This window comes from Oncorhynchus mykiss, chromosome 20, assembly GCF_057628025.1.
Source record: "Oncorhynchus mykiss isolate SJ-2025 chromosome 20, ASM5762802v1, whole genome shotgun sequence".
Classification (NCBI taxonomy): Eukaryota; Metazoa; Chordata; class Actinopteri; order Salmoniformes; family Salmonidae; genus Oncorhynchus; species Oncorhynchus mykiss.
The window spans coordinates 10607861-10679949 of record NC_143041.1 but is presented as its reverse complement, the minus strand read 5'-3'; the positions used below and the strand labels follow the sequence as shown (position 1 = coordinate 10679949).

General features: G+C 42.4%; 4 protein-coding genes across 4 annotated transcripts in view; 3 read left to right on the top strand and 1 right to left on the bottom strand.

The window, feature by feature from the left end:
- LOC149974377 (protein chibby homolog 1-like) overlaps nt 1-3714 on the top strand; it is an 8961-nt gene extending 5247 nt beyond the window's left edge. The window contains exon 5 of the mRNA XM_090212169.1: nt 3254-3714. Within this exon, the coding sequence (XP_090068295.1) occupies nt 3254-3334 (81 nt within the window). The 3' untranslated portion in view covers nt 3335-3714. The remainder of the gene's footprint in view (nt 1-3253) is intronic.
- Nucleotides 3715-5399: 1685 nt separating this feature from the next.
- LOC149974376 (28 kDa heat- and acid-stable phosphoprotein-like) lies at nt 5400-9874 on the top strand. The gene is made up of 6 exons (XM_090212168.1): nt 5400-6276; nt 6774-6856; nt 7607-7684; nt 7879-8003; nt 8198-8349; nt 8524-9874. Exons 1-6 carry the CDS (start codon nt 6264-6266, stop codon nt 8556-8558), a joined length of 486 nt encoding a protein of 161 aa, XP_090068294.1. The 5' UTR covers nt 5400-6263; the 3' UTR covers nt 8559-9874.
- Nucleotides 9875-20148: 10274 nt separating this feature from the next.
- Nucleotides 20149-37657, top strand: sh3bp1 (SH3-domain binding protein 1). Its single transcript, XM_021575982.3, has 18 exons — nt 20149-20468; nt 23544-23586; nt 23725-23829; nt 23920-23996; nt 24089-24200; nt 25581-25657; nt 25836-25923; nt 26035-26103; nt 26220-26304; nt 26499-26635; nt 26782-26890; nt 27017-27098; nt 27216-27296; nt 31189-31302; nt 31654-31751; nt 32020-32182; nt 32267-32622; nt 34862-37657. The coding sequence occupies exons 1-18, from the start codon at nt 20422-20424 to the stop codon at nt 35116-35118; spliced, it is 2100 nt and encodes a 699-aa protein (XP_021431657.3). The 5' UTR covers nt 20149-20421; the 3' UTR covers nt 35119-37657.
- LOC110499087 (cdc42 effector protein 1) lies at nt 37647-68486 on the bottom strand. The gene is made up of 3 exons (XM_021575979.3): nt 68220-68486; nt 57999-60815; nt 37647-39817 (listed from the first exon to the last, which is right to left on the bottom strand). Exons 2-3 carry the CDS (start codon nt 58447-58449, stop codon nt 39057-39059), a joined length of 1212 nt encoding a protein of 403 aa, XP_021431654.3. The 5' UTR covers nt 58450-60815; nt 68220-68486; the 3' UTR covers nt 37647-39056.
- Nucleotides 68487-72089: the final 3603 nt, after the last annotated feature.

Genomic DNA, 72089 nt, shown 5'->3' with positions numbered 1-72089 from the left:
TTTTTTAAAAACATTTAAAGTATTCAGACCCTTTGCTATGAGACTCAATTGAGCTCCGGTGCATCCTGTTTCCATAGATCATCCTTGATGTATCTACAACTTGATTGGAGTCCACCTGTGGTAAATTCAATTGATTGGACATTATTTGGAAAGGCACGCACCTGTGTATATACAGTGGGGCAAAAAAGTATTTAGTCAGCCACCAATTGTGCATGTTCTCCCACTTAAAAAGATGAGAGACCTGTAATTTTCATCATAGGTACACTTCAACTATGACAAGCAAAATGAAAAAAAAAAAGTCCAGAAAATCACATTGTAGGATTTTTAATGAATTTATTTGCAAATTATGGTGGAAAATAAGTATTTGGTCACCTACAAACAAGCAAGATTTCTGGCTCTCACAGACCTGTAACTTTTTATTTAAGAGGCTCCTCTGTCCTCCACTCGTTGCCTGTATTAATGGCACCTGTTTGAACTTGTTATCAGTATAAAAGACACCTGTCCACAACCTCAAACAGTCACACTCCAAACTCCACTATGGCCAATACCAAAGAGCTGTCAAAGGACACCAGAAACAAAATTGTAGACCTGCACCAAGCTGGGAAGACTGAATCTGCAATAGGTAAGCAGCTTGGTTTGAAGAAATCAACTGTGGGAGCAATTATTAGGAAATGGAAGACGTACAAGACCACTGATAATCTCCCTCGATCTGGGGCTCCACGCAAGATCTCACCCCATGGGGTCAAAATGATCACAAGAACGGTGAGCAAAAATCCCAGAACCACACGGGGGGACCTAGTGAATGAACTGCAGAGAGCTGGGACCAAAGTAACAAAGCCTACCATCAGTAACACACTACACCGCCAGGGACTCAAATCCTGCAGTGCTAGACGTGTCCCCCTGCTTAAGCCAGTACATGTCCAGGCCCGTCTGAAGTTTGCTAGAGAGCATTTGGATGATCCAGAAGAAGATTGGGAGAATGTCATATGGTCAGATGAAACCAAAATATAACTTTTTGGTAAAAACTCAACCCAAACTCTTGTTTGGAGGACAAAGAATGCTGAGTTGCATCCAAAGAACACCATACCTACTGTGACGCTTGGGGGTGGAAACATCATGCTTTGGGGCTGTTTTTCTGCAAAGGGACCAGGACGACTGATCCATGTAAAGGAAAGAATGAGAACTTTCAACAAAGTACTGAATAAAGGGTCTGAATACTTATGTAAATGGGATTCTTCCGTTTTTATTTGTAATACACGTGCAAACATTTCTATTAACCTGTTTTTGCGTTCTCATTATGGGGTATTGTGTATAGAGTGAGGGGAAAATATTTTTCATATTTTTTTTGAATGTTGTAATGTAATAAAATGTGGAAAAGTCAAGGGGTCTGAATACTTTTTGAATGCACTGTACATGGTAAGCTGTAAGTGGCACTTCACTTTTTAGTATGGAAAACTTTTCGACAATATTCACAACATATTGACTAAATTACAATCTTTATGGAATAAAAATCTAATTTCATAAATTACATGTGGAAATATGTATTTGAGCAAGCCAGCAGCAGATGAAACAGAAAATGAATTCTCTCCTCGCTCTCCCCGGTTTTAGCTTCACATCTAGCTGGCTAGGTTTAGGATATTTACTAGCCCATACCAGTGTCAAACTTAGCTGTGTTATCGACATATTGCAGTACACTAACAATCTAGCTCACTTATTTTGCTAGTGGAAAACAAATGGCCACAAATTCATTCAGAAATGGAGGAAGAGGATAGCTAGCTATAGCAAACTAATGTTAGCAGCTGCCTCTCCAGCAAGAAGTAACCGTGACAACATTAATCCTAAAATAAACAAATTAAAAACTTTCACAATGAGCACAATCCACCCCTCCAGTAAAGGCATGGCTCTGGGGAATCTCCAAAATGTCATTTCGGATGAACCCACAATCGGCAGGCTTTATAGACAACTCTCCTAGAGCCACAAAATGGCCAAATTATCGCAACGTGCAGCCTCCACAATCACCAACACTACTCTTTCCCATAGTACAAGGCAATCTATAGTATGACAGCATCAGCAGTTAGCGACCAACAGCTGGCAGACGTCTACATTTGTTTAGTTTTTATCTTGGCTAAGATGGCACTGACAGAGGGCGCCTCGCCTCGAGCTCCGATAAAACATTGCAGGAGCTCGAAGCCTAAGATTTTCACTGCACCCTGCAATCACATTTACGTCATTTAGCAGACACACTTGTCCAGAGCGACTTACAGGAGCAATGATTGTTATGTGCATTGCGCAAAGGCACGTCGACAGATTGTTCACCTAGTCGGCTTTGGGATTCAAACCAATGACCTTTCAGTTACTGGCTCAACGTTCTTAACCGCTAGGCTACCTGCAACCCTGTACATGTGACTATTAAACAATCTGAATCATTGTTATTTAGATGAAAGCTGTGAGCTAAGTGCAATATAGCAAGCAAACATTAGCATAGAGGTAGCAAGCTAACTCTTTCACTTACCAGGTTGATTTACATGCTCACTGAAGCCCATGATAATGCTTGGGTGCTGCTGGTGGTGCTGGCTGTTTGAGATGCTTTAGAAGCCACATTGATGGTAGGGACAGCATCCACTTTGAGAAGCAACCTCTTGCTGAAGCACTCCTTCCATTGTTTATAGCGGTGGAAGTTTTCAGGGATGAAATGTGCCCTGCAGAGGGACGAGTAGACGCCCAATTTGCCCGCCACATTATAATAATTGATTAAAGAGTTTAATTTGGTAATGTTTTCTTGGCGTTCTCTAAGTTAAAATTATATGCGTTTTTGGCAGTGAGAAATAAGTGCTACACTCCCTTTTAAAATCCTTAAGACTCTATTGATGTACCCGTGCGTCAATCTAATGAACATAATACAAAAATCCCCATCAAAATCGGTCAGTTTGCATTGGCTGAGTCTCAATCCACCGCATCCGCCAATGTCGCCCTTCCACAGCTGCGGTGAAAAGTGGCAGAGCTACGGCGGTGTTTGTCTTTTTTGCCATTTATGAATGTGTTATTCAGTGTGTTTCTTTGGGCCAAATTCAATATTTTATCAAATTATAAAAATAAAACAAATTACCTTAAAGGGTCTTAAAATTCTAAATCCAATAGCTAAAGGATCCATGGTATGACCATTTTAAAACAACTCCATGTGTTAACTTAGTTAAAAATATAAACAACGGCTTAGAAAATTAGAGGTTAAGTAACCGATTTCCTTTCCCTTAAGTTGTCAGAAACCACTGCAGAGTCTCACCTGATGGAGAAGGAACTGGAGGAGGTGAAAAATCACAGCCGAAGGAAGAAGTGATGAATAGAAAACTGAAGACGGGTTTCCCAGTGACACTTGAAAAGGAATTAATTAAGGGGATAGATGAGGGATGGTGATGGATGGCAGTGTTAGTGACCAACTGTGCTGTAAAATTAGACTTTTATACGTTATATACGTTATATGGATTTTAAATCGTTGAAGGTATGAGAGTTTAAATGTGCCCTATCCTTTTATAAAAATGAATTTCTTTGATTCATTAATTTTGTAAGCATTATCGTATCAGTGCTGAACTATTTTAGAATACAATGATTTATATTCAACGTCCTGTGTGTGTGTGTGTGTGTATGGGTTTGGCAGCTGTGTGTATTAGAATATTTGTTTTCATATCCTTTCTACTTTATTAAAAGGTTTTAACTACATTTCATAAAGTTATGTTTTGTTTGCATACATGTCTGTATTAGTATGCAAGTGCCCATACTAATGCAAGCTTAGACCAACGTCTGATGTAAACTGGCAAGAATGTGTGGGGTGGGGGGGGCAGAAGGATGCTCTGGATTGTGGAGTTTACAAATTCAACAGGTCTCCATCTTCAGAACTGTATCACTGGATATTTCTACCATCTCTTGGATCCCTGTGGTTTTCTGTCACAGGTCAGGTGAGATTGTTATTACAATGTAACTACTAGAATGTTGTTACACCAGATGTTGAATGTGAGGAATGTCATTAGAGGTAGGCTATTTAATTCTGTAGCTGAAAAACAAGCTGGTTTCAGTGATCTCAGCAGATTTCTCCAGCAGTTTACTTCATTATACATACTGCATCCTATTATTCAGCTAAAATTCTTTACTGTAACATTCCTGTAATGTTTTTGCCATGTGTTTAACAATGTCAAATCCAATGTTATTTGTCACGTGCTGAATACAACAGGGTTAGACCTTAGAGTGAAATGCTTACTTACAAGCCCTTAACCAAAAATGCCGTTTTAAGAAAAATACCCCCAAAAATAAAACAAATAATTTAAGCGCAGCAGTAAAATAACAATAGCGAGGCTATATTACAGGGAGTACCAATACAAAGTCAATGTGTGGGGGCACCGGTTAGTCGAGGTAATTGAGGTCATTTGTACATGTAGGTAGAGTTATTAAAGTGACTATGCATAGATAATAAACAGAGAGCAGTAGCGTAAAAGAGGGTACGGGCGGCAATGCAAATAGTCTGGGTAGCCATTTGATTAGATGTTCAGGAGGCTTATGGCTTGGGGGTAGAAGCTGTTTAGGTTCAAGAGGCTTCTAGACTTGGTGCTCCGGTACCGCTTGCTGTGCGGTAGCAGAGAGAACAGTCTATGACTAGGGTGGGTGGAGTCTTTGACAATTTCGAGGGCCTTCCTCTGACACCGCCTGGTATAGAGGTCCTGGATGGCAGGAAGCTTGGCCCCAGTGATGTACTGGGCCGTACACACTACCCTCTAGTCGGAGGCCGAGCAGTTGCCATACCAGGCAGGGATGCAACCAGTCAGGATGCTCTCGATGGTGCAGCTATAGAACCTTTTGAGGATCTGAGGACCCATGCAAGAGAAGGTTTTTATACATTTTCTTAAAGAGGGATAACTGTAGACTCCATTAACTCAAAATGTACTTTTATTGGTGGGGATGCTTGAGATTGTGGTGAAATGGGTCAGTGAATGTGTCAAGATCAGACACCAGCAACTAAGCAGATATTTAATTCAAGGCCTAAACAAACAAGCCCATCCATCAAGTAAATAGAGTTACATCATACTTCTGTGTGGCAAGAGACAATTCTATAGTAACAAGCTGTTATTAACAGCAATCTCAGACACCATATCAGACACATTCAATCTGATTAGCTTTCTCAAACAGGCCAAGTCACTGTAAACAAATGCAGTAAATACAATCATAATCCAAAGGCTTAGTCAGTCGTTCATTGAGTAAGCATTGCACCAGTGTGTGGGGGAAAACAAAAAGAAAGTGACATTTTCACTGTTTGGTTATGAATTGACCAATTATTACTCAGTGTGAGCCACAGTACCTCCTTCCACAATATACATTCCACATTTGAGACATGGATTGTGTAACACCCCACTCCTGCCTCCTAGCGAGGAACACCCTCTTGATGGACAATGGGAGTCAGTACAACCAAGAGGATGGAGGCTTCATCCCCTGATGATGGCGGGGGGCAGCATAATGCTGCTCAGCTGTTTCGTTGTTACTGGGTTCTCCTACACCTTCCCCAAAGCCATCAGTGTCTACTTCAAAGAGCTGATGAAGGATTTTTTCGTGGGTCACGGCGACACAGCCTGGATATCCTCCATCATACTGGCCATGCTCTATGGCTCAGGTCTGAAGACGATCAAAGAGATGCTTTAGGGGCCTCTGAGGTTGAATCCTATACGAAAAACAAAGCTGTCCGATGTCAACAAAAAGGACTGCAATTTTGAATGGGAGGATCAAAATAGAAAATGTGACCATCTTGGACATGTATTTTGTCTGGAGATGCAAGTTCTCTCGTAGTTCTGAATCATTTCAATAACAAATACACATGCCTTGTCTGTGAACTGTACTGAACAAAAATATAAACGCAACATTTGCTAGTGAAAAAATGACCGCCACAAAAGTTATTATGGCGGTGCTTAGTTAAAGCAACGCACCTATAGATCTGTGTTTATCATTGGCTATTTTTACCTTTCGTACATTGTGCATGTGTTTTCCTGGTGTGAATGGTCTGTTGACAAGTCTGTCAAAATCCCTGTGTAGCGATTGGCTGAATATTGCGTCATTGTACTTTTAACGCCTTCCACTCTTGTTGCTCTCAGGAAGCGGGTAAAAGATAGTCTAGCTGGAAGAGGACTGTGTCGCGAAGGCCTTTTCTTTAGAAAATAAACTCTATGTTTAACTGGAAACAGTGAACTTATTTATTTGCGGTCTTAGTCGTTCAAGTTCCTATACCAAATATGCCAAGAGGCGGTGAGTATCCAGCGCCGTTATTTTCGCTAACGTTCCAAGTGTAACTGTTAGCTAAGTTAGCCAGCCAACGTAATATCAACTCAAGAAATATAGCTTGCTAGCTAACTAATTGGTGGATCTGGTCAAATGTATCTTCTACTTGAGTATCAACGTTTCGTGAGAACTGGCGTAACGTTAGTTAACTAGCAAGCTAACTAGTTACAGCTATTAGCTAGCTAGTTAGCTTGCAAGCTAGGCTACTGTCACTACAGTAGTTGATCGCTAAACTTGGTCTGGCGAACACCATTTGTACCCAGTTGATTTCAGCCAGTTAATTTCATCCCCAGTAGTAATGATATGTAACTAAGTTACATTATGCCACAATATAGTAAGGCATCGAAGAAGCTCAATCACTTTCTGACATCTGTAACCATCCTGCAGAGTGGACGTCATGTCTGACTCGTCTCTGATCTCCTACAACATGCCTTGCTCTCATTTGTCGTTTGTTTGTTTTTTAGGTAAAAAAGGTCACAAGGGCCGGGGAAAGCAGTTCAGCAACCCTGAAGAGATTGATAGACAGATGAAAGCACAGAGAGAGCTGGTGAGTAAAGGACCCATGGCTCTGAGGGGATATCTAGTTTTTGCCCCTTGTGGTTAACAGTTCTAAACAGATCCCTCCCTGTATTATAGACCACACACAAGGTTCCAGCTTTGCAAGTGCAATGCGTGGGAAATATATTTTCAACCTGCATTTACTTGCTGATATTTCATAAATTCTTGATTTGGAACCCACCAGTGACTTAAACTCCCGTTTCAAATTGCAGGTGTAACTCCAATGAATAAATATACCGAAATATTTTAAATCCAGATTGAGAAATACCTTTAGAATATACTGTGTGATAAATGCCTTTCGAATATGTGTAGGTCTTTTTTTGGGTGAAGCTGTGTAAAGTGCTCATGTTCTTCCACGTGTGGCTGCGTCACTTAGAAAGCTAAGGAACGCTACATGAAGCTTCACCTAGAGGGGAAGACAGACATCTTTTAGTTCCAGCAATGATGTTGGGAAGATAGCGATGTCCTTCAACTAAATTACGAGGGAGCTCCTTACTCTGCAAAAAGTGGATTTAATATTTTTCTCTATTCTGCTTTTTGGTGTTCCACCTGCCCTCGATTGGAGTTATTGTCAAGGATGGTTAAAAATGTGTTTACCTTGCAGTCTATAGCCTGGCTGCTCGACCTCCTGCACCAGTTAATTTAGCTAGTAACATATATCTATATATTCAGAGGTGTGAAATACATTTCAAACAGACATGACGTCTTGAACATGATCTAACCTGTGAATGTGTGATAGGAGGCGAACGGTGGAGTAGAGAAGGAGGAGGAGAAGTCATCAGGATCTGATGACAGCAGCAGTGAAGAGGAGGACGTTGTGAGTGCGGGATCTCCTTTTAATGTCTAGTCTGTCCGCTAAGGAATTAGAAGTGTTGTGGTTTTACTGAAAGGCTTGTCAAGATGCACCTACTCACTTTCAAAGTGTCACCTACCATTTACTTGCCAGCACTACCTCAGTCAGAGCTGCAGTGTTGGCTCTCTGTTCAATGTCTTGATGTTCTGTTACTGCAGAATAAGAAGAAGAGTGGAGTGGAAGGATTGATTGAGATTGAGAATCCCAACCGTATATCCCAGAAAAGTAAGAAGGTGACCGAGCTTGATGTCAACGCACCCAAAGAGCTGTCACGCCGAGAGAGGTGAGGATCTCTCTTTTCCTTCAAGTCTCAGGCCTAATGCCAATGTCTAAAATGAAAGGATTGAAGTCAGTGGATTTAGGAAGAGCCCGTTTTGACTTGTTGGTGAAAGTCTTGGAAGTAGGTGTAGGCAAGGATATGTTATTCTAAAGTCTTGAAAGCAGGACCCTGTTTGACCATCTTGCTTTTTGTCTCAGGGAGGAGATAGAGAAGCAGAAAGCTAAGGAACGCTACATGAAGCTTCACCTAGAGGGGAAGACAGACCAGGCACGGGCCGACCTCGCCAGGCTGGCCATCATCAAGAAGCAGAGAGAGGACGCACAAAAGAAGAGGGACGGCCTCAAAAAAGGTGAGGGATAAGGAATCTCTCATACTGTGCTTGTCCTTTGTGCTATACTGTCTGACAGGAACACAGGGCTTAAATGGTTAGTCAGAAAGTCATACGGGCACTGTTTATTCAGACAGACTGTGGTTGCTCCTTTTGAATTCAGTGGCTGACTGTCTTTATCTGATGATTTCCTAGAAAAAGAAGCTGAAGACTCCAAGTCCAAGCGTTAGGCCTGTCTCCCGAGGACTTGGCCTGGAAAACGATCTGGGGAGGATGGAGAGACAAGAAGACTGTAGGAGGGGATCGATATGAGGGTTGTCAGCTCAGGGGTAACATGTGCTTGGGCTCCTGCCCTTCATCTCCGATGAGGGAAGGGTGTGTGCCGGGCGTTATGGAGGAGACGGAAAAGGAGCACTTCAGGTTTGCCTGTTTAGTTCCTCCGTATTCTGTGAGGTCACAGCGGCAGGCGTTCTAGTGTCTTCACTCCTCCCCTGTGTTCTAATTCTAAAGCTGCTGGAGATCATTCTTTGATTATATTTTTTGCATTTTAACACTGTTTACTTATGAATGGGAAGTGTTGTGGGAGGATGAGTAGGGGTTTGTATACTTTCATCTGACCTGTTATTAAGGTGAATCAGGTGGTGGTGGTTGGGACAGAGGAACATGTTATACAGGAAATCTTTATGTATTCTTTATTATGTTCTGTTTCATCTCTACCAGTTGTCTTCATTCACAACCTGACAGTTCAAAGTCATTTGCCTCCAAAGGAAAGAAGAGGTCCCATAGGCAGAAGTGTCTCAGACAGAACATGTATAAAGGAATGTCAGCCTTTATGCAACTTCTATTTAGGTGTTGGAGTTTTTACCCTTTATTCTGTTTGTGTTTCTGCCCAGACATGTTTAGCTCGTTTCAGCTGCCAGCTGGCTCTAATTTCTGATTGAACCACCTTGCAGCGTAAAGTCTTGTAGTCAAAAAGGAGCTCTGTTGGCATAAAAATTAATTGTTAATATTTCATAATTACCTTGAGTTGCTGGGGCCTCATACTGTAAGTCTCTTTTTCAGTGCTATGGTTTTCTCTTCTATAATTTTTTTGCCTTTTGACAGTTCACACAGGGCAATGTCAATGGTCGCGTTCCCCTGCTCAGAAGTTGGATGCATCAACAATGGTTGCGTGCATCCTCATCGACTGTGGTCAGGCACCAGATTGCTATAACATAATGTGGTTAGCTGATGGGTAAAATACCTTTCTGGGCATTGTAAGATTTGGCATGCATAAGCAACGGCTGGGCAGAGGAACGCGCCCACTCTATTAGTCATAAGGATGCTATGCTATAGTGTGATGGTTGGAACCTGAGATGCCTTTTAACAGGAAAGCAATATTCTATGAATGGAGGTGGCTGAAACTCATTTCTCTCTTGAAAACATACAGTATATACAAAGTGTTTTAATGTTTATAATAATGACTCTCCAGGATTGGTCAACTGTTTGATTTTTGTCTTTGAGTTCATTTGTTGTATAGAAATAAATACATTAATAGATAAATTAATAACTATTGTTTTGGGTATCATTTATCTTTTATTGAATGGACTCGTAATACATTCTTAGCCTACGCTGCACCATACACATCACACAGTGCATTTTGAAAGTATTCAGACCCCTTCCCCTTTTACACATTTTGTTTTGCTCCAGCCTTGTTCTAAATGTATTAAATTAAAAACATTTTCCTCATCAATCTACACACAATACCCAATAATAAAGCAAAAACAGGTTTTTAGAAATGTTTGCAAATGTATTTTTAAACAAGTTATTTACGTAACTATTCAGACCTTTGCTATGACACTCGGCAATGAGCTCAGGTGCATCGTGTTTCCTTTGAACATTGTTTCTACAACTTGATTGGAGTGCAATTGTCATAAATTCAATTGATTGGTCATGATTTGAAAAGGCACACAGCTGTCTATATAAGGTCCCACAGTTGACAGTGCATGTTAGCGCAAAAAGCAAGCCATGTGGTCGACGGAATTGTCTGTAGAGCTCAGACAGGATTGTGTCGGCACAGATCTGAAGGGTACCAAAACATTTCTGCAGTATTGAAGGTCCCTAAGAACACTGTGGCCTTCCATCATTATTAAATGGAAGAAGTTTGGAACCACCAAGACTCATCCTAGAGTCTGCCATACTGAGCAATCGGGGGAGAAGAGCCTTGGTCAGGGAGGTGACCAAGAACCCGATGGCCACTCTGACAGAGCTCCAGAGTTCCTCTATGGAGATCGTAGAACCTTCCAGAAGGACAAACATCTCTGCAGCACTCCACCAATCAGGCCTTTAGGGCAGAGGGGCAGACAGAAGCCACTCCTCAGTAAAAGGCACATGACAGCCCGCTTGAAGTTTGACAATAGGCAACTTAAGGAATCTCAGACCATGACAAGCAAGATTCTCTGGTCTGATGAAACCAAGATTTAACTCTTTGGCCTAAATGCCAAGTGTCACGTCTGGAAGAAACCTGGCACCATCCTTACAGTGAAGCATGGTGGTGGTAGCATCATGCTGTGGGGATGTTTTTCAGCATTAAGGGACTGAATGGAGCTCAGAGAGATCCTTAATAAAAACCCGCTCCAGAGCACTCAGGACCTCAGACTGGGGTGAAGGTTCACCTTCCAACAGGACAACAACCCTAAGCATACAGCCAAGACAATGCAGGAGTGGCTTCGGGACAAGTCTCTGAATGTCCTTGAGTGGCCCAGCAAGAGCCCAGACTTCAACTTGATCGAACATCTCTGGAGAAAGCTGAAAATTTGCTGTGCAGCGATGCTCCGCAGCTATTCTGACAGCATGAGAGAAACTCCCCAAATACAGGTGTGCTAAGCTTGTAGCGTCATACCCAAGAAGGCTCGAGGCTGTAATCGCTGCTAAAGGTGCTTGAACAAAGTACAGAGTAAAAGGTTTGAATACTTACATAAATGTGAGATGTCTTTTTTAAAATTTATTTTATCTCAATTTTGTGATATCCAATTGGTAGTTAGTCTTGTCCCATGCAGTAAATCCTGTACGGACTAGGGAAAGGAAACACTGTACAACTGGTGACCGTGTCAGCGTGCATGCGCCCGGCATAGGAGTGGCTAGACCGCGATGGGACAAGGACATCCCAGCCGGCCAAACCCTCCCCTAACCCGGACAACACTGGGCCAATTGTGTGCCGCCTCATGGGTCTCAAGGTCACAGCCGGCTGCGAGTCAGCCTGGGATGGAACCCGGATCTATAGTGATGCCTCAAGCGCTGTGATGCAGTACCTTAGACCTCTGCGCCACTCAGGAGGTCAGGTTTTTTTTACATACTTTTGCAAACATTAAAAACCTGTTTTTGTGTTGCCATTAAGGGTTATTGTGTGTAGATTGATAAGGGGGGAAACAATTTAATCAATTTTAGAATAAGGCTCTGACGTAACAATGTGGAAAAAGTGAAGGGGTCTGAATACTTTCTGAATGCTCTGTATGACATTGCAGAAGCTGTAGGCCTAATTATACGGACTCTTTAATGCCTCATATAGAACATTTTGTTCTTGCACACCCCAAGCTTTTCAGAGCTGGACAAAAGATCTGCTTTGGCTTCAGTAGCTGATGTGAATGCTCTGACAGACGGTGTGTAATACGTTGAGTCACTGCTTGGCTTCCAGGGTGTCGTTGAACAGAGTGATAACACACAAGATTATGATACTGTAGTGGATTTGGGGGACCGCACTGATGGTCGCTACAATGCATATAGGTGAAACCATTTTTTCCCCCCGAGATGGTAGCTGAAGACTATAAGCTTTGGCTATTGCTTATTGCTCATTTTCCACACCGTTCACCAATCTACCCATCACCCCATACCTAGTGACTATCTCTTTGCAATTTCACTGTGACCACCAGGCTGCAGTATTTGATAAGGCCACAGCAGCCAATCTGCCCATGGGCCTACATGCAACTGTATTGATGTTGTAGATAAACTGGACATTTTCAGAAATGTCAACTATAGTATAAGCCTATCAGAAAGCATAGCTAGGATAGATTGCTATTGTGTCACCACTCACATACCATAGTTATTAGACTCAATATGAGAAGTGACGCCCAGACTTCAATAGATTGTGTTTCCCCTTTTCTCTCTCTCTCACATCCTGCTCCTATGAGTGCTGTGGACAGACCGCTTCCATTTACAGAAGCAGAGACTGAACAGAAGCCATGAATGTCAGATCGTCCAGTATTATTCGCCCATAATAGCACCATAGACGTTGTATTTAGATTCTCATGTAAAGTAAAAGTATTGTGCATATCCTCAAGTCATCGGGGGACTGATGTAGACACAGACAGGCCTGTATTCAGTGATGTGTTTTGAAAATAAATGGATAGGTGTGTGTGTGTGTCTTGGTAAATCCTTGTTAGTAGCTACTACAAGATTTACCAAGGTCCCTTGCACAATCTACTATGCATGGTCCATCCTCAACCAGCATACCCGAAATTAAAGTTGCAGAATACTACATCTAGGCAGACATACAGTATACAGCAGGGATCATCAACTAGATTCAGCCATGGGCAGATATTTTCTGGACCAAGGCCCTTCTCCTCCGATTGCTCAGTTTGGGGGGCGGGAACATAATTACAAATAATTTATAGATTTCAAATTAACCACAAGAAGCCAAAACAGATATAATATTTGACTAAAACATAATAATTTCAAACCTTGCTTACATTTGTATACAATCACGTCTCTCTATTATGTTTTGGAATACTTGGGAATATAACTTGGGGCTGATTTCCTGGAGTTTTTACAGTCTATTATGTCCAACAATTAAAATATTTTATTTATGCTCCTAAAACACATAAAACCACCCGTGGGTCACCAGTTAGGGAAACCTGGTATACAGTATACTTTGAGTGTACAAAACAGTAGAAACAACCTTCTAATATTGAGTTGCACACACTTTTGCTCTCAGAACAGCCTCAATTCATCAGGGCGTGGACTCTACAAGGTGTTAAAAGCGTTCCACAGGGATGCTGGCCCATGTTGACTCCAATGCTTCCCACAGTTGTGTCAAGTTGGCCGGATGTCCTTTGGGTGGTGGACCATTCTTGATACACACGGAAAACTGTCGAGCAGGAAAAACACAGCAGGGTTGCAGTTCTTGACACAAACCGGTCTGCCTGGCACCTACTACCATACCCCGTTCAAAGGCACTTAAACATTTTGTCTTGCCCACTCACCCTCTGAATGGGACACATACATAATCCATGTCTCAGTTGACCCAAGGCTTAAAAATCGTTCTCTAACCTGTCTCTTCCCCTTCATCTCTACACTGCTTGAAGTGGATTTATTAGGTTACATCAATAAGAGATCATAGCTTTCACCTGGATTCACCTGGTCAGTCTATGTCATGGAAAGAGCAGGTGTTGCTAATGTTTTGTATAATCAGTGTATATGACTCAGACCATTCATTAGTTTATATCATCAATCATACATATGGAAGTTTACATCCTATAACTGTATAGTACAGTAATATATTCTATCAAACTGATCATCCTCAATTAAAGGTGAAGATTACGACATCTAGGCAGGTATACAAAGAATTTGAAAAGTATTCAGACCCCTTAACTTTTTCTACATTTTATGATGTTACAGCCTTATTCTAAAATGGATTAAATAAATGTTTTTCCTCATCAATCTACACACAATGAGACATAATGACAAAGAGACAATAGGTTTTTAGACATTTTTGCAAATGCATTAAAAAAATACCCAGAAATACTTTATTGACATAAGTATTCAGACCCTTTGATATGCGACTCAGAACACTTTCCGAATGCACTGTAAGGTTATCTATGACTCAGATACTGTATGTACAGTGCATTCAGAAAGTATTCAGACCCCTTGACTTTTTCCACGTTTTGTTACGTTACAGCCTTATTCTAAAGTGGATGAAATAGTTTCCCCCCCTATTAATCTACACACAATACCCCATAATGACAAAACAAAAACAGTTTTTTATTTTTTATTTTGCAAATTAAAAACTGAAATTTCACATTTATATAAGTACTCAGACCCTTTATTCAGTACTTTGTTGAAGCACCTTTGGCAGCAATTATAACCTCAAGTCTTCGTGGGTATGACGCTACAAGCTTGGTACACCTGTATTTGGGGATTTTCTCCCATTCTTCTCTGCAGATCCTCTCAAACTCTGTGAGGTTGTATGGGGAGCGTTGCTGCACAGCTATTTGCCGGACTCTCCAGAGATGTTTTATCGGGTTCAAGTCTGGGCTCTGGCTGGGCATTCAAAGAATGACATTCAAAGAATTGTCCCGAAGCCACTCCTGCGTTGTCTTGGCTGTGTGCTTAGGGTCGTTGTCCTTTTGGAAGGTGAACCTTCGCCCCAGTCTAAGGTCCTGAGCGCTCTGGAGCAGGTTTTCATCAAGGATCTCTCTGTACTTTGCTCCGTTCATCTTTCCCTCAAACCTGACTAGTCTCCCAGTCCCTGGTCTGAAAAACATCCCCACAGCATGATGCTTCCATCACCGTGCTTCACCGTAGGGATGGTGCCAGGTTTCCTCCAGACGTGACGCTTGGCATTCAGGCCAAAGAGTTCAATCTTGGTTTCATTAGATCAGAGAATCTTGTTCTTTAGGTGCCTTTTGGCAAACTCCAAGCAGGCTATCGTGCCTTTTACTGAGGAGTGGCTTCCGTTTGGCAACTCTACCCTAAAGGCCTGATTGGTGAAGTGCTGCAGAGATTATTGGGTTTCTGGAAGGTTCTTCCATCTCCACAGAGGAACTCTGGAGCTCTGTCAGAGTGACCATCAGGTTCTTGGTCACATCCCTGACCAAGGCCCTTCTCCTCCGATTGTTCAGTTTGGCCAGGTGGCCAGCTCTTGGAAGAGTCTTGGTAGTTCTAAACTTCTTCCATTTAAGAATGTCCGAGGCTACTGTGTTCTTGGGGACCTTCAATGCTATATACAGGTGTGTCTCTTTTCAAATCATGTCCAATAACTTGAATTTACCACAGGTGAACTCCAATCATGTTTTAGAAACATCTCAAGGATGATCAATGTAAACAAGGATGCACCTGAGCTTAAATTCGAGTCCCATAGCAAAGGGTCTGAATACTTACAGTACCAGTCAAAAGTCTGGACACACCGTCTCATTCAAGGGTTTTTCTACATTGTAGAATAATAGCTAATACATCAAAACTATGAAATAACACATGGAATCAGGTAGTAAGCAGTGTTAGACAAATCAAAATACATTTTATTTTTGAGATTCTTTAAAGTAGTCACCCTTTGCCTTGATGACAGCTTTGCACACTCTTGGCATTCTCTCAACCAGCTTCATGAGGAATGCTTTTCCAACAGTCTTGAAGGAGTTCCCACATATGCTGAGCACTTGTTTGCTGCTTTTCCTCCACTCTGCGGTCCAACTTGTCCCAAACCATCTTAATTGGGCTGAGGTCGGGTGATTGTGGAGGCCAGGTCATCTGATGCAGCACTCCATCACTCTCCTTCTTGGTCAAATAGCCCTTACACAGCCTGGAGATGTGTTTTGGGTCATTGTCCTGTTGAAAAACAAACGATAGTCCCACTTTCATTTGGTACTGTCCATACATAGCTCGTTTTGGTCACAGGTCAAGGAATGGCTGAAGAATTTAATAATTTACCTGGAGCTAACACTGTAGATAGCAATACTGGGTGATTTGAAAAGTCATAGTCATACGAACAATAATATAAAACTACTTTTAGCAAAAATGTTTATCTTTAATTTACAATCTGTAGAAGCTATGAGAATACGAAGGTTCAGAACGTTTGTGAAGCATCACAGCACAGTTGAAAAATATATGGCAAATGGAAATTCACTTTGGATGGTGTTAAGAGATAGTGGGAGGGGTTGAATGGAGCTAAAGGGTGGGACTAAGAACAACAAGAAAATAAATGTAAAATATACTGTGTCTGTAAAATGTATATATAGGTTCAGAACTTTTGTGAAATAGCACAGTTAAAAATATATAGCAAATAGAAATCCAAATGAATGGACATCAGAAATAGAGGAAGGCCAGGACTAAAAACAAACTAAATATAACTATTGTAAAATAGATTGTGTCTGTGTCTGTAAAATATATATAGTATGTATAAGCTGGAAGTAGAAGCCTAAGTGTTGTTATCTAGTAGGTTTACTCCAATTAGGGGAGTAAGGTTTCAGGGAAATAATAGTAAAATGCATTTTAAAAAGATATGTATGTGTATTTGTATGTATATTTATATATATGTGGGTATGTGTATGTATGTATATAAATATATATACAGTATTTACCCTCAAATGTATGGGGGATGGGAAATTATGCAGACAATTACATTGATGTGGGTTGAGTCACTGACGTGATATTCCTGTCCAGGTTGGCGCCCCCTTGGAGTGATGCCGTGGCAGAGATCTTTGTGGGCTATACTCGGCCTTGTCTCAGGATGGTAAGTCGGTGGTTGAAGATATCCCTGTAATGGTGTGGGGGCTGTGCTTTGGCAAAGTGGGTGGGGTTATTCTTGCCTGTTTGGCCCTGTCCGGGGTTATCGTCGGACGGGGCCACAGTGTCTCCCGACCCCTCCTGTTTCAGCCTCCAGTATTTATGCAGTTTATGTGTCGGGGGGCTAGGGTCAGTCTGTTATATCTAGAGTATTTCTTCTGTCTTATCTGGTGTCCTATGTGAATTTAAGTATGCTCTCTCTAATTCTCTTTCTTTCTTTTTCTCTCTCTTTCTCTCTTTCTTTCTTTCTTTCTTTCTTTCTTTCTTTCTTTCTTTCTTTCTTTCTTTCTTTCTTTCTTTCTCTCTCTGAGGACCTGAGCCCTAGGACCATGCCTCAGGAATACCTGGCCTGATGACTCCTTGCTGTCCCCAGTCCACCTGGCAGTGCTGCTGCTGCTCCAGTTTCAGCTGTTCTGCCTGCGGCTATGGAACCCTGATCTTTTCACCGGATGTGCTACCTGTCCCAGACCTGCTGTTTTCAACTCTCTAGAGACAGCAGGAGCGGTAGAGATACTCTGAATGATCGGCTATAAAAAGTCAACTAACATTTACTCCTGAGGTGCTGACCTGTTGCACCCTCGACAACCACTGTGATTATTATTATTTGACCCTGCTGGTCATCTATGAACATTTGAAAATCTTGGCCATGTTCTGTTATAATCTCCACCTGGCACAGCCAGAAGAGGACTGGCCACCCCTCATAGCCTGGTTCCTCTCTAGGTTTCTTCCTAGGTTCTGGCCTTTCTAGGGAGTTTTTCCTAGCCACTGTGCTTCTACAACTGCATTGCTTGCTGTTTGGGGTTTTAGGCTGGGTTTCTGTACAGCTCTTTGTGACATCAGCTGATGTAAGAAGGGCTTTATCAATAAATTTGACAAATTTATTGATTGATTGATGAAAGCTACAAGCAGACCACCATAGTCCCTGTGCCCAGGAACAATAAGGTAACCTGCCTAATTGACTACAGACCCGTAGCACTCACGTCCGTAGCCATGAAGTGCTTTGAAAGGCTGGTAGTGGCTCACATTAACAGCATGATCCCAGAAACCCAAGACCCACTCCAATTTGCATACCGCTCAAACAGATCCACAGATGATTCAATCTCTATTGTACTCCACACTGCCCTTTCACACCTGGACAAAAGGAACACCTACGTGAGAATGATATTCATGGACTACAGCTCAGCGTTCAACACAATAGGGAGGAGGTCAGAGACCTGGCCGGGTGGTGCCAGAATAATAACCTATCCCTCAACGTAATCAAGATAGAGGAGAGGATTGTGACTACAGGAAAAGGAGGACCGAGCACGCCCCCATTCTCATCGACAGGGCTGTAGTCGAGCAGGTTGAGAGCTTCAAGTTCCTTGGTCTCCACATCACCAACAAACTAGAAGGGTCCAAAAATACCAAGACAGTCGTGAAGAGGGAACGACATAACCTATTCCCCCTCAGGAGACTGAAAAGATTTGGCATGGGTCCTCAGATCCTCAAAAGGTTCTACAGCTGCAAAATCGAGAGTCTGGTTGCATCACTGCCTGGTGCGGCAACTGCTCGGCCTCCGACCGCAAGGAACTGCAGAGTGTAGTGTGTATGGCCCAGTACATCACTGGGGCCAAGCTGCCTGTCATCCAGGACCTCTACACCAGGCGATGTCAGAGAAAGGCTAAGACAAAAAGGCTTCTCAACAGCTTTTACACTCAAGCCATAAGACATCTATTTTACGCTGCTGCTACTCTCTGTTTATCATCTATGCTAAGTCCCTTTAACTCTACCTACATGTACATATTACCTCAATTAGCCCAACTAAGCGGGTGCCCCATTGAGTCTGTACTGGTACCACATGTATATAGCCTCGCTACTGTTATTTTCACTGTCATTTTACAGTTTTTTTTATTTCTTTACTTATCTATTGTTTACCTAATACCTACTTTTTACTTAAAAAGTGCACTGTGGGTTAGGGCTTGTAAGTAAGTATTTCACTGTAAGGTGAAAACTTGTACTTGTACTCAGCGCAAGAGACAAATAAACTTTAATTTGGTTTGATATGCCCTCTTACAAAAAAAAGCAAAGCAGATGGGATGGCGTATCACCGTAGAATGCTGTGGTAGCCATGCTGGTTAAGTGTGCCTTGAATTCTAAATAAATCACTGACAGTGTCACCAGCAAAGCACCGTCCCACCTGCTCCTCCGTACTTCACAGTGGGAACCACACATGCGAAGATTATCAGTTCACCCACTCTGTGTCTCACAAAGGCGCGGTTGGAACAAAAAATCTCAAATTTTGACTCCTCAGACCAAAGGACAGATTTTCACCGGTCTAATGTCCATTGATTGTGTTTTATGGCCCAAGCAAGTCTCTTCTTCTTATTGGTGTCCTTTAGTCATATTTTATTTGCAGCAATTCGACCATGAAGGCCTGATTCACGCAGTCTCCTCTGAACAGTTGATGTTGAGATATGTCTGTTACTTGAACTCTGTGAAGCGTTTCTTTGGGCTGCAAACTCTAATGAACTTATCCTCTACAGCAGAGGTAACTCTGGGTTTTCCTTTCCTGTGGCGGTCCTCATGAGAGCCAGTTTCATCATAGCGCTTGATGATTTTTGCGACTGCACTTGAAGAAACTTTCAAAGTTCTTGAAATTTTCCGTATTGACTGACCTTCATGTAATGATGGACTGTCATTTCTCTTTACTTACTTATGCTGTTCTTGCCATAATATTGACTTGGTCTTTTTACCAAATAGGCTGTCTTCTGTATACCGCCCTGACCCTGTCACAACAGAACTGATTGGCTCAAACCCATTAAGAAGGAAAGTAATTCAACAAATTAACTTTTAGGAAGGCACACCTGTTAATGTAAATGCATTCCAGGTGACTACCTCATGAAGCTGGTTAAGAGAATACCAAGAGTGGGCAAAGCTGTCATCAAGGCAAAGCGTGGGTACTTTGAAGAATTTCAAATATAAAATATAATTTGATTTGTTTAACACTTTTTTGGTTACTACATGAATCCATATGTGTTATTTCATAGTTTTGATGTCTTCACTATTATTCTACAATGTAGGAAATAGTAAAAATAAAGAAAACATTCACAAAAATGTCTACAAACCTGCTTTCGCTTTGTTATTATGAGTATTGTGTGTAGATTTATGAGGAAATGTTTTTTATTTAATCCATTTTAGAATAAGGCTGTAACATAACAAAATGTGGAAAAAGTAAAGGGTCTGAATGCTTTCTGAATTCACTGTATATATTATTTCACATTGATATTGAAAAACCCCTCTTCCTCTGCTGCTGCTTCATTTGAGGCAACTTCCTCTTCTCTTCGAGCTCTGTGTGACTGAGTGGCGGTTGAACACAGTCACAGAGCACATTTTCAAAACAAGAACGAATACTGCTGGATGACAGAACATCACACCAACAACACACACTGAAGAAAACCACTTGCAGTGGTGTCTGCTCAACGAAATAATACAGACACTGACTTGGCAACACATGACTGAGGACCTGGCTGGAGTCAAGACAGAGGGATAATTTGTAAGAGGCGGGCTGACTCCTATGCAACCATGCTGAAATCTTTCAACCTCTTGAAGCAGCTTGGCTCTGTGGGGAAGTAAGTACTTTCATGTGCCATTTTGGACTTTTTGTTTTTTTGGAGGGGGATATATTTGTGAAAATACAATAGCTTATTTATTTTCAGTTCTAATACAATAGTTATTTTCAAAGAACTTGGAACTAACTGCATAGAATGGAGAATAAATAGTGAGATACTGTACTTCTAACCAATGCTATCAAGTTTTGTGACAATCTAAACTCTAAAGTCTGATTCTACGTTCTAATCTTAGTTATTTTCATCATGAGCATCTGTGGGTGAAAGAAGAACCTTTAGACAAGGTTTTGGTGAGTGGGGAGCCTGTTTGGTAGAGTCCACAGGAGGTTGGTGGCACCTTAATTGGGGAGGATGAGCTCATGGTAATGGCTGGAGCAGAATCAGGGGAATGCTGTCAAATACATCAAACACATGGATGCCATTCCATTTGCTCCGTTCCGGCCATTATTATGAGCCGTCCTCCCCTCAGCAGCTTCCTGTGGTAAAGTCATCTGACTTCTGCAAAGGACAGAGTATCTTTGGTGTCTGAGGACAACCGCAGAGTTCATGATCATCATGCCACCGTTGGTATGAAAGTAGGAGGAAGAGTGAAGCAGACAGGGTTCCATGGTGTAGTGCGAATAGTGGATGACTGTAATGTTTCATCATCTTCAGTGAGAGAACAGTCATAACAATGAATAATTATTTTGAATGGCGTCACGGCAAGATTACGCGCATCATGTCTTACTTTGAGTGTGGCCTGTGACACAATGACACAGCAGAGCCATATATTTAAGAGAGTTAGGCCAACTTTTAGAATTTAGAATATTCGTCTAATTCTAGACATTTAGTTACATAGCATTGTTTAAATATTTGCCATGTCATGTTAATGGTGAGCTAACATGGCTACCATAGAATGTTGAAATGTCATGTACAATCAATACATTAGCCAGAAAACGACTGGCCACACCTCAGAGCCGGGTCCTCTAGGTTTCTTCCTAGGTTCCTGCCTTTCTAAGGAGTTGTTCCTAGCCAACGTGCCTCTACATCTGCACTGCTTGCTCTCTGGAGTTTTAGGCTCGGTTTCTGTATATGCACTTTGTGACAACTGCTGTTGTAAAAAGGGCTCTATAAATACATTTGATTGATAATGCAGTAACTACATTGGCAAAACTCTCTAAATATATGACTCTGGGGGGGTTCAATTGTTAACTTGAGGGCACATCCCCGCCCACAAGATTCATATCTACCTCAATTACATCGTACCCCTGCACATGGACTCGGTACTGGTACCCTGTGTATATAGCCAAGTTATCGTTAATCATTGTGTATTTATTCCTCATGTTATTATTTTTCTCTCTTGTTGGGAAGGGCCTGTAAGTAAGCATTTCACTGTTACTCTACACCTGTTGTTTATGAAACTTGTGACAAATACAATTTTATTTGAGATTCCCCTGTACCTTAAAGAGTAAACTGTGCCCCTGAATGTCCTTTGCTCCAGTAATGTCCCATGTACAAAAGCCAATCTGTACATGTGTATGTACGTGTATTATGCTTCAGATCAGAGAAAATATGTAATTGGATGCCCACGTCGGGTTGTTGATACCCACGTCGGGTTGTTGATGCCCACGCTACCCTGGCTGATAGCTGAGCGTTTCTGCAGCAGGTTGCAACAGACCATGGAAGTGGTGTGTTTGCAGGCCTCCATGCCACTGACGTGTTTCAGGCTATTAATAATCCCAGGTAATTAACAGTGCGGCTGCACCAGAACAGAGCTCTAACCACAGTAAAGGAGCCCCTACCTACACTATTCTCACTTTGTTCAGAATAACTGAATGTGACCTTAACTATAAAAAAAAACACACACAGATAGAAAGACGCCTATGGGCTTTTGTTTAGTTGAAGAAGAAAAAAACTGTTAGAAAATGCTTGGGCTTCACGGCTACACTGCAGCTGTTTCACTGATGTAACACTGCTCTCTATCAGATGCTGCTGAAACTTCATTGCCATTCTTTCATTCTCTCTGTCTCTCTTTCGCTTTCTCGCTGTCTCTTTCTCTCTCTCCCTCTGTTTCTCTCACTCTTTCTCTCTCTCTCTCTGCCTGTCACTCACTCACTCTCTCTCTCTCTCTCTCTCATCCCACTTGTAAGTCCCCTAAAACAGCCCCTCCCCCATCTCTGGCCTGGTTTCAGCCCACAGCAGTAGCCTCCACTCTCTAACTTTAAAGGATAACTCTCAACCCCAATGTCAGCATTTGCCCAACCGCTATCCAATTTTTATAAAACGCATTCAAGTGAGAAGTTGTGGGTTGGGCGGGTAAACATAGTTGCAATTGATCCCAACATTTTCTCACTAAAGCATACTTACCAGTCCACTGGCACGCTTTTATCATAAAATGATGTGCATTGTGAGCAAATACAGCTCTGGACAGAAAATATAATCTTTCTAATGTAGTATTGTGTTGGTAGGAACAGTGTAATCATCACCTTGAAAATGAATCCAACCTGCTTTGCAGTATTTACGCAGTAGCTCTTTTTCCAATGGTCAAATTAACTCACAGATTGCTCTTGGATACTGTATAAAAACATAGTTACTACCAGGGCAACCTCTCTCACAGGTATGCTTTCACTTATCAGAATTAGAAGTATGTGGGCAAGATATGAATATTGTGAATAAAGGATTTGAAAACAAAAAATACCTGCCCCGTGTGGGATTAGAACTCACAACCTTAGCAGACTGCACCACCATAGGAGTTGGGGGAAAAATACACGGAGTCGACATTGACCACTATTGTCATCTACTTGTTTTTACGATGGATGTGGCTATGAATATAAATGTCCTCGTAGCCTAAATGTTTTCTTTCTTCGTAAAAGCACATAGATGTATGAATGAAACGTTAAGCAAAAATGTCGCATTTGATCATATGCGGAAATGTGCCTTACTGTTTATTTTATTTTGTGTAATGTCAGTATTCTAGTCAAAGAAGCATAGTGCAAAATATACTGTATTGGCACACTCCACTTACCAAGAACATTCCTAAGTAAGACTGCAACTGTAACACAAATATTGCCTGAAAGCCTTTTTTAACATTATTAATAGGTCACAGGATGCCACAGATCTTCTCACAGAAGATCTGGTTATGGTGAGTTAAGGCTGATGATAAAGGGTGACAGTGGTGGCTCATTTCACTACGTGAAAATATTTCTCAGTGAATACATTTGTACCTAGCTCAGTGTGAACATAAGATACGCTCTATATCTGTCATTTTCATTGGTCTAAGGTGGAGCAGCGGGTGGAGCCAGCCAAGAAGGCAGCACAGGTTATTCACAAGAAGCTGCTGGGTTGTCTGCAGAGTCAACTAGGGCTGGACACAGAGAGAAGAATGGTAAAGTCTACTCTTTCACCTTTCACCCCTGACCCTTGACTTGAAATGATTCTATTATGATTATCAATATAAAATTATCTCTCTCTCCAGAAAAAACTCCCTCTCATGCTGCTCTCTGTTAGCATGGCTGAGAGCTTTAAAGACTTTGATCCAGACTCTTCTATCAGGTACTTTAAGTAACCAAACCATGTATTCAATCATCCAAATGATCAGTTGAAAATTCATCAATTAATCAATTAGTCTATTTCCTCTCTGATAGGAAAGTATTGGAGATGTGTTGCTTCATGGAGAGTCATCTGGCCGCAACACTGTCTGACTTTGAGCTGAAGCTGGAGAAGGAGGTTTTGGAGCCTCTCAATAAACTCAGTGAGGTAAGGGCTGCATTAGCAAGAGTTATTCAGACACTTTTGGATAACAATTTAAGTTTGTGATTATGTAGTATTACATATGAAAACTTTAAAAAAATATATATATATATTATTATTTAAAAAATGTTATTGCCCCCCCCCTCTTCTGAGGACAACAGTAACTTTGTTTTATATTTGAGTTTTTTACACTTTTTTGTTACATATACATTTTACACACATTTGACATACATGGTACTTTTACACACAGTAATTACACAACAAAGATATTGTTTTTTGATTATACACATTACATTTTGGGCTACTCTCAGCCCGTCCCACCTATCTCTGTAGACATCCTCTTTTGATATCCACGTGCCATGTATTTCTCAACTGTGATGTGATGTTTTACATTCATTTTGAACCTTTCTAATCGCACAGTATCCACAGATTGTGAGTTAAAGAGGAACATTTTTCCTAAGATTATTATTATATTGTTGACTGATTGACTATGGCTTTCCAAATTGCCCAACACTGCTATTTGTAGGGATCATTTTAAAAGAATGTTGTGATTTTTCAGCCAGAAACAAGCTAGATGGGGACAATACCAGAATAAATGATCTAAGGATTCTGTTTCTTCACAGCAAAATATGCAGAGCTGAGATTGTTGTATGTCCCATATATATAACATTCTGTTGGTGGCAAGAATTTTGTTTAATATTTTAATTGAAAACTCAATGTTGAATGAAGCGCTGTTTTGTATATCAATTCATACACCATGTGCATGGAATCGGTACATCGAAAATAAATCTCTTCCCAGATATTTTTGCAACGTGTATGGCGCAGCTGTCAATGTTTTTGTCCTCAAATGAAACTGGCATATTTTTCGATATATATGCCAACCTTTTTCAGCCACTTTTGGTCTTTAATATACAGTATGGCAGACAGACAATTCCTTACCTTCTCCACCTTCCACTTAACTCATCCATTTTTGAGGTAATGCTGCAATCAGTAAAACTTTGGATTGAGAAAACATTTCCATATATTTTCGATATCTGCATATGTGACATTACTACACCATTCCTATTCATAATATTTGTAATAAATATAATACAATTTTACAAAATCCATAATGTTTTTTTTTATCAATCAGTATATTTGAGTTAAACCATAATATTGGCTATAATATTTTTTCTGTATTTTCTGGTAGATAATATTGGAATTGTAACCAGCTTTGCAGGACTTTTTTAAGGAAGAGTGATATTTTGAACAAGGTTTCATTTTCAATTGAGAAGTTGTAATCTGTATAAAGGCCAAAAGGCCATTTTTAAACAAAGGATGATCCTTTCTTAGTAATCTACTGGAGCTTTAGTGAGAGATGTAATGACATATGTACACTATCTGTAGGAAGACCTTCCAGAGATTCTCAAAAACAAGAAGCAGTTTGCCAAACTCACAATGGACTGGCACAATGCACGCAACAAGTGGGTCACACATTCTGTGTGTTTGTATTTGACAGATCCTATATGCTCCAGACAGTACACAGTTCATTTATACACATATATATATATATATATAATAACTACCTTTAGTCAGTATCTCCATTGAGTTCTTTCTTTTACTTTTTATGGCTTTTGATCATGAATGACTTTGCCCCTTCAGGTCCCAGGCTAGTACGGGACCTCAGGCAAAGCAGGATGGGCTGAAAGAGGAGGTGGAGGAGGCCTGGAGGAAACTGGAGAGCATCAAGGTGTTGTATGGTGTTGGATGTTACTGTTTCAGACACTTTGTTGTTTAATGCAGTAGTTTCAGCCTCTAACATACAGTATTAACTTTTTGTGTGGCTGTACATTCCCCGCAGGACCAATACTCTGCAGATCTGTATCACTTTGCCACTAAAGAAGATGACTATGCCAACTACTTCATTCGTGTGAGTGTGGCCTACTAATTGTCCTCCCTTTCAAGCTGTACTTCCGTTAATTATCATGTGCTATTAGCTATTAGGAATTATAATTGATAAGTGTCTGGGTTGTGCTCTCTCCTTAGCTGCTGGAACTACAAGCAGAACATCATAAGAATTCCCATGACTTCCTCGAACGAAACATCAGTGAGCTGAAAGACAGTCAAACAGGTGAATAGGGTGTGTGTATGTATGTACTGTGTGTATGTATGTACTGTATGTGTGTGTGTGTATTTGCAATTACAATACCCAGGCCATACTTAGTGTACATGGGTAACCCCCCCCCCCCCCCCCCCCTATCCAATGTGTAGCACCCACTTGCTTAGGATTTGTCCAGTGTGTCACCAGTATGTGTGTTAACACAGACTCCCAGGAGAATAACTATAAGGGGAAGGTTTACGGGGAGCCCCTGCTGACTCATCTGTACAACAGCGGTAGGGAGATCGCTGTTCCCATCCAGGAGTGTGTTCACATGCTGCTGCACACCGGCATGAGAGAGGAGGTGAGGACTGGGATTATTAATCTACTACATGGTATACATGTGAATGGGATATTATTAATTAACTGAGCAGGTGAAAGGACTGTAGCCAGTCTACGATAATGTTTGCCCTCTTGGATAAAATCTATCTCCCTTCATCTCTCTCCCAGGGTCTGTTTCGTCTGGCAGCAGCAGCCTCGGTAGTGAAGAGACTGAAGAGCAGTCTGGATGGAGGGGTCGTGAACCACAGTGAATTCACTGACCCTCATGCAGTTGCAGGTCAGAGAGACCGTCCCTGTTGACAGTACCCCTTTTCAAGTTTCAGGTTTTCAAGTTTCAAATATCTTTACTTGACAGTTAACAACACATAGGCACTAAGCAGCATTTTCTCTTTTATCCATGTAGGGGCTTTGAAAAGCTACCTGAGAGAGCTGCCTGAACCACTCATGACCTTTGAACTCTACAATGATTGGTTTCAAGCAGCAGGGTAAGGTCCTTGATTGGTCTACATCTTAAAAGCATACAGTACATAGTGTCTTTACATGATTTCGCTCCCCTCTAATTTCTGCTCTTCAAATGTCTGTCTGTTCCCCTCTTTATTTAGGGAGAAAGAATTGACAGACAAACTTGAGCAGTTTAAAATTGTGCTGAAGAAGTTACCATCAGAAAACTACAACAACCTCCGGTATGTCCATATCTCTGTAACCCATAGCTCTCTCGGATCTTGACTGATTCCTGTGTGAAGTTGTAAAAACTCAAGAATGATGCAGGGTGTATGATTGTGAATATCTCCCTAGCCATATTACAACTATGTGTTGTGATAATTGCGTTGCTATGACCTGCTAGTTCATATGCCTTGGCACCGTGATATATAGGCCTAAGGTCAAGACAATAAGAAGACAGAACTAATTCAACCACACATTTGTTTCATTACAAAACCCGGAGAGCAACATCTGCTCGTTGAAGTCCACAAAACATCAGTTACATGACCTAGAGCATGGTCAAGCAAGGTAATGTTTCTGACATTTTCGAACTACTAAACAACTATTGATTTAGAACCACTGAGAGTTGTCGCAAAGAAAACAGGAGCTGTTTTCACAATTCCAGCGTCATTTCAACTTCAACATTTCAGCATCATCTAATAATCTATGCCAAAAATGCCAAAAACTATTTAGTCCAATCAATGTAAGCTAAATATGATGTGGCTGTCCTTAGTACTGATTTATGTGCTTGCTTGTGTGTGTGCAAGTAGAAAATATGTTGACTCACCCTACTTGTAGAGAAACGCCAATGCAGTCCTCCTCATGTTGTCTAAACGGTCTATGACTCTGTCAATGTCAAGAGAATTTTCAATCCCAATGATAATAACTATCAATCAATAAGCTTTGACCAATCCCCAAGGTTTGTAAGACCCTGGATTTAATAATAATTAGGCAAAGACTCAGCTTATGCAAAAGGTTCGTACAGTTTATTCACGACAGCGCTCTGAAGTCCATAATACAAAGACATCCATTTTATAACTCACTCCCTATTTACCATATACATACACACGAACAGTAGGTAAGATGTATCCACTGTTTATCACTACCAAGCCGACAATTTCATTCCCCCGAGATTAGAGGAACCTTGAAAGGATTCCCTGTCCTATCATACGTTTCTCAGAGTTCTAGCCAGGTCGGGTCAAACACAGTTGAATTGTTCTTGGTATTTTCTTGGACACACACACACACACACACATTTCTCTCCCTCACATGTCTCTACCAAACCTTATTGGACTTACATTTAGTACTTTAATCATTCATTATACATGCTACATAAACGAATAATCACTAATAGTTACGTTTCAGGGTGGAATTCTTTAATCATTACGTTTAAGCATACTTCCCTTATCAGTCAATTAGTACACACTTTTAGTTTTTGTTGTCCTAGGCTACCTGGCAAAAAAATGTGCTCGCTAGCCTAACTTCCTTTCATGGGCAATGATGCGCCAGGCCAGCTAGTTAACATTAGCCTACTACATCTAGCTACATGTTGAACTTCCATCCTCTCAGGCCTGGGGCACAATGTATGAATTTATGGTTGGATCCGAATCGCCGTTATAATCATTGACCAGTACGGAGAATTAAGTAAAACCACAAGTCCAAAACCCTATCTCCATCCATGTCTAATTTAGGAAAGGGACCATTTTAGCTTGCTAGCCACCAGAGGACAATGACACAGAGAGTTGCAACAATTAACGTTTTTCTTTGTCAATGACGTTTGCCTTCTGATGCAATGTGGTTGGTCTGAAGCCAAATCCAAACGGGCTTCCCGTGACACTTTTTTTGGTGTGCCAGGACCATTCACAACTGAGTTCACTCAGTTTAGCTCAACGCTGGTTGGCCATTATCTTATATTTTTTTATCAAGGTATGCCAAATGCTCTTTGGCTTCCCTTGCATTCAATGCTCTGGGCAGCAACAATGTCATACTCTTTTTGACCAGACAGAATCAGAATTGAAGGAAATGTATTTAACACAGAGAGACAAACGATACATTTTCTTTTTTTCTTTTTTTCTTAGTACATCTTTTTGGGAAGCCTGGCTTGGCATCCATGATAATAATGGCGCCGGAGCGGCTGGCTGCCGTTTTACGGGCTGCTAACCAACTGTGCTATTTTGTTTGTTTTTTCATATTGTTTGTAAATTATTTTCTACATAATGTTGCTACTACCATCTCTTATGACTTAAAAGAGCTTCTGGACATCAGAACAGCGATTTCTTTCTGTAATGAGTAGGTAAACCACCACTACCCTCCATATTATTGGCCAACGTGCAATCATTGGAAAACATACGATCTACGATTAAGACTATCCGGCCAACGGGATATTAAAAACTGTAATATCTTATGTTTCACCAAGACGTGGCTGAACAATGACAAGGATAACATAGAGCTGGCTGGCTTTTCCGTGCATCGGCAGGACAGAGCAACTACATCTGGTAAGACGAGGGGTGGGGGTGTGTGTCCTTTTGTCAATAACTGCTGGTGCGCGATGTCTAATATTTAAAAAGTTTTGAGATATTGCTCGCCTGAGGTAGAATACCTCATGATAAGCTGTAGACCACACTATCTACCAAGAGAGTTCTCATTTATATTATTCATAGCCATCTATTTACCACCACAAACCTTTGCTGACACTAAGACCGCACTCAACCAGCTGTATAAGGCCATATGCAAACAAGAAAATGCTCATCCAGAAGCGGCGCTCCTAGTGGCCGGGGATTTTAATGCAGGCAAAATCCATTTTACCTAATTTCTACATGCATGAGAGCACCAGCTGTTCCGGATGCTTGTGTGATCACGCTCTCTTAGCCAATGTGAGCAAGACCTTCAGACAGGTCAACATTCACAAAGCCGCAGGGTCAGACGGATTACCAGGACGTGTTCTCATAGCATGCGCTAACCAATTGGCAAGTGTCTTTACTGACATTTTCAACTCTCTGACTGAGTCTGTAATACCTACATGTTTCAAACAGACCACCATAGTCCCTGTGCCCAAGAAAGCGAAGGTAACCTGTCTAAATGATTACCGCCCCGTAGCATTCACGTCAGTAGCCGTAAAGTGCTTTGAAAAGATTTTGAAAGGCTGGTCATGGCTCAAATCAACACCATCATGCCAGAAGTGGAGCGGGTCGAGAGTTTCAAGTTCCTTGGTGTCCACATCACCAACGAACTATCATGGTCCAAACACGCCAAGGCAGTTGTGAAGAGGGCACGACAACACATTTTCCCCCTCAGGAGACTGAAAAGACTTGGCATGGGTCCCCAGAGCCTCAAAAAGTAATACAGCTGCACCATCGAGAGCATCCTGACCGGTTGCATCAACGTCTGGTATGGCAACTGCTCGGCATCTGACCGTAAGTCGCAACAGAGGGTAGTGCATACGGCCCAGTACATCAATGGGGCCAAGCTTCCTGACATCCAGGACCTATATACTATGCAGTGTCAGAGGAAGGCCCAAAAAATGGTCAAAGACTCCAGTCACCCAAGTCATAGACTGTTCTCTCTGCTACCACGCGGCAAGCGGTACTGGAGCACCAAGTCTAGGACCTAAAGGCTCCTTAACAGCTTCTACCCCCAAGCCATAACACTGCTGAACAATTAATCAACTGGCCACCCCGGACTATTTACATTGACACCCCCCCTCTGTTTTTACACTGCTGCTACTCACTGTTTATTATCTATGCATAGTCACTTTACAAATGACCTCAATTTACCTGTACCCCCACACACCGACTCGGTACCGGTGCCTCCTGTATATAACCATATTATTGTTATGTCATTTTGTGTTACTTTTTCATTTTGATAAAATGTTTTTACTTTAGTTTATTTAGTCAATAGTTTCTTAACTCTATTTCTTGAACTGCATTGTTGGTTAAGGGATTGTAAGTAAGCACTTCACGGTACACATGATGTAAAATTTTATTTTATTTGATGAATACACGCCACTGTATGTGCTTCTCCCTCCCTTCCTCCCTCCCTTCCTCCCTCGCTCTCTGTCTCTCCCCCCCCCCCCCCCCCCCCCCCCCCCCCTATTAGGTACCTGGTACAGTTCCTGTCGTGCCTGTCAGAGCAGCAGTCGGTTAACAGGATGAGTCCCAGTAACATTGCCATAGTACTGGGTCCCAACCTGCTGTGGCCTCGCATTGAGGGGTGGGTACTACTGACATACTGACAGAGAGATGAAACTGAACCACTCTATTAGTCTGTCATAATCGCCCTGTCTCAATGTTGTTCCTGGTGTCACTTTCTATTGTTACATGATTGTTATTAATCTGATTATGTCTGTTTAGCTATGTCTCTGTGCTTTTTAATAATTGACTTGAACCTATGTGTGTTTCTTTCTTTCTCTCTCTCCCTCTCTTTCTGTCTCACTTTCTCATCTCTCACCCCTCATCCCGCTTCTCTTTCTTCCTTTCAATCTCCCTCTCCCCCGTCCAATTCTGTACCATCATACATTTTTCTCTTCACATCTCTCCATCAACCTCTCTCCCTCTCTTTCAGGGAGGCAGCACTGTTGGACATGGCATCTGCCTCCTCCGTCCAGGTGGTGGCGGTGGTTGAGCCTCTCATACAACACTCCAGCAGCCTGTTTCATGAAGGTACAGTACCACATTCAATGTGATGTTTGTGTGTTCGAGGGAGGAGCAGTGGGAGTTTTTTTAGGGATGAGTTGATTTGCATGAAATGTGTGGAAGTTAGCTACTAGATAACTGAGAGGGCTGCTTGAACCCCTTATGACCTTTGGATAGTATTTTTATTCATTCACTTATTTTTGTCTCACTATGTTGAACTGTATGTTAGGTAGGTCTATGTATTTTGTATGGAACACGGTTTCTCAAAGTAGGCCTGTGTTGTGTTCCTTTCCAGAGGTGGACTTTGAGATTCCTGAGCTTCCTGGGGTCCCAGATTTGAAAATGTTAGAACCTCAAACTTCAGAGTCGGGGAAAGAGAACCTTGCCAGAATGACCTCCTCCTCTTCATCATGCGCTTCCTCTTCCTCTTCTCATGCTTCTCTCTGTAAAACAATCAGGTACCACAGGCACAGACTGAACAGGATGTATGTTCACTTTCTATTATAACAGTGTGTTATCTAACACGACCGTCTCCTCCACAGCTCAGCATCTCAGGACAGTGGAGGTTTTTTCATCATTAAGTCAGGCTCCATTGGTCGTAGAACCACCACCTGGGGGAACCCTGCCTCAGACCCACCATGCTCAACCCCACTTAACCGTACCCCAGTCCATACCCAGAGCCCGTCCCCTGTCCCAAGCCCGACACTGGTCCACAACCCATCCCCACTACCCAGCCCCAAACTGGCACCTGGCCCAACCCTGGTTCCCTCCCCACCACCAGTGTCTGTCTGCAGTCCGACCCAGAAGCAGAGCCCTGAATCGGGCTCACTAGAACCCATCCTAGAGGCCCCACCGGACTCCCCCAGAGCTACACTGAAGATCACCTCACCATACAAACGTAGGTGGCCGTCCACGACGGAGTTGTGTTTTCTATTCCCACGGAGGACTAGTATGAAAAAGTATTCAAATGTATGCACTCACTACTGTAAGTCCCTCTGAATAAGAGCATCTGCTAAATTACTCAAATGTAAAGCACATAACTCGGGCTAGCTAGCTAACGACATCTAATGCTTAGACAGTAGTGAAGACAATACTTACTCAGACAGTACTAAAGTCCTTCAGAGCACTCACGTTGTGTTATAGACCACCCAGCAGAAGTGACAAACCACTGCCCCATTTTAGTACAAGGAAGCCACGATCCCCGGCAGCAGTGGCTAAAATAACCAACATCTTCTAATGACAAAACTGTCCTGATAAAAAACTGTTGCACTACCACAACTCACACTTCTAGTTTCAAGTAGATATACAGTGCCTTTGGAAAGTAATCAGACCCCTTGACCTTTTCCACATTTTGTTTGGGTACAGTCCCATTATAAAATTTACAATAACCCATAATGACAAAGCAAAAACAGGTTTTTAGACATTTTGCAAATGTATAAAAAAAATAATGACCTGAAATATCACATTTACATAAGTATTCAGACGCATTAATCAGTACTTTGTTGAAGCACCTTTGGCAGCGATTACAGCCTCAAGTCTTGTTGGGTATGATGCTACAAGCTTGGCACACCTGTATTTGGGGAGTTAATCCCATTCTTCTCTGCAGATCCTCTCAAGCTCTGTCTTTTGGATGGGGAGAGTTACTGCACAGCTATTTTCTGGTCTCTCCAGAGATGTTAGATCGGGTTCAAGCCCAGACTCTGGCTGGGCCACTCAAGGACATTGAGAGACTTGTCCCGAAGCCAATCCTGCATTTCTTGGCTGTGTGCTTAGAGTCGTTGTCCTGTTGGAAGGTGAACCTATGCCCCAGTCTGAAATCCTGAGCACTCTGGAACAGGTTCTTATCAAGGATCTCTCTGTACTTCGCTCTGTTCATCTTTGCCTCGATCCTGACTAGTCTCCCAGTCCTGCTGCTAATAAACATCCCCACAGCATGATGCCACCACCATGCTTCACCATAGGGATGGTGCCAGCTTTCCTATAGACGTAACGCTTGGCATTCAGGCCAAAGAGTTCAATCTTGGTTTCCAGAGAATCTTGTTTCTCATGGTCTGAGAACCCTTTAGGTGCCAGCAGGTTGTCATGTGCCTGGAGGGGCTCCCGAGTGGCACAGCGGTCTAAGGTACTTCATCTCAGTGTAAGCGGTGTCACTGCAGTCCCTGGTTCAAATCCAGCCTGCATCACATCTGGCCGTGACTGGGAGTCCAATAGGGCGGTGCACAATTGGCCCAGCGTTGGCTGGGGTAGGCCGTCATTGTAAATAAGAATTTGTTCTTAACTGACTTGCCTAGTAAAATAAAGGTTAACAAAATTTTTTTTTGCATTTTACTGAGGAGTGGCTTCTGTCTGCCCACTCTACCATAAAGCCCTGATTGGGGGAGTGCTGCAGAGATGGTTGTCCTTTTGGAAGGTTCTCCCATCTCCACAGAGGAACTCTGGAGCTCTGTCAGAGTGACCATCAGGTTCTTGGTCACCTCCCTGACCAAGTCCCTTCTCCTCCGATTCCTCAGTTTGGACAAGCGGCCAGCTCTAAAAAGAGTCTTGGTGTATCCAAACTTCTTCTTCCATTTAAGAATGATGGAATGTTTTGGTACCATTCACCAGATCTGTGCCTCGACACAATCTTGTCTCTGAGCTCTATGGACAATTCCTTTGACCTCATGGCTTGGTTTTTGCTCTGACATGCACTGTCAAGTGTGAGACCTTATATAGACAGGTGTGTGCCTTTCCAAATCATGTCCAATCAATTGAATTTACCACAGGTGGACTCCAATCAAGTTGAACAAAAATCACCCGAGCTCAATTTCGAGTCTCATAACAAAGAGTCTGAATACTTATGCAAATAAGGTATTTGAGTTTTTTGTTTGTAATACATTTGCAAAAATGTCTACAAACCTGTTTTGTTATTATGTGGTATTGTGTGTAGATTTATGAGGAAATGTTTTTATTTAATCCATTTTAGAATAAGGCTGTAACATAACAAAATGTGCAAAATGTCAAGGGGTCTAAATACTTTCCAAAGGCACTGTAAATACATACCCCAAATACTCTAATATAATAATACACATCTATAGTCCCAAAAATACGTATTCTAAATGTATCCTCAACACCACTTTCTCCTTTTTCTCTTTTCACAGCGAGAAAATCCTTCCTTCAACACATGCCGCCCATCCAGAGTAAAGAGCAGGTGGCCGTTACATACTCCAAACCCAGGGCCCCAGCACCTCTAGCACCAGCAGAGACACCCAAAACCCAGCTACAACCTGCACCCAAGCCCCTTGCTCCAGTCCTGAAGAAGACCCTAAGCAAAAAGGGTGCAATTAGGCCACCCCAAATCCCACCTCCCAAGCCCCCAGTACTGGAAAGCAAACAGGTGACCTCTATAGCGCAGTGAGGGGGTAGAGATACACTATATACTGTATACAAAAGTATGTGAACCCCTTCAAATTAGTGGATTTGGATATTTCAGCCACACCCATTTGTTTATGTGTAACTCTGTGTTGTTTTTGTTGCACTGCTTTGCTTTATCTTGGCCAGGTCGCAGTTGTAAATGAGAACTTGTTCTCAACTGGCCTACCTGGTTAAATAAAGGTGAAATCAAATAAAAATACTGACAGGGTGTATACAATCAGGCACACAGCCATGCAATCTCCATTGTCAAACATTGTCAGTAAAATGGCCTTACTGAAGAGCTCAGTGACTTTCAACATGGCCTCGGATTCCACCTTTTCAACAAGCCAGTTCATCAAATTTCTGCCCTGCTAGAGCTGCCCGGTCAACTGTAAGTGATGTTATTGCGAAGTGGAAACGTCTAGGAGCAACAACGGCTCAGCCACGAATTGGTAGGCCACACAAGCTCACAGAATGTGACCGCTGAGTGCGGAAGCACGTAAGGCGTCAAAATCGTCTGTCCTTGGTTGCAACACTCACTACAGAGTTACAAACTGCCTCTGGAAGCAACGTCAGCACAATAACTGATTGTCGGGAGCTTCATGAAATGGGTTTCAATGGCCGAGCAGCCACACACAAGTCTAAGACTACCATGTGCAATGCCAAGTGTCGACTAGAGTGATGTAAGGCTCGCCGCCATTGGACTCTGGAGCAGTGGAAACGCTTTCTCTGGAGTGATGAATCACTCTTCACCATTTGTTAGTCCAACAGACAAATCTGGGTTTGGCGGATGCCAGGAGAATGCTACCTGCCCCAATGCATAGTGCCAACTGTAAAGTTTGGTGGAGGAGGAATAATAGTCTTGGGCTGTTTTTCATGGTTCGGGCTATGCCCCTTAGTTCCAGTGAAGGGAATTCTTAATGCTGCTGCATACAATGACATTCTAGACGATTCTGTGCTTCCAACTTTGTGGCAACAGTTTGGGGAATGTTCTTTCCTGTTTCAGCATGACAATTTCCCCGTGCACAAAGAGAGGACCATACAGAAATGGTATGTCGAGATCGGTGTGGAAGACCTTGACTGGCCGACACAGAGTCCTGACCTCATCCCCATCGAACACCTTTGGGATGAATTGGAACGCCGACTGCAAGCCAGGCCTAATCACCCAACATCGGTGCCTGACCTCACTAACGCTCTTGTGGCTGAGTGGAAGCAAGTCCCTGCAGCAATGTTCCAACATCTAGTGGAAAGCCTTCCCAGAAGAGTGGAGGTTGTTATCAAATCAAATCAAATCAAATTTATTTTATATAGCCCTTCGTACATCAGCTGATATCTCAAAGTGCTGTACAGAAACCCAGCCTAAAACCCCAAACAGCAAGCAATGCAGGTGAAGAAGCACGGTGGCTAGGAAAAACTCCCTAGAAAGGCCAAAACCTAGGAAGAAACCTAGAGAGGAACCAGGCTATGTGGGGTGGCCAGTCCTCTTCTGGCTGTGCCGGGTGGAGATTATAACAAAACATGGTCAAGATGTTCAAATGTTCATAAATGACCAGCATGGTCGAATAATAATAAGGCAGAATAGTTGAAACTGGAGCAGCAGCACAGTCAGGTGGACTGGGGACAGCAAGGAGTCATCATGTCAGGTATTCCTGGGGCATGGTCCTAGGGCTCAGGTCCTCCGAGAGAGAGAAAGAAAGAGAGAATTAGAGAGAGCATATGTGGGATGGCCAGTCCTCTTCTGGCTGTGCCGGGTGGAGATTATAACAGAACATGGCCAAGATGTTCAAATGTTCATAAATGATCAGCATGGTCGAATAATAATAAGGCAGAACAGTTGAAACTGGAGCAGCAGCACAGCCAGGTGGACTGGGGACAGCAAGGAGTCATCATGTCAGGTAGTCCTGGGGCATGGTCCTAGGGCTCAGGTCCTCCGAGAGAGAGAAAGAGAGAAGGAGAGAATTAGAGAACGCACACTTAGATTCACACAGGACACCGAATAGGACAGGAGAAGTACTCCAGATATAACAAACTGACCCTAGCCCCCCGACACATAAACTACTGCAGCATAAATACTGGAGGCTGAGACAGGAGGGGTCAGGAGACACTGTGGCCCACTCCGAGGACACCCCCGGACAGGGCCAAACAGGAAGGATATAACCCCACCCACTTTATAGCAGCAAAGGGGGACCAACTCCATATTAATGCCCTTGATTTTGGAATGAGATGTTTGACGAGCAGGTGTCCACATACTTTTGGTCATGTAGTGTATAGTGTATTATCTAAAGAAGTGTTCTTACGTTTTATGTACAAATGTTGACTGTAACCTGACATTTGGAGTAACCTGCTTTGGGTTGCATATCAAGGCCAGAGATGTATTGTGCTTTTGCAGCCAGTTCAACTCTTAGAGAAAAAGTGCTTTGTAGTTTGAGAGCTACCATACATGCATTATATGTTGTGATTTCTTTAGTGCATGTTTTGTATCACAGTTGTATGAATGTTTTCAGACATGTAAATAAAATATTAATGCCCATGCTTATTAAAAACATTTTATTTCATTTATCATTATAGAAATATCATTGGTATCAATAGCAGCACATTGATGCGGATGAGGGACACTGTTTTTCTTAATATAGTCTAAAAATAGGATTCAACCATTGGTTGACAGAATAGCAGACAAGCAGGTGACTATCCTATCGAAAAGCAAGATGAGAGTTAGCTAGACCCATAATGAATTTGGGAAACATGTCTAAATGGTGTATGATGTAAATATGTGAATTAACAAACATACTGTAACAACATTATACTTGTGATTATTACATTGTACAAAATTATCTTCAATTTCATTTCTGAGTGAATTTCTCATGGTTTGTGCTTCATACTGTATCGGTAGAATAAGCAAAAATGAAGTGTTTGTCTTGGGTGCAATCTTCAGGCAAAAGAGTATTGTTTTCCTGAAGTTAACATCACGTGCTAAGAGTTAAGATCTCTCTCTTGGCGTAGTTAATTTCCATGGGACTGGTTGGTGGTGAGGGAAAGATGAAGTTGGGTTGAAACCGCTACTACTTTGTCTTCGTGTCCTGCCTTTTGCCTTGAATAGTTATATGAAGTCACACTGAGCATTTTTCTCAGGAAGTCCACATATATTTAACCAGCTGTTAACAGACTTACACACTGTTGAGCAATGTCTTTAGTGTTTACATCACAGGAGGCTGCTGAGGGGAGAACAGCTAATAATAATGGCCGGGAACGGCACAAATGGATGGCATGGATGGCAAATAAATGTGTTTAATGTATTTGATACTATTCCACTTCAGTCATTACCACGAGCCCGTTCTCCCCAATTCATGTGCCACCAACCTCCTATGGTTTCCATGGTAACTCCTCTGTGTCCAACCACTTTCTCTGGTACATTCTCACACTTTCTACCCCATCTCTTTATTTCTTTGTTCTCCACTGGTTCCAGTGACCTCTTTTAAAAGGACATGTAGTTTGCTATTATTAGCCTGTTCTAGCGCCTTCCATACAGCATGTTTGCTTGGGGAACTTTCAGCATCCATAATCTTTCAATGAGTCTTTCAACAAACATACTTTCCATTACATTTGGGTGAATTTGGGAACAATTTGGGAACAATCTAAGTCTTTAAGTGAGTCTCCTGACGACATAACATTACATTTCTGAAAGGAATATTTGAAAATTATGAAGAAGGGTTCAAAGCTGAGTCAGGTCAATAGAGCCAGTTTCTTAAAACAAGACTTTACAAGGAATTAACCAAGAATCACAACCCACTGGGCACAGACGTCAATTCAACGTCTATTTCATGTTGGTTCAACGTAATTTAATTGAAATGACATGGAAACAACGTTGATTCAACCAGTGTGTGCCCAGTGGGACATCTGTTGTAGGTAATTCTAGTTAAACACAATTGAGGCTGTCATTGTAGTTCAGACTTTGATTTCCTCCTCCTCCTCCTCATCAGGTGTAATGCAGATGTAAGGGGTTTTCTTCATGGTCTGGCACATGGTCACCTTTCCCTCCAGATCCATCCTCTGCTGCCCCTTCAGGAGCCCTCCAACCCCATAGAGCACCCCCAGCACATCAGTGGAACCCTGGAACCTCTCACTCTCCATAGCAGGCCTCTGTCTAGAGGGGGAGCCCATAACTAAATCAGGCACTGCCCCTTTAAGATGCTGCTCACCTCCATTCACCTCCATTCTCCTAGCCTCCTCTTCCTCCTCTTCCCACTCCATCCCATATGGACTCTTCCTGCTGCTACTACAGTCCTCTCGAAGCAGAGAATCCACCAATGAGGCAGTGGTGGCATCCATCTCCGAGTCCATCTCCGAGCCTTCATTGGTCGCAAACCCAATGGCAGAGCCGCTTGGCTCTTCTGCCTCTTCTGCCTCCCAGGCGTGGCTGGGCTCTGGGTGGCCATTAGGGCTGTCAATCAAACCGAACACCTCGCTCATGAGGGAGGGACCCAGGTCGAATGTGAAGGATGCCATGGAGGACAAGGAGTCGAACCGGGTCATGTGACTGGGGCCAGAGGTCAGGGTCGGGTCAGCGGAGGAGGGCAGGAGGGCAGAGACGTCGGTGAGCGAGCCACAGTGGGTGTTGGGGGTACAGGAGTTAGAGCCTCCCTGCTGCGACTGACGCTCCGCTGAGCGGGAGAGGCGGGGCAGAGTGACGAAACCTGACTCCAGACCTGAGGTGGAGTAGAGAGAGGGAGATTAGGCATAACATTCTGTATTGTGATTTACATTTCGACAGAAACTTAAAAATGTAAAATAATAAATGGAATTTCAGTTGGCACCATAGTTTTAACATTAAATAAACATGTGTCATATAATAATTTCCATGGACTCACTGTGTTCAATAATAGTTAACATGATTTTTTAATCTTTGTACCCCACTCATCTGTAAGGTCCCTCAGTCGAGCAGTGAATTTCAAACAAAGATTCAACCATAAAGTTTTCAAATGCTTTGCAAAGAAGGCCACCTATTGGTAGATTTAATTACACATTGGATTGTGTATCAATACAACCAGTCACTACAAAGTTACAGGTGTCCTTCTTAACTCAGTTCCCGGAGAGGAAGGAAACCGCTCAGGTATTTCACCATAAGGCCAATGGTGACTTTAAAACTGTTACAGAGTTGAATGGCTACGATAGGAGAAAAATGAGGATGGATCAACAACCTTGTAGTTACTCCACAGTACTAACCTAATTGATAGAGTGAAAAGTAGGAAGCCTGTACAGAACACAAATATTCCAAAACCTGTTTGCAACAAGGCACTAAATACAGCAGAAAATGTATCAAAGCAATTAACTATTTGTCCTGAATACAAAGTGTTATGTTTGGGGCAACTCCAATAAAACACATTACTGAGTACCACACTCCATATGTTCAAGCACATCATTTTATGGGTGTGCTTGTAATTGTTAAGGACTGGGGAGTTTTTCAGGATAAAAAAGAAATGGAATGTAGCTAAGCACAGGATCCTATAGAAAGAAAAGTTATAGAAAGAGAGTTGGCGAGTTACATTTTTGACTTAAATCTGCTTGAAAATCTATGGCAAGACCTGAAAATGGTTGTCTGACAATGATCAACAACCAATTTGACAGAGTGTGAAAAAATACATTGAGAATAATGGGAAAATGTTGCACAATCCAGGTTTGGAAAGCTCTTAGAGGCTTACCCAGAAAGACTCACAGCTGTAATCACTGCCAAAGGTGATTGTAACATGTATTGACTCAGGAGGTTGAATACTTATTATAATCAAGATATTAGTGTTTGTTTAAAAAAAAAAGTTTTTTTTAAATGTTAGCACTTTTTTCCACTTTGACATTGCAGAGTATTTTGTGTAGACCGTTGACCAAAAATTACAATTACATCAATTTTAATCCCACTTTGTTACACAACAAAATGTGGGGAAAGTCAAAGGGTGTGAATACTTTCTGAATGCACTGTAGATGCTCTCCCATCACCAACAGAGGGCAGTGAAAACTATGTCATAAAATAGTGAGTCCTGCCAGTTTCAAAATGCTGAAAAATTCCAACTCTTTCTCTATCTCTGAGTTAGACATCACCTCTCAGGCACGTTGTTCCCAGGACAGATGACTCACAATACATGTCACACACCAGTGCCCTCATGACTTACTGCTTCCATAGCTGAAACAAGACCTGGGATAACTATAGTTTTAACTATGCTTTGTGGAAAGTAAAATATTATTCCGGGGGAACAAATAGTTACTTTGGAGGTGACAACAACTATTTGAATCCCCTAAAAAAACTAGTAGAATACAGATTTCAGAAAGTGACTACTTTTAAAAACTACACTGAAAAAATATAAATGTAACATGCAACAATTTCAAGTTCAAATAAGGAAATCAGTCAATTGAAATAAATAAATTAGGTCCTAATCTATGGATTTCACATGACTGAGAATATAGATATGCATCTGTTGGTCACAGATACCTTAAAAAAGGGATAGGGACATGGATCAGAAAACCAGTCAGTATCTGGTGTGACCACAATTTTCCTCATGCAGTGCTGAGGAATAGAATGCTCCTTTGCATAGAGTTGATCAGGCTGTTGATTGTGGACTGTGGAATGTTGTCTCACTCCTCTTTAATGGCTGTGCGAAGTTGCTGGATATTGACAGGAACTGGAACAGGTGGTCGTACACGTCGATCCAGAGCATCCCTAACATGCTCAATGGTTGACCTGTCTGGTGGGTATGCAGGCCATGGGAGAACTGGGACATTTTCAGCTTCCAGGAATTGTGTACAGATCCTTGTGACATGGGGCAATGCATTATCGTGCTGAAACATGAGGGGAGGGCGCCGGGATGAATGGCAAGACAATGGGCCTCAGGATCTCGGATGTGGAGGTCCTGGGCTGATGTAGTTACCCGTGGTCTGCGGTTGTGAGGCCGGTTGGACGTACTGCCAAATTCTCTGAAAAAACATTGGAGACGGCTTAGGGTAAAGAAATTTACATTAAATTCTCTGGCAACAGCTCTGGTGGACATTCTTGCAGTTAGCATGCCAATTGCACACTCCCTCAAAACTAGAGACATCTGTGGCATTGACAAAACTGCACATTTTAGAGTGGCCTTTTATTGTCTCCAGCACAAGGTGCACGTGTGCAATGGTCATGCTGTTTAATCAGCTTCTTGATATGCCACACCTGTCAGGTGGATGGATTTTCTTGGCAAAGAGAAATGCTCACTAACAGGGATGTAAACTAAATTCTGCACAACATTTGAAAGAAATAAGCTTTTTGTGTGTATGGGAAATTTCTGGGATCTTTTATTTCAGATCATGAAACATGGGACCAACACATTATATGTTGCATTTATATTTTTTTCAGTATATTTGAATAAAGTTCACAGAAAGTAACTACTTTTGTAAAATACTTGAATACAGATCTCAGGAAGTGACTACTTTTCTGAAACTATCAGATTGGCTGCGTTCAACTAATAGCAGGGCTGCATCTGGAACTGCATGTTGAAGATCGAATGAATAGAGCAATCACAATCTCCTATACTATTGCAATCAATCTGACAGTCATATTTTAACCGTTTTGTTCCAAAACACTATATACATTATCCATTTAAAATGATATGTTTATAAAAACATGTATCCATAGGCTGCCACAAGTACATACAGAGTTTAAGTGATGAATTCAATACAAGCAGAAAAAAAATAAAAAAATAAGTGTGCCTCCAGCCCCAACCTCCCCCACTCCTGGAAACCATGTTTCCCACCCCTTCCCACTCCACCTAGCAACTAGGGTTGCTAATCAGTCTCCCGTCTCCTGTGCATTTCACGCACGACAGTTTCTAGGGTTTATCAAGAATGGTGTGACAAGCACAAAACATCTTGTCAGCGGCAGTCCTGTGGGCGAAAACAGCTCGTGGATGAGAGGTCGAGGGAGAATGGCAATAATCGTGCAAGATAACCATCATGCCACTAACAGCCAAATAACGACGCAGTACAACGGCATCTGTGAATGAACCACTCGTCGGTGCTTGTCATGGATGTGCTATTGCAGCAGATGACCACTCCAATCAACCAAACGCAAGAAGAAGCAGCTTCTGTGGGTACGCGATCACCAACACTGGACAATTAAGGAGTGGATAATAATAGGAGTGCACAATTGTGAGCAATAATAGTACCAAAGCCTAGTTACATTGTTTAATGGATAAATCAGTTCACCAGGGTGCACTATAGCTTACCTTGCCATATGCAGTAGGCCTACCAGTCAAAAGTTTGGACAAACCTGCTCATTCAAGGGTTTATCTTTATTTGTAATATTTTCTACATTGTAGAATAATAGTGAAGACATCAAAACTATGAAATAACACATATGGAATCATGTAGTAACCAAGGGTGTTATACAAAATAGATTTTATATTTGAGATTCTTCAAAGTAGCCACCCTTTGCCTTGATGACAGCTTTGCACGATCTTGGCATTCTCTCAACCAGCTTCATGAGGTAGTCAACTGGAATGCATTTCAATTAACAGGTGTCCCTTGTTAAAAGTTAGTTTGTGGAATTCCTTTCCTTCTTAATGCGTTTGAGCCAATCAGTTGTGTTGTGACAAAGTAGGGATGGTATACAGAATATAGCCCTATTTTGTGAAAGACCAAGTCCGTATTATGGCAATAGCAGCAAAAATAAGCCAAGAGAAACGGCAGTCCATCATTACTTTAAAACATGAAGGTCAGTCAATCTGTAAAATTTCAAGAACTTTGAAAGTTTCTTCAAGTGCAGTTGCAAAAACCGTCAAGAGCTATGATTAAACTGGCTCTCAGGAGGACCGCCACAGGAAAGGAAGACCCAGAGTTACTTCTGCTGCAGAGGATAAGTTCATTAGAGTTACCAGCCTCAGAAATTGCAGCCCAAATAAATGCAGTAGGTGAACCGATGATCTGTGATGTATTTCAAATTCAAGGCACACTTAACCAGCATGGCTACCACAGCATTCTGCAGCGATACACCATCTCATTTGCTTTGCACTTAGTGGAACTATAATTTGTTTTTCAACAGGACACTAACCCAACACACCTCCAGACTGTGTAAGGGCTATATGACCAAGAAGGATGGAGTGCTGCATCAGATGACCTGGCCTCCACAATCACCCGACCTCAACCAAATTGAGATGGTTTGGGATGAGTTGGACCGCAGCGTGAAGAAAAAGCAGCCAAGAGTGAAGCTGGTTGAGGTGAAGCTGGTTGAGAGAATGCCAAGAGTGTGCAAAGCTGTCATCAAATCAAATCAAATCAAATTTATTTATATAGCCCTTCGTACATCAGCTGATATCTCAAAGTGCTGTACAGAAACCCTGCCTAAAACCCCAAACAGCAAGCAATGCAGGTGTAGAAGCACGGTGGCTAGGAAAAACTCCCTAGAAAGGCCAAAACCTAGGAAGAAACCTAGAGAGGAACCAGGCTATGTGAGGTGGCCAGTCCTCTTCTGGCTGTGCCGGGTGGAGATTATAACAAAACATGGTCAAGATGTTCAAATATTCATAAATGACCAGCATGGTCGAATAATAATAAGGCAGAATAGTTGAAACTGGAGCAGCAGCACAGTCAGGTGGACTGGGGACAGCAAGGAGTCATCAAGGCAAAGGGTGGCTACTTTGAAGAATCTCAAATATAAAATATATTTTGATTTGATTAACACTTTTTTGGTTACAACATGATTCCATGTGTTATTTCATAGTTTTGATGTCTTCACTATTATTCTACAATGTAGAAAATAGTGAAAATAAAGAAAAACCCTTGAATGAGTAGGTGTGTACAAACTTTTGACTGGTACTGTATGTTTTGAAACCACACTATGGATTTTATCCCAAAAGCCAGAAGAGGAAGACAAGAGAAGCATTGAACTACACACATTAATTAAGCTGTGGAAATATATTCATTTTGACAATAGATATTCTGCAGGTTAAAGCAACTGGGAAATTAGTCCATCTACTGAGGTTGGATTGAATTGATTTGAGCGTTCTGTTAAAGTTTTTGGCAATGGTTTTATCTAAGGATGGAAATATATCTATTCCCAAATATTCAAACATGTAGTGACGGTTCGGGATCTTGATAGGCAGTAGAGCAGATTTTGTTCAATTTATTTTATAACTTTATTTTATGGACCTGAATTTGTCTATGAAGCTTTTGGGAGGGATTGTCTCAATAAACGTAATATATCGTTGTCGTATAATGAGATCACATGATCTGTAGGATTGAGAGATATTTGTGTAATTGTTGAATTGCCTGAGCCAAGGGCTCCATAGACAATAAAAATAGCAGAGGTGAGATGGGATCACCTTGCCTGCCACTTCTAGTTATTCTGAACAGAACAGAGCAGTTATTGTCTGTTATTAATATGGCTGAAGGATTGGCATATAGTATCTTAAACATATTAATGAAATTGGAGCCAAGTCCCATATGTTCCAAAACCGACCAAAGATATAACCATTCTAGTCAATCAAAAGCGTTTTCTGCATCGAGGGATAGAACTGCGCAAGGAGCTTTGGTTCTGATGAAGCATGTAAGATATGTAATAGGCAACGGAGGATAATAGTTTTTTAACAAACCCGCTTTGCTCCAGATACCAATTTGGGTAAGTAAGTTTAGAGACTGGGCGACAGAAGTTTTGAATATAGTTTAATATCTGTGTTTATCAAAGCTAGAGGGCGATAATGAGAGCACTAGATGGCGTCCTTAACTTTTTTATAAAAGCTAAATTAGTGCTGTATTTACATCTCTTCCAAATGAACCTTCGTGAAGAGCTGTATTAATCATTCTAAGCAACACCAGACCTAACTGGTTCCAACATTTTAAATATCCCTCAGGAGGAATACTATCACAACCACATGATTTGCCTTTAATCATGTTATCCAATGCCCTTTTGTAGGTCATGGAGAGAGATTTGGGCTCCCAGCAAGCCCTCTTCCTCAGTTGAGAGAAGAGGAGTTTTTATATATTTTAAAAAGGACTCAATCTGGCTTGGTGTGGATTTACAATCAGAGGTGTACAATTCTTTATAGAAACGGGATAATCTTTGGTCGATTAATATGGGTTATGATTGTAATTCACCTGATTCAGATTCAGATTCGATTCTTCATGCAAAAGGCGTGGATCTGGGCCTGTTCCAGTGAAAGCAGGATTTCCTTCTCGTCAGACTCGTTAAAGGAAAAAGTTTCTTCCAGTCCGTGGTAACTAACTGCTTTTCTGATGTCCAGAAGTAATTTTTGGTCATAAGAGACGGTAGCAGCAACATTATGTACGCAATAAGTTAAAAAATAAGTTACACAAAACTTTAAAAAATTAATAAAAATTGCACAATTGTTTGGGAGATTGTAAAACGTCAGCCATTTTCTTCTGCGCCATCTTAATCATCTTATCCTACCAACGGGATATTAAAAACTGTAACATCCTATGTTTCACCGAGACGTGGCTGAACAAAGAAACTGACAATATAGAGCTGGCTGGATTTTCCATGCACCGGCAGAACAGAGAAGCTACCTCTGGTAAGATGAGGGGCGTGGGTGTGTGTCTTTTTGTCAATAACAGCTGGTGTGCAATGTCTAATGATAAAGAAGTCTCGAGGTATTGCTCGCCTGAGGTAGAGTACCTTATGATAAGTTGTCGACGACACTATCTACCAAGAGAGTTCTCATCTGTATTATTCGTAGCCGTCTATTTACCACCAGAAAGCGAAGCTGGCACTAAGACCACTCTCAACCAACTCTATAAGGCCATAAGCAAAGAAGAAAATGCTCACCCAGAAGCGGTGCTCCTAGTGGCCGGGGACTTTAATGCAGGCAACGGTTTTACCAAATTTTTACCAGCATGTCACATGTGCAACCAGGGGGAAAAAATCCTACACCACCTTTACTCCACACAGAGATGCATGCAAAGCTCTCCCCATTTGGCAAATATGACCACAATTCTATCCTCCTGATTCCTGTTTACAAGCAAAAACTAAAGCAGGAAGTACCAGTGACTCTCTCAATCCGGAACTGGTCAGATGACTCGAATGCTACACTATAGGACTGTTTTGCTAGCACAGACTGGAATATGTTCTGGGATTCATACAACAGCATTGAGGAACACACCACCTCAGTCATTGGCTTCATCAATAAGTGCAACGATGACGTCGTCCCCACAGTGACTGTACGTACATATCCCAACCAGAAGCCATGGATTACAGGCAACATACGCATCAAGCTAAAGGCTAGAGCTTCCACTTTCAAGGAGCGGGAGACTAATCCGGAACCTAGTAAGAAATTCCCCTATGCCCTCAGACGAACCATCAAACAAGTAAAGCGTCAATATGGGATTAAGTTTGAATCCTACTACACCGACTCTGATGCTCGTCGGATGTGGCAGGGCTTGAAAACTATTACGGACTACAAAGGAAAACCCAGACGCGAGCTGCCCAGTGACACGAGCCTACCAGACAAGCTAATTGCCTTTTATGCTCGCTTCGAGGCAAGCAACACTGAAGCATGCACGAGAGCAGCAGCTATTCTGGATGATTATGTGATAAAGCTCTCGGTAGCCAATGTGAACAAAACCTTTAACATGTTGAGTGTAGGAGGCAGTATTTTGATGTTTGGATGAAAAACGTACCCAAATGAAACTGCCTATTTCTAAGGCACAGAATCTAGAATATGCATATAATTGTCAGATTAGGATAGAAAACACTCTAAAGTTTCCAAAACTGTCAAAATATTGTCTGTGAGTAGAACAGAACTGATATTGCAGGCAAAAACCTGAGGAAAATCCAACCCGGAAGTGCTGTTTTTCCCGAAAGCTCTCTGTTCCATTGCCTGCCTTCGCTCCATTTAAAGGGATATCAACCAGATTCATTTTCCTATGGCTTCCACATGTTGTGAACAGTCTTTAGACATAGTTTCAGGCTTTTATTTTGAAAAATGAGCGAGAAAGATTTGGAATTTTCATCTGCCCGGTTGTGACCGCTCGAGCCTGTGGAATTCTGAACATAACGCACCAACCAAACTGAGGTATTTTGGATATAAAAATAATCTTTATGGAACAAAAGGAACATTTATTGTATAACTGGGAGTCTTGTGAGTGCAATCATCCGAAGATTATCAAAGTTAAGCGATTCATTTTATTGCGTTTCTGACTTTCGTGACCAATCTACTTGGCTGCTAGCTGTTTGTAATGTTTTGTCTGCTGAGAGAGATGTCCTTACATAAACGCTTGGTATGCTTTCTCCTAAAAGCTTTTTGAAATCTGACACGCCAGGTGGATTAACAACAAGCTAAGCTGTGTTTTGCTATATTGCACTTATATTTTTAGTAATTTAATTTAAATTTGGTGCTCTGCAATTCAGCGGATGTTGACGAAAATGATCCCGCTAACGGGATGGGTGCATCAAGAAGTTAAACAGGTCCACATTCACAAAGCAGCTGGACCAGACGGATTATCAGGACGTGTACTCAAAGCATGTGTGGACCAACTGTCAAGTGTCTTCACTGACATTTTCAACCTATCCCTAGCCGGGTCTGTAATACCTACATGTTTCAAGAAGACCACCATAATCCCTGTGCCCAAGGAAGCAAAGGTAACCTGCCTAAATGATTACCGCCCCATGTCACTCACGTCGGTAGCCATGAAGTGCTTTGAAAGGCTGGTCATGGATCACATCTACAGCATCCTCCCGGACACCCTAGACCCACTCCAATTCGCAAAACGCCCCAACAGATCCACAGATGACACAATCGCAATCGCACTCCACACTCGCCCTTTCTAACCTGGACAGAAGGAACACCTATGTGAGAATGCTGTTCATCAACTACAGCTCAGAAATCAACACCATAGTCCCCACGTATCTAATCAGTAAGCTAAGGATTCTGGAACTAAACACCTCTCTCTGCAACTGGATCCTGGACATCCTGACTGGCCGCCCCCAGGTGATAAGAGAAGACAACAATACGTCTGCCACGCTGATCCTTAACTTCATATGGCTGCAGGGGCAGTATTGAGGAGCTTGGATGAAAAGGTGCCCATTGTAAACGGCCAGCTCCTCAGTCTCAGTTGCTAATATATGCATATTATTATTAGTATTGGATAGAAAACACTCTAAAGTTTCCAAAACTGTCAAAATATTGTCTGTGAGTATAACAGAACTGATATTGCAGGCGAAACCCTGAGGAAAATCAAAACAGGAAGTGGCTTCTATTTTGAAAACTCCATGTTCCATAGCCTCCCTTTGCTGGATTTAAAGGGATATGAACCAGATTCCTTTTCCTATCGCTTCCTCAAGGTGTCAAAAGTCTTCAGACATAGTTTCAGGCTTTTATTTTGAAAAATGAGCCAGAACGATAACATCGCGTCAGGTGGTCACATGAGATTTGCTTGCGCAACAGAATTTGGACAGCCATTGTTTTCCCCTCTCCTACTGTGAAAGACATTTGCGGTTGATATATTATCGATTATATATCGATTTAAAAACAACCTGAGGATTGATTATAAAAAACGTTTGACATGTTTCTGTGGACATTATGGAAACTATTTGGAATTTTCTTCTGCGTTGTCGTGACCGCTCTTTCCTGTGGATTTCTGAACATAACGCGACAAACAAACTGAGGTATTTTGGATATAAAAATCTTATGGAACAAACGGAACATTTGTTGTGTAACTGGGAGTCTCGTGAGTGAAAACAGCCGAAGATCATCAAAGGTAAATTATTAATTTGATTGCTTTTCTGATTTTTGTGACCGAGCTACCTGATGCTAAGTGTACTTAATGTTTTATCGTATAAATATTTATAGTAATATTTATTGTATGTAGCGCTATGCTATTCAGCGGTTGTTGATGACACTTATCCCGATAAGGGGATTGCAGCCATAACAAGTTAACACTGGGGTCCCTCAGGGGTGTGTACTTAGTCCCCTCCTGTATCCCCTGTTCACCCACGACTGCGTGGCCAAACACGACTCCAACACCATCATTAAGTTTGATGACGACACAACAGTGGTAGACCTGATCACCGACAACAATGAGACGGCCTACAAGGAGGAGGTCAGAGAACTGGCAGTGTGGTGTCAGGACAACAACCTCTCCCTCAATGTGAGCAAGACAAAGGAGCTGATCGTGGACTTCATGAAAAGGTGGGCCGAACAGGCACCCATTAACATCGACGGGGCTGTAGTGGAGCGGGTCGAGAGATTCAAGTTCCTTGGTGTCCACAACACCAACGAACTATCATGGTCCAAACATACCAAAACAGTCTTGAAGAGGGCACGACAAAACCTTTTCCCCCTCAGGAGACTGAAAAGATTTGGCATGGGCCCCCAGATCCTCAAAAAGTTCTACAGCTGCACCATCGAGAGCATCCTTACCGGTTGCATCACCGGTATGGCAACTGCTCTGCATCTGACCTTAAGATGCTACAGAGGGTAGTGCGAATGGCCCAGTACAAGCTTTCTGCCATCCAGGACCTGTAAATAGACAGTGTAGGAAAGCCCTTAAAATTGTAAAAGACTCCAGTCACCCTTTTGTCTGTTTTCTCTGCTACCACATGGAAGCGGTACCGGAGTTCCAAGACTAGGGCCAAAAGGCTCCTCAACAGCTTCTACCCCCAAGCCATTAGACTGCCACTGGACAAATTACATTGACACCCCCCCCCCCCCCCCCCCCCCTACCCCTCCCGACAGTTGAAGTCGGAAGTTTACATACACTTATGTTGGAGTCATTAAAACTTGTTTTTCAACCACTCCACAAATGTCTTGTTAACAAACTATAGTTTTGGCAAGTTGGTTAGGACATCTACCTTGTGCATGACACAAGTCAGTTTTCCAACAATTGTTTACAGCCAGATAATTTCACTTATAATTCACTGTATCACAATTCTAGTGGGTCAGAAGTTTACATACACTAAGTTGACTGTGCCTTTAAACAACTTGGAAAATGCCAGAAAATTGTCATGGCTTTAGAAGCTTCTGATAGGCTAATTGACATAATTTGAGTCAATTGGAGGTGTACCTATGGGTGTATTTCAAGGCCTACCTTCAAACTCACTGCCTCTTTGCTTGACATCATGGGAAAATCAAAAGAAATCAGCCAAGACCTCAGAAAAAAAATTGTAGACCCCCACATGTCTGGTTCATCCTTGGGAGCAATTTCCAAATGCCTGAAGGTACCACGTTCATCTGTACAAACAATAGTATGCAAGTATAAACACCATGGGACCACGCAGCCGTCATACCTCCCAGGAAGGAGACACATTATGTCTCCTAGAGATGAACGTACTTTGGTGCGAAAAGTGCAAATCAATCCCAGAACAACAGCAAAAGGACCTTGTGAAGATAATGGAGGAAAGAGGTACAAAGATACCTATATCCACAGTAAGACGAATCCTATATCGACATAACCTGAAAGGCCGCTCAGCAAGGAAGAAGCAATTGCTCCAAAACCACCATAAAAAAGCCAGACTACCGTTTGCAACTGCACTTGGGGACAAAGATTGTACTTTTTGGAGAAATGTCCTCTGATGAAACAAAAATAGAACTGTTTGGCCATAATGACCATTGTTATGTTTGGAGGAAAAAGGGGGATGCTTGCAAGCCGAAGACACCATCCCAACAGCAGCATGGGGGTGCTTTGCTGCAGGATGGACTGGTGCACTTCACAAAATAGATGGCATCATGAGGTAGGAAAAGTATGTGGATATATTGAAGCATCATCTCAAGACATCAGTCAGGAAGTTAATGCTTGGTCTTCCAAATGGACAATGACCCCAAGCATACTCCCAACGTTGTGGCAAAATGGCTTAAGGACAACAAAGTCAAGGTTTTGGAGTGTCCATCACAAAGCCCTGACCTTAATCCTATAGAAACATTTAACCCAAGTTAAACAATTTAAAGGCAGTGCTACAAAATACTAATTGAGTGTATGTAAACTTCTGACCCACTGGGAATGTGATGAAAGAAATCAAATCTGAAATAAATCATTCTCTACCATTATTCTGACATTTTACATTCTTAAAATAAAATGGTGATCCTAACTGACCTAAAACAGGGATTTTTACTTGGATTAATTGTTGGAATTGTGAAGTTGAAATGTATTTGCTATGGTGTATGTAAACTTCCGACTTCAACTGTAGCCTCATTATTGTTATTCTGTTACATTTTTTTTGCCTACTTGGTAAATGTTTTCCTCTTATTGAACTGCACTGTTCGTTAAGTAAGTAAGTAAGCATTACATGGTAAGGGTCTACACTTGTATTCGGCGCATGTGGCAAATAAAGTTTGATTTGATATAGGGCAGGTAATCAAGGAGGTGATGAGTCCAGGTGAGTCTGATGACGGGCAGGTGCGCGTAACGAGGGTGACAGGTGTGCACTATAATGAGCAGCCTAGGTACCCCCTCCCGACAAGCGGTTCCAGCCGCAGGACTCCGACCAAAATGACGATCCCGGGGTTCAGGAGTGGACCGGTCACCTCCACTGAGGCGCAGAAACCTGATGAACCTGCTGAGGCGTGAGAGTCTGATGAGCCAGCTGAGACCTCCCCAGTTGCCTTGTCGAGGCACGGGAACCTGTTGAGGCATTGGATCCTGTCGAGCCAGCTGAGGTTTGGGAGTCTATCGATCCCGCTGAGGTATGGAAACCCGTCGATCCAGCTGAGGCAGGGGAACCCGACAAACCGGCTGAGGCCTCCCAGGTAGCTCCGGTTCGGACACCCGGACCAGACATCACCTCCAACACAAAACAAATATTACCCCCTGGTGCTTCCCTTTGGTGAGGCGTCGTTCTGTAACGTGTGCGCTGAGAGTCGGGAAGCAAGTTCAGGGAGTGAGTGTTTTAATAAATAAAACGCAACTAAATACAAAACAAGAAACACAAACATGACACTGGAACAGAAACAATGATGCCTGGGGAACGAACCAAAGGGAGTTATATATATATATATATATATATATATGGCAGGTAATCAAGGAGGTGATTGAGTCCGGATGAGTCTGATGACGCGCAGATGCGCTTAACGATGGTGACAGGTGTGTGCCATAACGAGCAACCTGGTGACCTAGAGGCCAGAGAGAGAGCAAACATGACAAGTATTGATAATCCCATAGATCTAAAATAAAAAGCAGGACCCACAGGAAAACCCACCCACTGGTCACTACCCACCCAGAAGACACTCTATAAATCGTTCCCACTTCCCTGCCCCCTTTTCCCCAGCCCTCCCTCCCCGGTTCCCAGACCTGCACTATAATTACAGAGTTTTGGCATAATGGCAGCCTTACATATTAAATAAATTAAGCCGCATATTTCTGGTCTAATGATAATTAAATAATAACAATGTCAAACAAAATAAGTAACCAATTCAGACCTTTACAATTAGGTTAGCAGATTTTACGAGTAAGGGTGGGTATTGAAGAAGCAAGAACGAGAATGAAAACAAAAAGATGATAACAGATATGCAACCCTTAATGCATAAACAGTAAAAAAAATGGGATAGCTATGTCGTGTCTTTGGCTATGCCGGATTAAGTGATATGACATGCTATTCTATAAAATAATTTATCCGTAATTAATATTACCTGATTGAGCTAATCATGTAAATGTAATTAACTAGAGAGTCGGGCACCACAAAATAATATTTATAGAGCTGTTATCTTCCGAATAAACTCTTAAAGACCTAGTAATATTTTACATCCAATAGCAGTCAATATTAATGGTCATCTTACTTCAGTCTCATCTGAAAGTTGTAAATTCTTGGTTATCTGCATGAACCCTGGCTAACAATTTGAATCAGCAATACAAAATTGGGTTTAATCATTTATTTACTAAATACCTAACTAATCACACAGAATTACACATACACATAATTAAATCATAACTTGATTACAAATTACGTCATAAAGGAAAACGTCCCTAGCGGGCGGAACAGATATGACAGTTGGTTACACAAAAGAAAAGGGGCTGGGTTTGAGTGAAGGAGCGGGAAGACTGAGGAAGAAAGGCCGAAGCTGTGCTATCGTAAATACAGTATCTTATGCATTCTAATTACCACCCATTTGGAAAAGGAAAATGCAATAAATATTTACTCTGAGCTGCGCTTCGGTAGGTTGGTGGTAGATAGAAGGCCGTGTTGCCCAACCGAGTCCTTTGAAGAATGTCTCTGGTTGTCAATTGGATACGTTGTAGTAACGTCGTAGTGTGATAGACGGGCTACTCTGTCTGTTCCTTCCCAACCCTCGTTTGCATCTGCTGTTGCTAACTAAACGGCTAGGAGGTATCACTTCTGTAGTGAATAAGAGTTCAAAGTTCATACCATTCGCAACCAAAGCTCACGCTGATGTTGGCTTCGTTCTGTAGTTATTATCTGAACCATTCTGACATCGGACCGTCGTCCTACATCCTCGGAACAGGAGGTTATATTGTCGTCAAGGGCTTATATAGGAAGGGAGAGGAGGGCGTGTTTGAAAAGTTTTATAGCCCATGTCCCTTCACAGGGGCGGGCCACTGATTGAGCGCAGCCCTATCTTATGAAAACCCAAATCTCACATTTTAGAAGCTAAAATCACATTTCATCACATCACGAATAATTTCATATTCAAACATTTAAATTGAACAACAATTCCATGTGAATCCGATAACTCTGATGTATAGACTTTCCACTGTAGAGTTTATGTCATTTTATCATTGATGAGAATGTCTCAGATGACAACCGAACTGACATCATATTCATTAAGTACCACCGCGTGTTTGAGAGGAGGCCGCATATGTTCAATGGGTCAGATTAACAGAATATAGTTAATTTCCCCCCACCTTCTGATGTTCCCAGAATCTCTATGTTAACCAAGGGGTTTGCAAATGTAACCTCAGTAGGGTAGAGAGAGGAAAAAGGGGGGAAGAGGTATTTATGACTGTCATAAACCTATCCCCCAGGCCAATGTCATGACAGCTGTATGATCCATATATTGTCCATTGTTCATTAATTGACATGGTGTCATCACTATGTAAATGTCCTGGACGAAAGGCAATATAAAAATTATAACAAGTTCAATGCTTAGCAATACTAGTAATATCGTTCCTTGAACCCAAACATGAGGGGTATCCTCATAATTTTCTTATGCTGAAATAACCGGATGTTCGTGCCTGACATGGTCCGCTCCACGGTCCTGGACTGGCCTGCCACCCGGGTTCCCGCCGGACCCTGGCTTTTTGCGACAATGCTTTTGGTGGCCTACCATGGTCCCTGACGTCTCCGCATTTGTCGTCGCTTGCACAGTGTGTGCACAAAACAAGACTCCTCAACAAGCTCCAGCTGGTCTCCTCCAACTTCTGCCTGTCACTCACCATCCTGGTCCCACATCTCCCTGGACTTTGTCACCGGTCTTCCCCCATCTGATGGCAACACCGCCATCCTGACTGTGGTGGATTGGGTTTCCAAAGCCGCCCACATCATTCCTCTCCCCAAACTACCCTCAGCCAAGGAGACGGCCAGCTCATGGTGCAGCACGTCTTCCGGATCCATGGACTGCCGGTCGACATGGTCTCTGACCGGGGCCCTCAGTTCTCATCTCGGTTCTGGAAGGCGTTCTGCACCCTCATTAGGTCATCGACCAGCCTGTCCTACGGATTCCACCCCCAGTCCAACGGCCAGTCGGAGCAAGCCAACCAGGATCTGGTGACTACTCTGCACTGCATGGTCTCCGCCAACCCCACCTCCTGGAGCCAGCAGCTAGTGTGGGTTGAATATGCCCGCAACACCCTTCCCTGCTCTGCCACGGGCCTATCTCCTTTTGAGTGTTACCTGGGGTATCAGCCCCCGCTCTTCCCCAAGCAGGAGGAAGAGTGCGTCATGCCTTCTGCCCAGATGTTTGTCTGCCGCTGTCATCATAACTGAAGGAGAGCCCGGTCGGCTCCATCGGACCCCGGCTCCCCGGCATCATCTTGGGCAGAAGGTATGGCTATCCACCAGGGAACTGCCCTTCCGGGTAGAATCCCACAAGGTTTATTGGCCCATTTCCCATCGCCAAAATGATTAGCCCCTCAGCTGTTTGTCTTCTGTTGCCACATACCCTTCGTATACATCCCACCTTTCATGTGTCCAGAGATAAACCCATGTCTTTGCGATTGTCTCCACCTCCTCCAGATGTCACCCATCTTCCCCATTATCCCCTGTGTATTTATACCTGTGTTCTCTGTTTGTCTGTTGCCAGTTCGTCTTGTTTGTCAAGTCAACCAGCGTTTTTCATCTCAGCTCCTGCTTCTCCCCAGTCTCTCTTTTTCTCACCCTCCTGGTTTTGACCCTTGACAGTCTTGTCCAATTGCTGAAATTCCCGTACGGACTCGGGAGAGGCAAAGGTCGAGAGCCATGCGTCCTCCGAAACACGACCCCGCCAAGCCGCTCTGCTTCTTGACACACTGCTCGTTTAACCCGGAAGCCGGCCGCACCAATGTGTCAGAGGAAACACCGTACAGCTAGTGACCAAAGTCAGCGTGCATGTGACCGGCCCGCCACAAGGAGTCGCTAGAGTGCAATGGGACAAGGACATCCCAGCCGGCCTAACCCTCCCCTAACCCAGACGACGCTGGGACAATTGTGCACCGCCTCATGAGTCTCCCAGTCGCGGTTGACTGCGACACAGCCCGGGATCGAACCCGGATCTGTAGTGACGCCTCTAGTGCTGCGATGCAGTGCCGCTGTGCCACTGTGGAGGCAATTTGGGGTTTTAACCCTATCCCGAACCTTAACCCTTACCTTACCATTCAGAAAGAGTGCCTAAACTTACACCTTAACTTCAAAATTTGACATTTGGAGAAATGGAACGATAAAGAGCAGCAGGAGTCAGCCCAGGGTGTGAAAAACACTTTGAAATTTTACATTTTGAGCAATATTGAAATTTAATGTTTGGAGAATGTGGATGAAGTTAGACTGTGAGAGTTTGTTGGTATTACCTTATGACTCAGACATTATGAAAATATATTTGTTAGTAATTTTGAAGCTGCAAAAGTGGTCTAATCTAATGTTGAGGTGATTCCATGTCCCTTGTGTATTTAATTATAGGCTATAGGCTACATTAAGATTCATATCTAAGAGCCCTCAAAACCATGTGCTTATGATCATATATTTCAAATAATTTGCATGTATTCAAATACATTCAAATATTGTTTAGTTTTCTGGTACTGTATTTAAATATCAAAGAAAATAGTTGCCTTTTAGTTTAAACTCTATATAAACTACAGTATATTCGACTACCATAAGTATTTGAAAAGTTGGTATTTTCAAATAAACTACAAAATGCTAAGAAAATGTGCCCAGGTCTGCTGGAAACAAACACGATGCAAGGTAAATTAGTACCACTACATAGTTTGAATGGGAAGTGCCCTCTGCCAGGTCTCTTACACCAATAACATGCTTGCACGCACATAGACAAAAACATGCTTCCAAACACACACACCAAAATAGAGCAGAGAGGTCAGACAGTGAAACATGAGGGTATTAATGTGGGGCAGTCAGTCACATAGGGCCTCAGACCAGACACACAGCAGCACAGTAATGTCTGATGCGCCTCTCTCTTATCATCACATAACAAGCTAAAGAGAGTGTGAGGGTTGTTGTGTGTCAGCCAAGGTGATTCATCATGACAGCTGTGGAAAATTTGTCTGAATTACTGTGGAAATGAGAGTATGTTTTCACAGCATGTCCAACAGCAGCTATTGCGTCTATGCATGCCACAGACAGTGTTAGCTTTCTGAGCTTAAGCTTAGACTTTAGGTCCAGGATATTCCCGCAAGTTTTCACAGGTATGGTTGCATGTTCATTTATTGTGTGGATGCGTGCATATGTTTGTTTTTGTGTGTGTGTGGGTGTACAGTAAGACTCACCATAACCATAAGTGGTCTCATCCAGGGAGGTAGGAGAGGTGTGGAAGAGGTTTTTAATAGGGCAGCCGTCCACATCCAGCCGGGGGAGGGACACTGCATTCTTGATGATGGGGGAGATGGGAGGGGGTGGCGGGGACAGGTCCTTCGACCCCCCCCTGGGATGCTCTGGTGTCTTCCGAACATGCCGGAGGGTCCGGGAGAAGAAAGCCCCGATCTTGTTATCAGGACTTGTGACGGAATCATCATCTTCATTTCCGTTGGCGGCCCCGCCGTGATTGCTAAGGAACGAAGTGTCACCGAACACGTCCCCTCCGCGGCCCACATGCATGGTGTGACGGAAGTCTCCCAGCGGAGGGCTGATCATGTCCAAGGTGAGGTCACCCTTGAAATGACGTTTACCCTGAGAGCCGGCCACCAGGCCCTTCAGCCCAGGGATCTTCCCCAGGTTCATGGTGATGGCCAAGGGTAAGGTTCTCTAACAAAAGTACAAAAATCCCTTTAAATCCACTGAAAGTAGGGATGGAAAAGGAATTTAAATATCTTTGGTGAAAGATTTGCTTCAAAATTCTCCCAGGGGGAAAGTGTGGCTCAAAAGTAATGATCATGTAAGTTTAGGTTTTGAATAGAATTCCACCACCAGGTCTTGTAGGGTCAAACTCGGTAATGGAGACGTCTATTGTATTCTCTTGTTATCATGTGCTGTTTGCAATTTCAGTCCCATTTTCTGCTGTTTGTTGTCATCCATAAGTCGAGAGAAATGGAGGGAAAAAGTATGCAGCTCAGTTCCTGGAATTCACTGCCAGTTTCAGTGTGGTCAGAGACGCTATGCTCTACAGTTGTTTTAGGCTTTGGGTTTTTAAAACATCAGCTCAGGAATAACCCCAGTTCTAGCTGCAAATATCCCTCCTGTGGTTGTACACTGGAACCATTTATTAAAAGAAAGCACAAAAAATGTATTCAATTCTCCGCCTAGAAGAGGCTCAAATGCAGCTATAACAGTCCAGTAATCCTTAAGGGATTTTTTTTGCTAGAGACTGATTTAGTGTATAGATGTAGAACCAGGTAGGATATCTGGCAGAACACATCACAATCTGGAACATTCAGTCATAAAGTAACTGGATCAGGTTTTTCTACAGACCCTTGCCTGCTGTTAGTCGTCAAAGTTCCGGGTTTCAAAGTCCACTGTTCTAGAACCTTCTAAATGTAGACCACAGTGACTCTCCTGTCACTGCCCTCGAGAACAAATTAAATGTAAGTATGTTTTAATTGTCTGAGAGTTTCAGGGTATTTTGTCTCTCTCTCGTCCTGTGTTTTGTTACAACATGAGTGCGTGCTACTTAATCAGATCACATATTTCCCCAAAATACTTTTGCAAAATATCTATAAAAGCAGAGCAGAGACCCTCATTCAACACTTACAACTGATCTGACCAGAAGCCCCAAATCTTGTTTTCAAACATGCAAAGTATGTTCCACTAGAAAAAAAACATACGGTTCTATTTTTAGCCCAAAATTCATAAAATACTGACAAATGTACTGATAAGAAAATCACTTAGCTGACTTTTATTGCACAAAATACCCCAGTAAGTCAACACTGGCAGGAGGTATGCAAATAATGGACTTTTCCTTTGTTATCTTTAGCCAGCAAAGTAATGGATATTGCTTTCTGTAATAATTTGATAGTGTAACGTACACTGACAAGGTGTTCTTGTTCTTTTAAGAGCTTTCCATTGCCGAGGCCCTCCCACGAGCGATAGCCTGTCTTTATTAATGACTTGGAGCAGACGTCTGAATGGGATTGCGTCAGGGTTAAAGCAGCCTTTTAATTTGCTCCTGACCACAGTCCCAGGCCCTCTCCTTTAGGTCTCCACTGGCTGGCGTTTTAAGAGGGGCAGCTGGGAGCAGCACAGAGGGAGGAAGCACACCTCATACCACAGAATGGAAAGAGAGAGAGCGAGGGAGAGGAGTCGAGAGAGAGATAGAGAGCAGTACCAGGGGTCTACTTACCAGACCAACAGACTTATATTAGGTGTGATGTTGAATTTGAGATAGTCTTAACCTCTCGAGAGCATGAACCAGACACTCATAACCAGACTTCATATACTTACAGTTCAAGTCACCACCTCAACATCTCTGACTAACTCTCCTATGTGACTGTGAGCTGCAGAGGCAAAAGCAATCATGCACTGCTCAGCTTGTGTGTGAATGTGAAGCAAAGCAGATTCTCTCTCATGGTTGAAAGAAAGAGAAAGAGAGAGAGAGAGACTTGTTGACCTCTCGTCTGACTCCCGCAGACACAGCTGGAGCCCGAAGGTTTATCCCCACACGTCTTTAAGGAACGCTTCTAGATGTCTCCTACACGTTCCAGCATCCCCCCATGCCCTGCTCTGTCCCCCTCCTCGCCTTCTGATCCTTTGTTTTCAGAGTTACACAAATCCAGCCGCCCACACTCCAGGCATCTGATAGAGCAGGGCTGAAACTGAGCACCAGTTGGTTTCAGAAAAAATAACAAAAACAGAAGTCTCTAATAAAAGGTAATAAGTTTAATACAGTAATCCGAGCGGCTGTCTGAGTTTTCAGAAGGAAAAAGGGGGGTCTCCTCAGGGGATTGGTCGTAGCCTGGATGAGCCCCTAATCCCTGGATCTCTTCTTCCCCTCAATACTTTTTGGGGGCTCTCTCCTCCCTCTTTCTGGGCTCTGTCCTGGCACTGTCGTTCCTCTCTCTGGGTCTGTGCTGGTTCTCTCCACCAGGCCTGCTGGTTATCTGCTGGTTATCTGGGTCTGAGAAGCTACCTTGGCCTCACTCTGAACATGCTGTCTGTTGTGGGAGATAGAGAGGGGGGAGACAGGGAGTTAGAAATGGTGGGTCATGGTTCCGGTACATACAGTTGAAAGTCGGAAGTTTACATACACTTATGGTGGAGTCATTAAAACTTGTTTTTTAAACACTCCACAAATTTCTTGTTAACAAGCTATAGTTTTGGCAAGTCGGTTAGGACATCTACTTTGTGCATGACACAAGTCATTTTTCCAACAATTATTTACAGACAGAATATTTCACTTATAATTCACTGTGTCACAATTCCAGTGGGTCAGAGGTTTACATACACTAAGTTGACTGTGCCTTTTAACAGATTGTGGAATTGCTTTAGAAGCAACTGATAGGCTAATTGACATCATTTGAGTCAATTGGAGGTGTACCTGTATTTCAAGGCCTACCTTCAAACTCAGTGCCTCTTTGCTTGACATCATGGGAAAATCAAAAGAAATCAGTCAAGACCTCAGAAAAAAAATTGTAGACCCCCACAAGTCTGGTTCATCCTTGGGAGCAATTTCCAAATGCCTGAAGGTACCATGTTCATCTGTACAAACAATAGTACGCAAGTATAAACACCATGGGACCATGCAGCCATCATACTGCTCAGGAAGGAGACGCGTTCTGTCTCCTAGAGATGAATGTACTTTGGTGCGAAAAGTGCAAATCAATCCCAGAACAACAGCAAAGGACCCTGTGAAGATGCTGGAGGAAACAGGTACAAAAGTATCTATATCTTCAGTAAAACGAGTCCTATATCAACATAACCTGAAAGGCCCTCAGCAAGGAAGAAGCCAGTGCTCCAAAACCACCATAAAAAAAGCCAGACTACGGTTTGCAACTGCACATGGGGACAAAGATCATACTTTTTGGAGAAATGTCCTCTGAACTGTTTGGCCATAATGGGCATCGTTATGTTTGGAGGAAAAAGGGGGAGGCTTGCAAGCCGAAGAACACCATCCCAACCATGAAGCACGGGGGTTGCAGCATCATCTTGTGGGGGTGCTTTGCTTCAGGAGGGACTGGTGCACTTCACAAAATAGATGGCATCATGAGGGAAGAAAATTATGTGGATATATTGAAGAAACATCTCAAGACATCAGTCAGGAAGTTAAAGCTTGGTCGCAAATGGGTCTTCCAAATGAACAATGACCCCAAGCACACTTCCAAAGTGGTGGCAAAATGGCTTAAGGACAACAAAGTCAAATTATTGGAGTGTCCATCACAAAGCCCTGACCTCAATCCTATAGAAAGTTTGTGGGCAGAACTGAAAAAGCGTGTGCGAGCAAGGAGGCCTACAAACCTGACTCAGTTACACCAGCTCTGTCAGGAGGAATGGGCCAAAATTCACCCAACCTATTGTGAGAAGTTTGTGGAAGGCTAACCAGAAACATTTAACCCAAGTTAAACAATTTAAAGGCAATGCTACAAAATACTAATTGAGTGTATGTAAACTTCTGACCCACTGGAAATGTGATGAAAGAAATAAAAGCTTAAATAAATTATTCTCTCTACTATTATTCTTACATTTCACATTCTTAAAATAAAGTGGTGATCCTAACTGAACTAAGACAGGGAATGTTTACTAGGATTAAATGACAGGAATTGTGAAAAACTGAGTTTAAATGTATTTGGCTATGGTGTATGTAAACATCCGACTTCAACTGTAGGTAAGACACACAGAAATATAATGAAAGGTAAATCATCTGGCATTCGGAGTGCAGCTAGTACTGACAGTTGTTTTCATAGTGCAGCTGGTACTGACAGTTGTTTTCAAAGTGCAGCTGGTACTGACAGTTGTTTTCATAGTGCAGCTGGTACTGACAGTTGTTTTCAATGTGCAGCTGGTACTGACAGTTGTTTTCATAGTGCAGCTGGTACTGACAGTTGTTTTCAATGTGCAGCTAGTACTGACAGTTGTTTTCATAGTGCAGCTGGTACTGACAGTTGTTTTCAATGTGCAGCTGGTACTGACAGTTGTTTTCAAAGTGCAGCTGGTACTGACAGTTGTTTTCAAAGTGCAGCTAGTACTGACAGTTGTTTTCATAGTGCAGCTGGTACTGACAGTTGTTTTCAATGTGCAGCTGGTACTGACAGTTGTTTTCAAAGTGCAGCTGGTACTGACAGTTGTTTTCATTGTGCAGCTGGTACTGACAGTTGTTTTCATTGTGCAGCTGGTACTGACAGTTGTTTTCAAAGTACAGCTGGTACTGACAGTTGTTTTCATTGTGCAGCTGGTACTGACAGTTGTTTTCAAAGTGCAGCTGGTACTGACAGTTGTTTTCATTGTGCAGCTGGTACTGACAGTTGTTTTCAAAGTGCAGCTGGTACTGACAGTTGTTTTCATAGTGCAGCTGGTACTGACAGTTGTTTTCAAAGTGCAGCTGGTACTGACAGTTGTTTTCATAGTGCAGCTGGTACTGACAGTTGTTTTCATAGTGCAGCTTGTACTGACAGTTGTTTTCATAGTGCAGCTGGTACTGACAGTTGTTTTCATAGTGCAGCTGGTACTGACAGTTGTTTTCAATGTGCAGCTAGTACTGACAGTTGTTTTCAATGTGCAGCTGGTACTGACAGTTGTTTTCATAGTGCAGCTGGTACTGACAGTTGTTTTCAAAGTGCAGCTGGTACTGACAGTTGTTTTCATTGTGCAGCTGGTACTGACAGTTGTTTTCATTGTGCAGCTGGTACTGACAGTTGTTTTCAATGTGCAGCTGGTACTGACAGTTGTTTTCAAAGTGCAGCTGGTACTGACAGTTGTTTTCATTGTGCAGCTGGTACTGACAGTTGTTTTCATAGTGCAGCTGGTACTGACAGTTGTTTTCATAGTGCAGCTGGTACTGACAGTTGTTTTCAAAGTGCAGCTGGTACTGACAGTTGTTTTCATTGTGCAGCTGGTACTGACCGTTGTTTTCATTGTGCAGCTGGTACTGACAGTTGTTTTCAATGTGCAGCTGGTACTGACAGTTGTTTTCAAAGTGCAGCTGGTACTGACAGTTGTTTTCATTGTGCAGCTGGTACTGACAGTTGTTTTCATTGTGCAGCTGGTACTGACAGTTGTTTTCATAGTGCAGCTGGTACTGACAGTTGTTTTCATTGTGCAGCTGGTACTGACCGTTGTTTTCATTGTGCAGCTGGTACTGACAGTTGTTTTCATAGTGCAGCTGGTACTGACAGTTGTTTTCATAGTGCAGCTGGTATTGACAGTTGTTTTCATAGTGCAGCTGGTACTGACAGTTGTTTTCATTGTGCAGCTGGTACTGACAGTTGTTTTCATTGTGCAGCTGGTACTGACAGTTGTTTTCATAGTGCAGCTGGTACTGACAGTTGTTTTCATAGTGCAGCTGGTACTGACAGTTGTTTTCATAGTGCAGCTGGTACTGACAGTTGTTTTCAATGTGCAGCTGGTACTGACAGTTGTTTTCATAGTGCAGCTGGTACTGACAGTTGTTTTCAAAGTGCAGCTGGTACTGACAGTTGTTTTCATTGTGCAGCTGGTACTGACAGTTGTTTTCATAGTGCAGCTGGTACTGACAGTTGTTTTCATTGTGCAGCTGGTACTGACAGTTGTTTTCAAAGTGCAGCTGGTACTGACAGTTGTTTTCATTGTGCAGCTGGTACTGACCGTTGTTTTCATTGTGCAGCTGGTACTGACAGTTGTTTTCATAGTGCAGCTGGTACTGACAGTTGTTTTCATTGTGCAGCTGGTACTGACAGTTGTTTTCATTGTGCAGCTGGTACTGACAGTTGTTTTCATAGTGCAGCTGGTACTGACAGTTGTTTTCATAGTGCAGCTGGTACTGACAGTTGTTTTCAAAGTGCAGCTGGTACTGACAGTTGTTTTCATTGTGCAGCTGGTACTGACCGTTGTTTTCATTGTGCAGCTGGTACTGACAGTTGTTTTCATAGTGCAGCTGGTACTGACAGTTGTTTTCATTGTGCAGCTGGTACTGACAGTTGTTTTCATTGTGCAGCTGGTACTGACTGTTGTTTTCATTGTGCAGCTGGTACTGACAGTTGTTTTCATAGTGCAGCTGGTACTGACAGTTGTTTTCATAGTGCAGCTGGTACTGACAGTTGTTTTCAAAGTGCAGCTGGTACTGACAGTTGTTTTCATAGTGCAGCTGGTACTGACAGTTGTTTTCAAAGTGCAGCTGGTACTGACAGTTGTTTTCATAGTGCAGCTGGTACTGACCGTTGTTTTCATTGTGCAGCTGGTACTGACAGTTGTTTTCATAGTGCAGCTGGTACTGACAGTTGTTTTCATTGTGCAGCTGGTACTGACAGTCGTTTTCAATGTGCAGCTGGTACTGACAGTTGTTTTCAAAGTGCAGCTGGTACTGACAGTTGTTTTCATTGTGCAGCTGGTACTGACAGTTGTTTTCATAGTGCAGCTGGTACTGACAGTTGTTTTCATTGTGCAGCTGGTACTGACAGTTGTTTTCATTGTGCAGCTGGTACTGACAGTTGTTTTCATAGTGCAGCTAGTACTGACAGTTGTTTTCAAAGTGCAGCTGGTACTGACAGTTGTTTTCATAGTGCAGCTAGTACTGACAGTTGTTTTCAAAGTGCAGCTGGTACTGACAGTTGTTTTCATTGTGCAGCTGGTACTGACAGTTGTTTTCATTGTGCAGCTGGTACTGACAGTTGTTTTCAAAGTGCAGCTGGTACTGACAGTTGTTTTCAAAGTGCAGCTGGTACTGACAGTTGTTTTCAAAGTGCAGCTGGTACTGACAGTTGTTTTCATTGTGCAGCTGGTACTGACAGTTGTTTTTGTTTGTATTCCACATTTTTTCCACTCCTTTTCCTGCCACTACCCAAGTAGTAACTATATAATAGTTTCTGTTTGACTGTAATTCAACTGGCTAAACATAACACAAAACTCCAAAATTACACAAGCTGAGTATTAAAGGGGTTTCCCGAATATCCCTCTGGTAGGCTACATCCCAGAACCATCCATCCAATCCACCCCCTCCACCATGTAGCTGCCATACCTGTGAGCCAAGGTGAGGGATGGTGGATGTTCACTGACTGGTCTGTGAGGTATGGTATGGTAACATTCCAAATGGCACCATATTACTTATATAGGTCATTACTTTTGACAGGGTCAAAAGTAGTGCACTATGTAGTGAATAGGGTTCCATTTGGGACGCACTGTAGATGGAGAAGCCATCTACACTGTAAACCGGAGAAGCCAGGCTCTAATAGGAGCCGTGTGTGTGTGAACACATTCCTGGGAGCAATATCACTGGACTCTCTCTCTGCATTACAACCATCACATCAGAGAGCGAAGAAAAGAACCCAACCACATCCCTGATTAGAAACACCTTAAGGTCTGATCCCGCTTTCCTTCTCTGAGTCTGGCTGTGTTACAGTACTGTATGAAGATCTCATGGTTTGGAGAGATACAGCTGGCACACACACACATGCAAAAAAAACACATGGCTAGATCAATGGACTGGAGAGATCCTGTACTGTACTCTCAATCATATTTTATTGAATCGAATGAGTCAGGAGTTTATACAGAATTATGTTTTGTTGGGTATACCAACCAGCATTTGACCCCTCTCCTCCTTTCCAAACTCCGGTCCTATTGTAAGTCCCTTACTCACTAACTAAGTTAACCAGGTGAACAAACATACAAGATAAGGCTGCATTTTTTCACTCCCCCGCCACATCCAAATAATTTATCTTCCCCTTAGCTGTGCTCTATTTGAATCCAAGGAAAATAGAGCAACACTTCCCCTAAGCCAATAATTTTTTTATGCTTTTTCAACAAACATCCATAGGCTCTTGAAGCATCTATCCTTCCTTCATCCTTTGTCTTCCTTTTCCCTCCTTTCAGCGTTCTCTCCAGTCCCCCTCATTCTCTCTCTACCCCTCTTTCTCTCCATTTGTCATTTGCCATGCTGTTGTCGACAGACTTTGAGGGGGTCAGGAAAGGAATGAGTCAGGCCCATTTGGTGACGTGACAGGTCATGTATCCTCTACTCTTTATGTGTGGCAACCAAGACACCAACAACAAGTAGCCTCAGGTGTTAAAACAGACAGTTCCTCCATACTGGGAGTTCACACCTTCTAAACTAAACTCTTTCCTGGTTGCGTCAATCAAAGATGGTGGATAAATGAAGATAGTTCACTCAGGCCGTTTACCATTGAATTATTTTCTGCCCGCTTAACGGGATGGCTCTCCCATAGACACCAATGCGATAGCATCTGGGTCTGGTCTGATTAGGTCATTGACTTCAATGTAACCAGAACAAAACCTGAGAGTGGGGTGTCTCGATTCCTCTTCAGACTCTGGCGTCAATGGCACGGGTCACATGGAGGAATGTGGGGCACAGGTACAAATGTCTAGAGTTCAAATGAAGGAATCTCATTGGATGAGGCCAACAGGGAAGGAATGCCCCAACTCTACATTCCAATACCTCATCATCAGGTTCTGATTCTAGGTGTTTGCTTGGTTATTCTGGTACAATATGCATGAGTAAGGCCGGTGGCAGGCCAAAATTGAAAAATAAAAATCAATAGAGGCATGCGATGGTCAAACAGGTCTACTGCAGCCATGCGTAAACAAGAGTAGATCCATCAGACCTGCCTGGTGTTGCAGGCAGAGCGCCAGGAAAACATTGCTATTATCACAGAGCCTGCTCTCTCCATTGATCTGCCTTGTGTGTGAAGCTAACAAGCTCTCCAATCAATTGTATTGGCTGATCTCCCTAATGAGGTCAGAGTAATGAGAGCTCTGTTATGTGGTGTTGCTACCCTTGACATGTGGAGCAGGGGCTGCGTCATTAACTTGTCAATATGTGAGTCAGGGGTTCCCCTACGGTGTTCTGTTAAACAAGTCATTTTATTGAATAGTTGAATCCTCAATGGTAAATGTTCTGATTCCCCCCATAAAACATCCGATGAGCGTAAGCAAGAACGAAGAATACAGGAGAGGATAGATTCATATAATTTGTGGACAATATTTTTGATCTGCTAAGACCTAAGCATAGACCAGTGATATATTGCAACACAAGCAACCCTAAATATAATGCAGGACAGATTATGTTTCATGCCAAATGATCTATGGACAGTCACCCTCAAAACTTTTACCACAATAACAAATGTGCATGTTAGGATACAGCTAGGCTACAGAGCCATAGAACCGTATACATCGGCAGCCTATGGCTCATAATTTCAGTTATCAAATATGATGACTTGATTGTGAATAGACAGCAAGACAACATTAAACAAAAAAGTTTTCCTCCATACTTTACTTTCAGTTGACATAGTCTATTGATATTTGAGAGATTGCATTTATAGAAGACTAATTAATAGCCTTAATATTTATTCAAATAGCCTAATGAAAGGAGAGGCTACGAGAGGAAAATAAAAAGTTGAGTGTAAAGAAAAACTTACCTGGGCAAGTAGATTTAGAGCCGTTCACGCGATTAAAAGAGCGTACTTTTTATGATAATCCCAAAAATCCGTAATTATAATGAAGTATCATGATGTATTGTGAGTTCTAGTAGCCGGTCTTGTAACCGGACAGTACGTTTAGCGCGTTCTGCTTCAGCAGAATGAGTTTGAGTAGGCGGTGAAGAATGGTGCGGGCTACTCATAAACTGATGACGAGGCCATCATCGAATCAGCAGAGGCGAAGCTGGCAAGGGGAATTTACTGTATGAAGTAGCTAGTGATACGCGGGTTGACTCATAACCTGCAGTCCCGCAGTTATATGCAGGTTATAGGGTCAAACAGTCTATAATTTCGTTAATTTGGGGTATAATTTATGTTTTCTTTTATGTATTCACAAAAAATCCATTATGTTATTACTTTTCACTTTGTTTTGCTTTAGGCTTATTTAATCATGCTTTAAATTAATTTAATCTAGAAAATGCTCCAATGTGTACACACATTGAAAACTTAAGTAGTATTTTTCTTTGCTTTTAAAAGATGCCACATAAAAACATACAGACAGAAACAACATTTAAATAATATCCTATACCATACCTGGAACATCTGCAAATAGACAGGGAGAGATACTGGAAGAAAAAAGAGATGGGAGAAGTTAAATCTATCTCTGAGCTTACAAAGCAAGAACGGAGAAGCAAGAGATGACAATGGAAATGTAACCAATGGAATAGAAGACAGACTTTAAAGAGAACAGTTGCAATGGAAACCTACCTCTCAGGCGACACACCACCTCAGTCACCAGATGACTTGCAGCCAGAACATGAGGCCAACATACCTGCCCCTAACTTACCTGCCCTTGATGCACGCCCTGATACCCCTTCCTCATCATCTGCAACAGGAATGAGAAGTCAAATACTTGCTGGAAGGAAAAAGGTTGGAAGAGGTCACTTAAAACATACAGATTTCATTGCATGACAAATGTCAAACTTGATCAAACTTACAGAAAGCTGAGAAAAAAAGGTATGATCAACTGATGAAGAAAATGGAGAGACAAGATTCTCCCAAGACAAAGTCAAAACAGCAAATGAAGGGAACGCCGAAGAACTTGAGAAGGATTTTAATTGTTTCAAAATGCCACCATTGCAGAGCTAAAGCAAAAGTATCAAAAAATGCAGAGTGCAAACAAGTGGCTTCAAAAATGCTCACAGGCAACATCCTGAGAAAGTATGGCATGATCAAAGAGCAAATGAAAATAGGCCAACAAGTCTTCAATACTCCAGGGAAAATCAGTGTAACATAATTAGCATAGCCACATAAGAGAAAATCACTAGATTCTATGAACATGATGTCAACAGTAGAGCAACAACAGGGAAAAAGCACATACTAACGAGCAACAAGAAGAAAAAGTAGAAGCGCTTCTTGAATGGCACAATCGGAGTGCCAAGTCTGGGACCAAAAGGCAACTTCTACCCTCAAGCCATAAGACTGCTGAACAGTTAATCAAAGGGCTACCCAGACAATTTACATTGATCCATTTAATTATTTATTTACTTATCTTTATCACTCATCACTGTCAATTTATCACTCATCACTGTCAAACGCTCCCTAAAACACTTCAACGAGCAGGCCTTTCTAATCGACCTGGCCCAGCTATCCTGGAAGAATATTGACCTCATCCCGTCAGTAGAGGATTCCTGGTTATTCTTTTAAAGTGCTTTCCTCACCATCTTAAATAAGCATGACCCATTCAAAAAATGTAGAACTAAGAACAGATATAACCCTTGGTTCACTCCAGACTCGACTGCCCTTGACCAGCACAAAAACATCCTGTGGCATACTGCATTAGCATTGAATAGTCCCCGCGATATGCAACTTTTCAGGGAAGTTAGGAACCAATATACACAGGCAGTTAAGAAAGCAAAGGCTAGCTTTTTCAAACAGAAATTTGCATCCTGTAGCACAAACTCCAAAAAGTTCTGGGACACCGTAAAGTCCATGGAGACAAAGAGCATCTCCTCCCAGCTGCCCACTGCACTGAGGCTAGAAAACACTGTCACCAAGATACATCTACGATAATCAAGAATTTCAATAAGCATTTTTCCACGGCTGGCTATGCTTTCCACCTGGCTACCCCTACACCGGTCAACAGCTCTGCACCCCCCACAGCAACTTGCCCCAGCCTCCCCTATTTCTCATTCACCCAAATCCAGATAGCTGATGTTTTGAAAGAGCTACAAAAAATCTGGACTTACAAATCAGCTGGGCTAGACAATCTGGAACCTCTCTATCTAAAATTATCAGCTGCAATTGTTGCAACCCCTATCACTAGCCTGTTCAACCTCACTTTCGTATTGTCTGAGATCCCTAAAGATTGGAAAGCTGCTGTGGTCATCCCCCTCTTCAAAGGGGGTGACACTCTAGACCCAAACTGTTACAGACATACAGTGGGGCAAAAAAGTATTTGGTCAGCCACCAATTGTGCAAGTTCCCCCACTTAAAAAGACTAGAGAGTCCTGTAATTTTCATCATAGGTACACTTCAACTATGAGAGACAAAATTAGAAGAAAAAAATCCAGAAAATCACATTGTAGGATTTTTTATGAATTTATTTGCAAATTATGGTGGAAAATAAGTATTTGGTCAATAACAAAAGTTTATCTCAATACTTTGTTATATACCCTTTGTTGGCAATGACATAGGTCAAACGTTTTCTGTAAGTCTTCACAAGGTTTTCACACACTGTTGCTGGTATTTTGGCCCATTCCTCCATGCAGATCTCCTCTAGAGCAGTGATGTTTTGGGGCTGTTGCTGGGCAACACAGACTTTCAACTCCCTCCAAAGATTTTCTATGGGGTTGAGATCTGGAGACTGGCTAGGCCACTCCAGGACCTTGAAATGCTTCTTACGAAGCCACTCCTTCGTTGCCCGGGCGGTTTGTTTGGGATCATTGTCATGCTGAAAGACCACGTTTCATCTTCAATGCCCTTGCTGATGGAAGGAGGTTTTCACTCAAAATCTCACGATACATGGCCCCATTCATTCTTTCCTTTACACGGATCAGTCGTCCTGGTCCCTTTGCAGAAAAACAGCCCCAAAGCATGATGTTTCCACCCCCATGCTTCACAGTAGGTATGGTGTTCTTTGGGTGCAACTCAGCATTCTTCGTCCTCCAAACACGACGAGTTGAGTTTTTGCCAAAAAGTTATATTTTGGTTTCATCTGACCATATAACATTCTCCCAATCTGGATCATCCAAATGCTCTCTAGCAAACTTCAGACGGGCCTGGACATGTACTGGCTTAAGCAGGGGGACACGTCTGGCACTGCAGGATTTGAGACCCTGGCGGCGTAGTGTGTTACTGATGGTAGGCTTTGTTACTTTGGTCCCAGCTCTCTGCAGGTCATTCACTAGGTCTCCCCGTGTGGTTGTGATAATTTTGACCCCACGGGGTGAGATCTTGCGTGGAGCCCCAGATCGAGGGAGATTATCAGTGATTTCCTAATAATTGCTCCCACAGTTGATTTCTTCAAACCAAGCTGCTTACCTATTGCAGATTCAGTCTTCCCAGCCTGGTGCAGGTCTACAATTTTGTTTCTGGTGTCCTTTGACAGCTCTTTGGTCTTGGCCATAGTGGAGTTTGGAGTGTGACTGTTTGAGGTTGTGGACAGGTGTCTTTTATACTGATAACAAGTTCAAACAGGTGCCATTAATACAGGTAACGAGTGGAGGACAGAGGAGCCTCTTAAAGAATAAGTTACAGGTCTGTGAGAGCCAGAAATCTTGATTGTTTGTAGGTGACCAAATACTTATTTTCCACCATAATTTGCAAATAAATTCATTAAAAATCCTACAATGTGATTTTCTTGCTTTT

Coding starts and splice junctions, on each gene's coding strand:
- LOC149974376 (XM_090212168.1), top strand. Junction 6,857..7,606: donor TGAAAGCACAGAGAGAGCTG/GTGAGTAAAGGA, acceptor AATGTGTGATAG/GAGGCGAACGGTGGAGTAGA. Junction 8,004..8,197: donor GAGCTGTCACGCCGAGAGAG/GTGAGGATCTCT, acceptor TTTTTGTCTCAG/GGAGGAGATAGAGAAGCAGA.
- LOC110499087 (XM_021575979.3), bottom strand. CDS start 58,449: ATGAACCTGGGGAAGATCCCTGGGCTGAAGGGCCTGGTGGCCGGCTCT. Junction 39,818..57,998: donor TGAGACCACTTATGGTTATG/GTGAGTCTTACT, acceptor ACTCCACCTCAG/GTCTGGAGTCAGGTTTCGTC.
- sh3bp1 (XM_021575982.3), top strand. CDS start 20,422: ATGCTGAAATCTTTCAACCTCTTGAAGCAGCTTGGCTCTGTGGGGAA. Junction 23,997..24,088: donor GATCCAGACTCTTCTATCAG/GTACTTTAAGTA, acceptor CCTCTCTGATAG/GAAAGTATTGGAGATGTGTT. Junction 27,297..31,188: donor GAAAACTACAACAACCTCCG/GTATGTCCATAT, acceptor CCCCCCTATTAG/GTACCTGGTACAGTTCCTGT.